General features: G+C 35.4%; 2 protein-coding genes across 2 annotated transcripts; both read left to right on the plus strand.

Annotated features, from left to right (window-relative positions):
• Window positions 1-26,140: 26,140 nt before the first annotated feature.
• LOC139876196 (uncharacterized) lies at window positions 26,141-46,276 on the plus strand. The gene is made up of 9 exons (XM_071863490.1): window positions 26,141-26,230; window positions 28,958-29,941; window positions 30,054-30,458; window positions 30,545-30,660; window positions 44,257-44,393; window positions 44,510-44,785; window positions 44,887-45,113; window positions 45,524-45,577; window positions 45,677-46,276. Exons 1-9 carry the CDS (start codon window positions 26,141-26,143, stop codon window positions 46,274-46,276), a joined length of 2,889 nt encoding a protein of 962 aa, XP_071719591.1.
• A 637-nt stretch (window positions 46,277-46,913) lies between these two features.
• Window positions 46,914-48,685, plus strand: LOC139877126 (tetrahydrocannabinolic acid synthase-like). Its single transcript, XM_071864547.1, has one exon. The coding sequence runs from the start codon at window positions 46,919-46,921 to the stop codon at window positions 48,500-48,502; it is 1,584 nt and encodes a 527-aa protein (XP_071720648.1). The 5' UTR covers window positions 46,914-46,918; the 3' UTR covers window positions 48,503-48,685.
• The last annotated feature ends 23,404 nt before the right edge of the window (window positions 48,686-72,089 follow it).

Here is a 72,089-nt window from a genome sequence, read left to right on the forward strand (position 1 = left end):
ACTACGGCACCTATATTGTCATTGCCTGAAGGGAATGATGATTTTGTGGTTTATTGTGACGCATCAAAGCAAGGTCTCAGTTGTGTATTAATGCAACGAACGAAGGTGATTGCTTATACGTCTAGACAATTGAAGATTCACGAACAAAATTATACGACGCACGATTTAGAATTAGGCGCGGTTGTTTTTGCATTAAAGACTTGGAGGCACTACTTATATGGGGTCAAAAGTATTATATATACCGACCACAAAAGTCTTCAACACATATTTAATCAGAAACAACTGAATATGAGGCAGCGTAGGTGGATTGAATTATTGAATGATTACGACTTTGAGATTCGTTACCACCCGGGGAAGGCAAATGTGGTAGCCGATGCCTTGAGCAGGAAGGACAGAGAACCCATTCGAGTAAAATCTATGAATATAATGATTCATAATAACCTTACTACTCAAATAAAGGAGGCGCAACAAGGAGTTTTAAAAAAGGGAAATTTAAAGGATGAAATACCCGAAGGATCGGAGAAGCATCTTAATATTCGGGAAGACGGAACCCGGTATAGGGCTGAAAGGATTTGGGTACCAAAATTTGGAGATATGAGAGAAATGGTACTTAGAGAAGCTCATAAAACCAGACACTCAATACATCCTGGAACGGGGAAGATGTACAAGGATCTCAAGAAACATTTTTGGTGGCCGGGTATGAAAGCCGATGTTGCTAAATACGTAGGAGAATGTTTGACGTGTTCTAAGGTCAAAGCTGAGCATCAGAAACCATCAGGTCTACTTCAACAACCCGAAATCCCGGAATGGAAATGGGAAAACATTACCATGGATTTCATCACTAAATTGCCAAGGACTGCAAGTGGTTTTGACACTATTTGGGTAATAGTTGATTGTCTCACCAAATCAGCACACTTCCTGCCAATAAGAGAAGATGACAAGATGGAGAAGTTAGCACGACTGTATTTGAAGGAAGTCGTCTCCAGACATGGAATACCAATCTCTATTATCTCTGATAGGGATGGCAGATTTATTTCAAGATTCTGGCAGACATTACAGCAAGCATTAGGAACTCGTCTAGACATGAGTACTGCCTATCATCCACAAACTGATGGGCAGAGCGAAAGGACGATAAAAACGCTTGAAGACATGCTACGAGCATGTGTTATTGATTTCGGAAACAGTTGGGATCGACATCTACCGTTAGCAGAATTTTCCTACAACAACAGCTACCATTCAAGCATTGAGATGGCGCCGTTTGAAGCACTTTATGGTAGAAAGTGCAGGTCTCCGATTTGTTGGAGTGAAGTGGGGGATAGACAAATTACGGGTCCGGAGATTATACAAGAAACTACCGAGAAGATCATCCAAATTCAACAACGGTTGAAAACCGCCCAAAGTCGACAAAAGAGCTACGCTGACATTAAAAGAAAAGATATAGAATTTGAAATTGGAGAGATGGTCATGCTTAAAGTTGCACCTTGGAAAGGCGTTGTTCGATTTGGTAAACGAGGGAAATTAAATCCAAGGTATATTGGACCATTCAAGATTATTGATCGTGTCGGACCAGTAGCTTACCGACTTGAGTTACCTCAACAACTCGCGGCTGTACATAACACTTTCCACGTCTCAAATTTGAAGAAATGTTTTGCTAAAGAAGATCTCACTATTCCGTTAGATGAAATCCAAATCAACGAAAAACTTCAATTCATCGAAGAACCCGTCGAAATAATGGATCGTGAGGTTAAAAGACTTAAGCAAAACAAGATACCAATTGTTAAGGTTCGATGGAATGCTCGTAGAGGACCCGAGTTCACCTGGGAGCATGAAGATCAGATAAAGAAGAAATACCCGCATCTATTTCCAGAAGATTCGTCAACACCTTCAACAGCTTAAAATTTCGGGACGAAATTTATTTAACGGGTAGGTACTGTAGTGACCCAAACTTTTCCATGTTTATATATATTAATTGAGATTGATATTTACATGATTAAATGTTTCCAACATGTTAAGCAATCAAACTTGTTAAGACTTGATTAATTGAAATATGTTTCATATAGACAATTGACCACCCAAGTTGACCGGTGATTCACGAACGTTAAAACTTGTAAAAACTATATGATGACATATATATGGATATATATATATTTAACATGATACTATGATAAGTAAACATATCATTAAGTATATTAACAATGAACTACATATGTAAAAACAAGACTACTAACTTAATGATTTTTAAACGAGACATATATGTAACGATTATCGTTGTAAAGACATTTAATGTATATATATCATATTAAGAGATATTTATACATGATAATATCATGATAATATAATAATTTAAAATCTCATTTGATATTATAAACATTGGGTTAACAACATTTAACAAGATCGTTAACCTAAAGGTTTCAAAACAACACTTACATGTAACGACTAACGATGACTTAACGACTCAGTTAAAATGTATATACATGTATTGTTTTAATATGTATTTATACACTTTTGAAAGACTTCAATACACTTATCAAAATATTTCTACTTAACAAAAATGCTTACAATTACATCCTCGTTCAGTTTCATCAACAATTCTACTCGTATGCACCCGTATTCGTACTCGTACAATACACAGCTTTTAGATGTATGTACTATTGGTATATACACTCCAATGATCAGCTCTTAGCAGCCCATGTGAGTCACCTAACACATGTGGGAACCATCATTTGGCAACTAGCATGAAATATCTCATAAAATTACAAAAATATGAGTAATCATTCATGACTTATTTACATGAAAACAAAATTACATATCCTTTATATCTAATCCATACACCAACGACCAAAAACACCTACAAACACTTTCATTCTTCAATTTTCTTCATCTAATTGATCTCTCTCAAGTTCTATCTTCAATTTCTAAGTGTTCTTCATATATTCTACAAGTTCTAGTTACATAAAATCAAGAATACTTTCAAGTTTGCTAGCTCACTTCCAATCTTGTAAGGTGATCATCCAACCTCAAGAAATCTTTTTTTCTTACAGTAGGTTATCATTCTAATACAAGGTAATAATCATATTCAAACTTTGGTTCAATTTCTATAACTATAACAATCTTATTTCAAGTGATGATCTTACTTGAACTTGTTTTCGTGTCATGATTCTGCTTCAAGAACTTCGAGCCATCCAAGGATCCGTTGAAGCTAGATCCATTTTTCTCTTTTCCAGTAGGTTTATCCAAGGAACTTAAGGTAGTAATGATGTTCATAACATCATTCGATTCATACATATAAAGCTATCTTATTCGAAGGTTTAAACTTGTAATCACTAGAACATAGTTTAGTTAATTCTAAACTTGTTCGCAAACAAAAGTTAATCCTTATAACTTGACTTTTAAAATCAACTAAACATATGTTATATATCTATATGATATGCTAACTTAATGATTTAAAACCTGGAAACACGAAAAACACCGTAAAACCGGATTTACGCCGTCGTAGTAACACCGCGGGCTGTTTTGGGTTAGTTAATTAAAAACTATGATAAACTTTGATTTAAAAGTTGTTATTCTGAGAAAATTATTTTTATTATGAACATGAAACTATATCCAAAAATTATGGTTAAACTCAAAGTGGAAGTATGTTTTCTAAAATGGTCATCTAGACGTCGTTCTTTCGACTGAAATGACTACCTTTACAAAAATGACTTGTAACTTATTTTTCCGACTATAAACCTATACTTTTTCTGTTTAGATTCATAAAATAGAGTTCAATATGAAACCATAGCAATTTGATTCACTCAAAACGGATTTAAAATGAAGAAGTTATGGGTAAAACAAGATTGGATAATTTTTCTCATTTTAGCTACGTGAAAATTGGTAACAAATCTATTCCAACCATAACTTAATCAACTTGTATTGTATATTATGTAATCTTGGGATACCATAGACACATATACAATGTTTCGACCTATCATGTCGACACATCTATATATATTTCGGAACAACCATAGACACTCTATATGTGAATGTTGGAGTTAGCTATACAGGGTTGAGGTTGATTTCAAAATATATATAGTTTGAGTTGTGATCAATACTGAGATACGTATACACTGGGTCGTGGATTGATTCAAGATAATATTTATCGATTTATTTCTGTACATCTAACTGTGGATAACTAGTTGTAGGTTACTAACGAGGACAGCTGACTTAATAAACTTAAAACATCAAAATATATTAAAAGTGTTGTAAATATATTTTGAACATACTTTGATATATATGTATATATTGTTATAGGTTCGTGAATCAACCAGTGGCCAAGTCTTACTTCCCGACGAAGTAAAAATCTGTGAAAGTGAGTTATAGTCCCACTTTTAAAATCTAATATTTTTGGGATGAGAATACATGCAGGTTTTATAAATGATTTACAAAATAGACATAAGTACGTGAAACTACATTCTATGGTTGAATTATCGAAATCGAATATGCCCCTTTTTATTAAGTCTGGTAATCTAAGAATTAGGGAACAGACACCCTAATTGACGCGAATCCTAAAGATAGATCTATTGGGCCTAACAAACCCCATCCAAAGTACCGGATGCTTTAGTACTTCGAAATTTATATCATATCCGAAGGGTGTCCCGGAATGATGGGGATATTCTTAAATATGCATCTTGTTAATGTTGGTTACCAGATGTTCACCATATGAATGATTTTTATCTCTATGTATGGGATGTATATTGAAATATGAAATCTTGTGGTCTATTGTTACGATTTGATATATATAGGTTAAACCTATAACTCACCAACATTTTTGTTGACGTTTAAAGTATGTTTATTCTCAGGTGAATACTAAGAGCTTCCGCTGTTGCATACTATAATAAGGACAAGATTTGGAGTCCATGTTTGTATGATACTGTGTAAAAACTGCATTCAAGAAAATGATTCCGATGTAACATATTTGTATTGTAAACCATTATGTAATGGTCGTGTGTAAACAGGATATTTTAGATTATCATTATTTGATAATCTACGTAAAGCTTTTTAAACCTTTATTTATGAAATAAAGGTTATGGTTTGTTTTAAAAATGAATGTAGTCTTTGAAAAACGTCTCATATAGAGGTCAAAACCTCGCAACGAAATCAATTAATATGGAACGTTTTTAATCAATAAGAACGGGATATTTCAGAATGGTCGGTATAGACCACCGTTTTTGCTAGAACGAGATATGATCGAAATTTGTCAAAAGCAAAGACAATAGCAAGGAGTTCTTTTTCAGTAGTTGTATAGTTCGTTTGTGCTCCTTGTAACGTCTTACTAGCATAATATATATGTTGAAATCGTTTTTCAATCCTTTGTCCTAAAACGGCTCCCATTGCAAAATCACTTGCATCGCACATTAGTTCAAATGGTAGATTCCAATTTGGTGTTATCATGATCGGCGCATTAGTGAGTTTCTCTTTAAGAATATTAAAAGATTTGATACACTCATCTGAAAAGATAAATGAAGCATCTTTTTCTAGGAGTTTATTCATAGGAGTGGCAATTTTAGAAAAATCTTTTATGAAACGTCGGTAAAAACCGGCATGCCCTAGAAAACTCCTAACTCCTCTAACATTGGTGGGATGTGGAAGTTTAGCAATTACATCTACTTAAGCTCTATCCACTTCAATTCCTTCTTTTGAAATTTTATGTCCAAGAACGATGCCCTCTTTAACCATGAAATGGCATTTCTCCCAATTAATTACTAGATTTGATTGTTCGCATCTAATAAGCTTTCGTTCAAGATTAGCTAGACATGTTTCAAATGTATCACCGAAGACTGAAACGTCATCCATGAAAACTTCCATGCATTCTTCTATCATGTCATGAAAAATCGCCATCATACACCTTTGAAAGGTTGCAGGGGCGTTACAAAGTCCAAATGGCATGCGTTTGTAAGCAAAAGTACCATAAGGGCACGTGAATGTGGTTTTCTCGTGGTCCTCGGGTGCTATTGGAATTTGAAAATATCCGTAAAATCCATCTAGAAAACAATAGTAACTATTTCTGGCTAATCTTTCCAACATTTGATCAATGAAAGGTAAGGGAAAGTGATCTTTTCTGGTGGCGTCATTTAATTTTCTATAATCAATACATACACGCCATCCTGTTACAGTCCTAGTAGGAATAAGCTCATTTTTCTCATTTGTAATGACAGTCATGCCACCCTTCTTAGGCACGCATTGAACTGGGCTTACCCATGGACTATCAGAAATTGGATAAATTAGACCTGCATCTAGCAGTTTAATAATCTATTTCTTAACTACATCTTGCATATTAGGATTTAGTCTTCGTTGGCGTTGCACATACATTTTATGACCTTCTTCCATAAGGATTTTATGTGTGCAATGCGAAGGACTTATTCCTTTAATATCATGAATCTTCCATGCAATGGCTGGTTTATGGGCTTTCAACACAGAAATGAGTTGTGATTTCTCATTTTCAGTAAGAGAAGACGATATTATTACAGGTAATTCAGATTCACCATGTAAATAAGCGTATTCCAAATGGTTTGGAAGTGGCTTTAACTCTAATTTCGGTGGTTCTTCTATCGATGATTTGTATCGATATCTGTCTTCTTCTTTTAGCATTTGGATTTCTTCTGTTGTTGGTTCATATCCATTAGCTATAAGTGTAGCTAACATTTCAGCTTCATCAATTGGTTCATTACCTTCTCCTAAAGAACATTCTCCTGTTCCTTGTAATTCTGGAAATTCTTCTAACAATTCTGCATGTGCATCTATAGTTTGAATATAATAACATATATCATCTGCAGATTGTGGTTGTTGCATTGCTCTATCAACTGAAAAGGTAACACTCTCCTCCTCTATACTTAGGGTCAATTTCTTACTGAACACGTCTATCATTGCTTTAGCCGTGTTTAAGAATGGTCTTCCTAATATGAGTGGAACTTGAGAATCTTCTTCCATGTCCAAAACAACAAAATCTACTGGAAATACTAAAGTACCAACTTTAACTAGCATGTTCTCCATTATCCCTCTAGGATATTTTATTGATCGATCGGCTAGTTATATACTTATTCTAGTTGGTTTCAATTCTCCAAGGTCTAGTTTAGCGTATAGTGAATACGGCATTAGATTTATACTAGCACCTAAGTCTGCCAATGCTTCTATTGAACTAAGACTACCCAGAAAACATGGAATTGTGAAACTTCCTGGATCAGATAGTTTTTCTGGTATCTTATTCAACAGCACTGCTGAACAATTAGCATTCATGGTAACAACCGAGAGTTCTTCCATTTTCTTTCTATTTGAGATTAGATCTTTCAAGAATTTAGCATATCTAGGCATTCGTGAAATCACATCAATGAAAGGAAGATTTACATTTATCTGTTTAAACATATCCAAGAATTTGGATTGCTCGGCTTCAAGTTTCTCTTTCTTCATTTTACTCGGGTAAGGAAGTGGTGCTTGGTATGGTTTAACATAAGGTTTAGCCTTAACTGTGTTATCTTCATTAACCTTTTCAACTACTGGTTCTTTTTCCTTATCTTGATTAGGTTGTGGTTCTTGTGGAGTAGGAATAGCTTCATCAGAAGTTACAGGTATTTCAGGTGGTTTAAGTGTTGTACCACTTCTTGTGGTAATGGCTTTAGCTGTTTCATTCCGGGGATTAGCATTTGTATCACTAGGTAGACTTCCCGGTTTTCTTTCACATATTAACCTTGCTAGGTTGCTTACTTCTTGTTCCAGATTTTGAATAGAAGCTTGTTGATTTCTAAATGCTTGAGTATTTTGTTCATTGGTTTGTTTTTGAGATGTGAAAAACTGCGTTTGAGTTTCAACTAGCTTCGTCATCATATCTTCTAAATTCGGCTTTTTATCATCGGTTTGTTGTGGTGGTTTGTTTTGAAAATTAGGTCTTTGCTGATTGTAAGTATTATTGGATACTTGTTGATTGCTAGGACCTTGTTGGTTGTTGTATGGAATATTTCTGTTATAATTCTGGTTTTGATTGTAAATCGGTCTTGGAGGTTGATAATTATTCTGATAATTATTTCCAGGCCTTTGGTTTATGTATGAAATATTCTCTCTTTGTTCCATTGTTAATTCAATACTGAGACAATCTTTTGTCAAATGTGGTCCTCCACACTGCTCACAACTAATTCGTATTGAGTGAATATCTTTAGTCATCTTTTCCATTCGTCTCTCGACAGCATCTATCTTTGCGGAAATGGAATCTAAGTCATGGCTAGAATCGGCTCTAGCTGCTTTAGATGATCTAACAATATCTTTTTCTTGGTGCCACTCATGGGAGTGGGAAGCAGTGTTATCAATAATTTTGTAAGCATCAGTTTCGGTTTTCTTCATAATAGAACCACCAGCTGCTATATCTATGTCTTTCCTTGTAGTGATGTCGCATCCTTAGTAGAATATTTGTACTATTTGACAGGTGTCTAAACCATGTTGCGGACATCCTCTTAACAACTTTCCAAATCTAGTCCACGCCTCATATAGAGTTTCATTCGGCTTCTGTGTGAACGTAATAATTTCTCCTTGAAGTCTTACGGCTTTAGATGCAGGAAAGAATTGTTTAAGAAATTTTTCAACTAATACGTCCCATGTATCGATCGCCCCTTCAGGTAACGATTCCAACCAATCTTTGGCTTCTCCCTTTAAAGTCCAGGGAAATAACATGAGATATATCTGTTCATCCTCCACTTCTCGGATTTTAAATAGTGTGCAGATCCTATTAAAGGTACGTAGATGTTCATTTGGATCTTCCTTCGGCGCACCACTAAATTGGCATTGATTAGTCACCATGTGTAGAATTTGTCCTTTGATTTCATAATCTGGCGCATTAATGTCTGGATGAGTAATTACGTGACCTTGGCCAGTGCGTTTAGCTCTCATTCGGTCTTCTATACTTAAAGGTTCTGTTACTTCCATAATTGAATTTGTTGAATCGGAATCACTAGAGGATTCTGATTTTATGGTTCGTTCCTCAACAATCTCTGTTTGAATGATTGGTGGTTCCGGAGGAAAATTTAATGGTTCAGGATCTACGAATTGTTCCTGAATATTCTCCGGATTCTCAATTGTGAGGTCGGGTTCAAAAAATGGATTATCGGAAATTTGAACTGGAGTACTTGGTCGACTGGATGACGGTTCTAAAGAAAAATCAACGGTGGTAATATTTGCTAAATATCTTGATCTAGTTACAGGTGGTGAACGTACAAAAGGTGGTGAACGTCTTGCTCGGTGCATTCACTGAATATCCTATTAGTTTTTAAAAGGAAAGAAAAATTATAATAAGTTATCCAATCAATAGACTTTTCTGATTTTGCCCACGTTTCGAATAGCCAAAAGATGCAGCAGAGGGGCAGGATTCGTTTGGTCTCAATATAATTGAGGACTGTTTGGCTCCAATAACTCGGTCCACGTACAAATCCAACTATTACTACGAACCAGAAAATTTTGATGTCTATCAATTTAACCACTTAAAATAAATTTTCGTAATTTTAAGAAATTTAGATAAGAAGTAGAATAAAAATCTATGTCCTAAAACTAGAATAGCGAGAAATAAGAAAGAAAAAGAGTTCGTCGAAAAAGGTCGAAAAAGAAAAATGGTTGAAAAATAAAAGGTGACGGAAAAATAAAAGAAACTTATAACACTTAAAAACACTTGACTAACCTAACCTTATTACTACAACTAACTTAAAATTATAATCGCAAATTGAGATTACTAATTGGAATGATAATTGATACATAGGTAAAAGTCGTCTAAAAATATTAAAGCTTACAGGAAAAACTAAATCCCAAATAGAAATAACTTAAAAAGAAACTAAAACTTAAAAAGGCGTTGCAAAATTCTAAAGTACCTAAATCTTAGTCTAAAGAAAAAGCACTTACGGAATTCTACGACAAAGCCTAAAAATCTAGAAGTAAAAATAACTATAGCAAAAACTAAGTTTAAAACTAAATATGAGCTAAAAATACAAATATTACGCTAAAACGATTAAAAAGGGACAAAATATAAAAATATACAAAAAGTTGTAAAAAATACAATTTTTATAAAAATATTATTTTTATATTATTTATTTATTAAAACTATTAATTTTACAATTTAATTAAACTAATTTAACTAAAATATAAATTAAATAAAAAGAAACTTAAAATAAAACGAATTATAATAATAATAAATATTTAGGGTTAATAATAATAATAATTAATAATTACTCGGTAATTAAATGCGGATTAGGGTTTTTGTCGGTGTCAGAGTGTCTCCGCGAGTTGTGGTATTCCAAGCAGCAAACTCCGCGAGTCGCGGGGTTCCAAAATTCAACTCTGGTACAGTTTTAAATTTGACGCGTTTTTTTTTTTATATTTTATATTTTCTGTTTTTATATTTTCTGTTTATATCAAGATATTTGTATAATAAAAACTTATATTTAAAAACTTAAATAAAAATAGAACTACTTTATAATTTTAAAAATATCTTAAAAATAGATTTATATATATATATATTTTTTTATATGTTTTAAATAAAAACAAAATACTTAAATAAAACTTATATAAAAATAAAGAAACTTTATAAAACTTAAATATTTAACAAAATCTTAAAAATACTTATATTTTTGTGTTTCTTTTTATATTTTCGAATATTTAAAACGTATTTTTATAAAAACGAATTTTAATAAAAGTAAACTAATTTTTTATTTTTTTTTATATTAGCGTTGCTTCCGGCTTTTAAGCTAGATTGTTCCCCGGTAGTGGCGCCAAAGATACTTAATGTTTTAGCAGAGGGGTATAAACTACTATTAATTTTTAGTAGGAAATACTATTAAATACGATACAATTTTACACAAGATATTTATTTATTTAGAGAATGAATATACTTAAACCTTGCTACAACACTTGTAGGCAGTGTACCTAATCGTACAGTAGTGTAGTTTTTAGTAAGTCCGGTTCGTTCCACAGGGAAAATCTTTAAACAAAGCTTAACGCTATATTTGTTTACTTTTATAAAAATACAAATATATATATAAGTAATATTATTATTATAAAGGGGGTTTTTACCGTTTAATGACCGGTTTGTCGATTTTAAAACTTTAGTCGCAGTTAAAACCAAATGTAAAATAATAAATAAATACAAGACTTAATTTAAAGCGTAAAGTAAATAACGATAATGAAATTGCGAATAATAAAAGTGCGATAAAATAAACTTGCGATAATTAAAAAGTACGATAATTAAAAGTGCAATTAAATACAATAACAATAAAAATGCGATAATTAGAAGTGCAATTAAATATAAAATAAAGGAAATTAAATATGAAATAAAAGAATTATGCTTATTTAAACTTCCGTAACCATGATGTTTGACGTGTTGATTTTAGTTTTATGCCCATGGGTTAATTGTCCTTTGTCCTGGATTATTTAATATGTCCGTCTGGTTTTTGTCCATAACAGTCCATCAGTCATAAATATAAAGTACGAGTATCCTCGTCAAATTATCCTTATACCCGAAGTTAAATATTCCAACTAATTGGGGACTTAAACTGTAACAAGATTTTAATACTTTGTTTAATAATTACACCAGGATGTCGACTGAGTGTAACCCAAGGTTTTAATATTTTGTTATCAATTATACCAAGTGTCCTTGTACATAATTTCACCCATGTTTTAATTATTCTAGTGGCTATTAATCCATTCCCATATCCGGTTAAATGAACGATTATTCGTACATATAAATACCCTGCCCATCGTGTCCGATCGAGTGTATATGGTAATTTATAGGGACGCCCAATTGTAAATCTTTATATTAACATTAACAAACTATCATTTAGTTAAACAAATATAAAGCCCATTAATAGCCCATAGTCTAATTTCCACAAGTGTCGTTCTTTTGTCCAAACCCCAATTATGGTACAAAGCCCAATTACCCAATTTTAGTAATTAGCCCAACATCATGATTACTTCGGATTAAATAAGCATAATAATAACTTAGCTACGAGACATTAAATTAAAAAGGTTGAACATAACTTACAATGATTAAAAATAGCGTAGCGTTACACGGACAGAATTTCGACTTACACCCTTACAACATTCGCTAACATACCCTTATTATTAGGATTAAAATTAAAATTAAAATATAAATTATAAATATTACGTATATAGATAGAGAGATGGATATATATGTTGGTTTTTGCGATCAGAATTCGTTTGCTTTTATAGGGAGTTTCAGAATTTGGGGCTCCGCGACTCGCGGCCCTTTTTGCCTTCAAACTCCGCGAGTCGCGGAGTTTGTAAATACAGCTCACTCCCTTTTGGCTCTTTGTTTACCGACGGTTTATTATATAAATGTAATATATATATATAATTTATATAATTAATTATATATTATATTATATTTATATACATAGTTAACTTGTAATTTTTAGTCCGTTGCGTCGAGCGTTGAGAGTTGACTCATGTTCCGGTTCCGGATTTTCGAACGTCCTTGCGTACAATTTAATATCTTGTACTTTGCGTTTTGAATCTTGTACTCTTGTAATTTCGAGACGTTTCTTATCAATAATTGGAACCTCTTTGATTGTCTTTTGTACTTTTGAGCTTTTTGGTCGTTTGCGTCTTCAATTCATCGAATCTGTCTTTTGTCTTCACCTTTTATTATTTAAACGAATATCACTTGTAAATAGAACAATTGCAACTAAAAGCTTGTCTTTCTTGAGGAATAATGCTATGAAATTTATGTTCGTTTTTAGCATTATCAATGGCTCAAGTCTAACATGAATATATAAATTGTATGCTCGATCTTGTTGTTTTGAAGTAACTAGCATGAACTTGAATTTTGGTGTGTGGTTCTTGAGTTTTGGATGATCATATGTTGTTAGATGTTAAAAGTTCATGTTCTAATTGTGTTCCTAGTATCGCTAGCTTCAATTTGATGTGTAGGTTGCTTTAGAAAAGTTCATGAACTTGATTTATGATTTTGGTGAATTTGGGTTAGGGTTTGATGAACTTGAAATGGACTTTTGATGCATTGAATTCCATGGATTATTATTGGTAAGTGTTTAGTTGGATTGTATGCTTGATTACCTTCGAAACGGCATATCATTCATGTAAATTGGTTGCCCGAATCATTGAATTGCATTTATGAACTTGTATGCGGTTAATGTTAAGCATTAGATGCGGTTTTGGTTGTTGTAATAGGTAGATTGATTGATGAAATGTGTTTAGTTGTTTTCCTCGTCAAATTACCTTCCCAACGGTATAAGATACTTGTCTTGATTGTTTGCGGATCATAAATTGTGTTTGTTTGGATTTTGGTTCGTGCACTTGAGACATTCAGCAAACAGAACCTGAATACTAATCTGGACGCCGTCCAGATATTAGGACGCCGTCCAGTTCTTTAATACTGGATGCCGTCCAGATATTGGGACGCCGTCCAGTTCTTTAATACTGGACGCCGTCCAGATATTGGGACGCCGTCCAGTCCTTTAATACTGGACGCCGTCCAGAAAATCTAGACGCCGTCCAGTTACACTTGAAGTTTCTGTTTCGTTTTACCATTTTTCGAAAAATGTTTACTATGCTACGCACCTCCGATTCACATGTAACTTGTTCTAACGTGCTCATATATGATTAAAAACCTCAGAGAAATAGTTCGGGACCCGACCCGAACGTGTTGACTTTTTCGTTGACTTTGACCCGACCAAGTTGACTTTTAATCAAACTTAACCAAATGTTTGTGCAAATCGTTCTAACATGCTTTTATACTCGTATCTTGCATGAAACATGACAATTTGACTCACATGTTGTAGTATTCGAGTCGTAACGAGCCATAGGACTAATTGAACATCTTTGACCTATCGTGTTTACCGTTATTGATACAACCTATTGTTTAGGTCAAGACTAGCATTGTTCTTTGCACACGTTTACTTGTTGAAGTACTTTACTACTCGTGCACTCAAGGTGAGATCATAGTCCCACTTTTACTCTTTTACACTTACATTTGGGATGAGAAAACATAAACGTTTCTTTTTACTAAGTGAACACAAGTACAGGAAAACAAACATTCTACATACGAGTTTAGAACAAAAATCCTCAATTCGATTATCATTAGTTACACTTGCCGGGTGTAAGCGAGAACTTATGTTATATGGCCATATGGGTTTGACAAACCCTCATTCAAATGGTTCGCTACCGTTTACGAATGAAATATATTTTCGAGAAACAGTGTATGTTCTAGCACTAAGGTGATGGGGTTCTATGGAAGGAATGTTAAGCATTGATAATTGGGTGCTCGTGATAACAAATTTTTGGAATGGTTAACTATTATTGAAATGTTATAAATCTTGTGGTTCATTTGTACTTACTTACTTAAACCTATGCTTTCACCAACGTTTTCGTTGATAGATTTCTATGTTTTTCTCATGTCCTTGAACGATACATGATACATGCTTCCGCTCATTATTTTGATACTTGCATTGGATGTCGAGTATATATGCATACATGGAGCGTCTTTTGGCTACTTTTAAATTGTGTCGCATAAGTTTCATTTGTACTTATAACTTTGTAACGTAACTTGTGGTGGAACTATTCTTGTAAACTTTGAACAATCTTTACATTTGAAATGAATGCGACATATCTTTTGGTCAAACGTTGTTTTGAAGACTTATGACCACGTAACGGGACCTAAGTAGACGGAGCCGTCAATGACGATTTTTTCGGGTCGCTACAGATGGTATCAGAGCGTTGGTTGTAGGGATTTAGAGTTCATTGGTGTCAACCTCGAGTCATAGGGTACATTGGTGAGTCTAGGTTACAACCGGCATATAGACTTGAAGTAGGAATTACTTGACTACTTGTGCATTTATACTCGAACGCTTCTACTCATATCTACTCTTAGTTCATCTTAATCTCAAGTTGTTTAATTTGATTGACACGCCACCTTGACTATATGAAATGATGTCGAATGCACATATGAATCAGGGTAATATAATTTCCGGGATTATATTACGGTGACTCATATGAACGTTCCGACATTGCGGCATAAAGAATTTAAGGCGAGTCAAGGAAAATTTTCTCTCTATCTTTATTCCATATCACGGTTAGTATTATTTAGAATACTAACCAACGGTATTCTTTTGTTTTGAAGGAACAATGCCTCCTCGCCGTGCGCCACGCCGTGAAACTCCCGAACAAGCTCTACAACGCATGATAGCCACCGCCGTAGATGCGGCCATGGCCGGTCACTCATCCAACAACAATAATAATAACAACCACAACAACAACAACAACAATAACAACAATGGAGCCGGTAACTCAAACGAGGGATGCTCCTATAAAGCTTTCATGGGGTGCAAACCTCACACTTTCGATGGAACCGGAGGACCGGTTGCTCTCACTCGATGGTTTGAGCAAACGGAAGCCGTTTTTAGCATAAGCGGTTGTCGGGACCAAGACAAGGTCAAGTACTCCACTCACACTTTCTTCGGCGTCACTCTCACTTGGTGGAACACCTATGTACAATCGGTGGGTACCGATGAAGCTCACGCTCTCTCTTGGTCCGATTTAAAAGGAAAGATGATCACCGAATACTTTCCGCGCGAGGAAACCCGAAAGCTCGAACAAGAGCTAAGAACTCTAAAAGCGGTCGGAAACGATCTCAAGGCCTATAATCAACGATTTTCTGAACTAGCCTTGATGTGCCCAAACCTTGTGAACCCCGAGTCTTTAAGGGTTGAACTTTACATGGATGGTCTTCCAAAGAGCATCAAACACGGAGTAATGTCATCCAAACCCCCTAATCATCAAGAAGCTTTGAATATGGCCCGCAATTTGATAGAGACGGTGGACGAAATCGTAGTACCGGCACCTAAAGCCGAGGACAAGTCGGGTAAAAACAAAAGAAAATGGGAAGCTCCCCAATCAAGCAACAACAACTTTGCCAAGAAATCTTTCACCTCCGACAGCAAGAAGGGTTATGCCGGAAACCTACCTCTTTGCAACAAATGCAACAAACATCACTTTGGCGAATGTAGTAAGCTAATTTGCCATCGGTGCCAAGGAATTGGTCATAAGGCCAACGATTGTAAAAGTGCCACTCCCGTCGCTCGAAAGTGGCCCAATGCACCAAAGACGGGCACTTGTTACGAATGTGGCCAAACGGGTCATTATAGAAATGCATGCCCAAAGAAGAAAGATAACCCCAACACGCGCGGCCGAGCTTTCAACATCAACACCGAGGAAGCCCGGGATGACACTGAACTAGTCACGGGTACGTTTCTTCTCAACAATTCTTATGTCTCTTGCTTATTCGATTCGGGTGCCGATAAATGCTTTGTATCCAAGACTTTGACTCATTCTTTTAGCACTCCACCTCTTCCATTAGATACCACTTATACCATTGAAGTGGCTAACGGGAAACTATTAAGTGCCGACACATATTACCGGGGGTGTACGTTAAACATTTTGGGTAAGGAATTTGAAATTGACTTGATACCCATGGAACTAGGAAGCTTTGATGTAATAATCGGTATGAATTGGTTAGTCAAAACGAAATCTCACATCCTTTGTGATCTTAACGCAATCCGAATTCCTATCGAGAATGGTGAACCTTTGATTGTTTATGGCGATAAGAGTTGCACCAGACTCAACCTCGTTTCGTGCCTTAAAGTTAGAAAACTACTCCGTAAGGGTTGTTTTGCGATCCTTGCCCACGTTAAGAAAGTCGAGTCCGAAGAGAAGCATATCGATGATGTGCCAATTGTTAGTGACTTTTCCGATGTATTTCCCGACGAATTGCCGGGTCTTCCGCCTCATCGACCGGTAGAATTCCAAATCGATCTTATTTCGGGAGCCGCACCCGTAGCACGTGCACCGTATAGACTTGCTCCATCCGAAATGCAAGAATTGCAAAGTCAAATCCAAGAACTACTTGACCGTGGTTTTATCCAACCTAGCCATTCACCATGAGGCGCTCCGATTTTGTTTGTTAAAAAGAAAGACGGATCCCTACGAATGTGCATTGATTATCGTGAACTAAATAAATTGACGGTTAAGAACCGATATCCTCTTCCTCGCATCGATGACCTCTTTGATCAACTACAAGGGTCTTGTGTATATTCGAAAATCGATCTCCGCTCGGGTTATCATCAATTAAGGGTTAAGGGGGAAGATGTCTCCAAAACCGCTTTCCGGACTCGTTATGGTAGTTATGAATTCCTTGTCATGCCATTTGGTCTCACTAACGCACCGGCGGTGTTCATGGATCTTATGAACCGCGTGTGCAAACCGTATCTTGATAAATTCGTTATTGTGTTCATCGATGACATATTGATCTATTCTAAAAATGAAGAAGAGCACGAACAACGTCTCCGACTTGTGCTTGAACTCTTGAGACAAGAACGACTTTATGCCAAATTCTCCAAGTGTGAATTTTGGTTGAAGGAAGTTCAATTTCTTGGTCATGTTGTAAGTGATCAAGGTATTAAAGTCGATCCCACGAAAATCGAAGCCATTAGTAAATGGGAGACTCCTACTACTCCTACTCACATTCGTCAATTCTTGGGTCTCACCGGGTACTATCATAGATTCATCGAAAACTTCTCTTTGGTTGCACGTCCTCTAACCGCATTAACTCACAAGGGAAAGAAATTCATTTGGGCGACCGAGCAAGAATCCGCGTTTCAAATCTTGAAGACAAAGCTAACCACCGCTCCTATCTTGTCACTTCCCGAAGGCAATGATGATTTTGTTGTATATTGCGATGCCTCGAAACATGGTTTTGGGTGTGTATTGATGCAACGGAAGAAAGTCATTGCTTATGCCTCTCGACAACTAAAAATTCATGAACGGAATTACACGACTCATGATCTCGAACTCGGAGCTGTTGTCTTTGCACTTAAAATGTGGAGACACTATCTTTATGGAACCAAGAGTACTATCTTCACCGATCACAAAAGCCTTCAACACATCTTCGATCAAAAGCAACTAAACATGAGACAACGACGGTGGATTGAAACTTTGAACGATTACGATTGCGAGCTTCGTTACCATCCCGGGAAGGCAAACGTAGTAGCCGATGCTTTAAGTAAAAAAGAAAGAGCGGTGCCTCTTCGAGTCCGAGCTTTAAACATCGCCATTCACACCAACCTCAATAGTCAAATTCGTGTAGCCCAAGACGAAGCTCTCAAGGATGAAAACATCTCTCTCGAACACTTGAACGTCCTCACCTCTCGATTCGAAGTTAAAGAAACCGGACTCCGATATTTCGCCGGAAGAATTTGGGTACCTAGTTATAGGGACTTGCGAAGCCTTATTTTAGACGAAGCCCATAAGTCAAGATATTCGATTCACCCCGGTGCCAATAAGATGTACCACGACCTCAAAGAACAATATTGGTGGCCGAACATTAAAAGGGACGTCGCTACTTATGTTGGAAAGTGCCTACCTTGCTCCAAAGTCAAAGCCGAACATCAAAGACCGTCCGGACTACTTCAACAACCCGAAATCCCACAATGGAAATGGGAAAGGATAACGATGGATTTTATCACCAAACTACCAAAGACGGTTGGCGGTTATGATACTATTTGGGTCATTGTTGACCGACTCACCAAATCCGCGCACTTCCTAGCCATGAAGGAAACCGACAACATGGAGAAACTCGCACAACTCTACATCAAAGAAATCGTAGCCCGACACGGTGTACCCTTATCGATTATCTCCGACCGAGATGGCCGTTTTGTTTCTAGATTTTGGCGTACTTTGCAAGAAGCATTGGGAACGCGTTTAGACATGAGCACCGCATATCATCCACAAACCGACGGACAAAGCGAACGCACAATTCAAACCTTGGAAGACATGCTACGAGCTTGCGTTGTCGACTTTGGAAAAGCTTGGGATAAGCACTTGCCTCTCGCCGAATTCTCCTACAACAATAGTTATCACGCGAGTATTAACGCCGCACCATTCGAAGCATTATATGGCCGAAAATGTCATTCTCCTCTTTGTTGGGCCGAAGTAGGCGACAAACAAATCACCGGTCCCGAACTTATTCATGAAACAACCGAGAAGATCGTTCAAATCGGAGATAGGCTTAGGACGGCCCGTAGTCGTCAAAAGAGCTATACCGACACTAGACGCAACGACCTCGAATTCCAAGTCGGTGATCGCGTAATGTTAAAAGTCGCACCTTGGAAAGGTGTAATTCGTTTCGGGAAACGCGGGAAGCTAAATCCGCGGTATATTGGTCCTTTCGAAATCTTGGAGCGTGTTGGAACCATTGCTTATCGTTTAGATCTTCCGCCTCAACTGAGTTCCGTTCATCCTACTTTCCATGTATCTAACTTGAAAAAGTGTTTAGCCGAACCCGAACTCATCATCCCTCTCGAGGAGCTTACTATCGATGACAAACTTCATTTTGTGGAGGAACCGGTTGAAATTGTGGACACCTCCGTCAAAACGTTAAAACAAAGCCGAATTCCAATTGTCAAGGTCCGTTGGAATGCCAAAAGGGGACCCGAGTTTACTTGGGAAAGACAAGATCAAATGCAAAGGAAGTATCCTCATCTATTCGTGAATTCGGAAACGCAAGATCTCGAGGAAGAAACAACGACTACTACGCCTACTTAAATTTCGGGACAAAATTTCTTTTAAGGAGTAGGTAATGTAACATCCCGCCTTTTTCCGATTACTTTCCGTTTAACTATTTTAAAGTCCGTTATATATTTATAACATCTTTCGTTAATACGCGTTTTAAATTATCTCGATTAGGTAATTCACGCACCCGATTCAAACTTGAGGGACTAAACTTGCCAAAATTCCAAAATGGTGACTAGGTCAAAGGAGTCAAACTCCTCTCATCCATTCATTTCATCTTCTCCATCTTCCTTCTTCTTCTTTTTCTCTCAAAAATACCAACAAGAATTCATCATCTAAATTCGAATTAGGAAGTTAGCAACAAAACTAATTACAAATTCGTGATCCTTGCATCTTCCTCTTCGATTCCATACCGATTTCATTACATTTGGGTAACTTTCTAAAATCACTAGATTTTGTGTTCTTGATGTTTTTAACTTATAAAAGTGTTAATTAGTGTCTATGGCTCAAGTCTAACATGAATATATGAATTGTATGCTCGATCTTGTTGTTTTGAAGTAACTAGCATGAACTTGAATTTTGGTGTGTGGTTCTTGAGTTTTAGATGATCATATGTTGTTAGATGTTAAAAGTTCATGTTCTAATTGTGTTCCTAGTATCACTAGCTTCAATTTGATGTGTAGGTTGCTTTAGAAAAGTTCATGAACTTGATTTATGATTTTGGTGAATTTGGGTTAGGGTTTGATGAACTTGAAATGGACTTTTGATGCATTGAATGCCATGGATTATTATTGGTAAGTGTTTAGTTGGATTGTATGCTTGATTACCTTCGAAACGGTATATCATTCATGTAAATTGGTTGCCCGAATCATTGAATTGCATTTATGAACTTGTATGCGGTTAATGTTAAGCATTAGATGCGGTTTTGGTTGTTGTAATAGGTAGATTGATTGATGAAATGTGTTTAGTTGTTTTCCTCGTCAAATTACCTTCCCAACGGTATAAGATACTTGTCTTGATTGTTTACGGATCATAAATTGTGTTTGTTTGGATTTTGGTTCGTGCACTTGAGACTTTCAGCAAACAGAACCTGAATACTAATCTGGACGCCGTCCAGATATTAGGACGCCGTCCAGTTCTTTAATACTGGACGCCGTCCAGATATTGGGACGCCGTCCAGTTCTTTAATACTGGACGCCGTCCAGATATTGGGACGCCGTCCAGTCCTTTAATACTGGACGCCGTCCAGAAAATCTGGACGCCGTCCAGTTACACTTGAAGTTTCTGTTTCGTTTTACCATTTTTTGAAAAATGTTTACTATGCTACGCACCTCCGATTCACATGTAACTTGTTCTAACGTGCTCATATATGATTAAAAACCTCAGAGAAATAGTTCGGGACCCGAACCGAACGTGTTGACTTTTTCGTTGACTTTGACCCGACCAAGTTGACTTTTAATCAAACTTAACCAAATGTTTGTGCAAATCGTTCTAACATGCTTTTATACTCGTATCTTGCATGAAACATGACAATTTGACTCACATGTTGTAGTATTCGAGTCGTAACGAGCCATAGGACTAATTGAACATCTTTGACCTATCGTGTTTACCGTTATTGATACAACCTATTGTTTAGGTCAAGACTAGCATTGTTCTTTGCACACGTTTACTTGTTGAAGTACTTTACTACTCGTGCACTCAAGGTGAGATCATAGTCCCACTTTTACTCTTTTACACTTACATTTGGGATGAGAAAACATAAACGTTTCTTTTTACTAAGTGAACACAAGTACAGGAAAACAAACATTCTACATACGAGTTTAGAACAAAAATCCTCAATTCGATTATCATTAGTTACACTTACCGGGTGTAAGCGAGAACTTATGTTATATGGCCATATGGGTTTGAAAAACCCTCATTCAAACGGTTCGCTACCGTTTACGAATGAAATATATTTTCGAGAAACGGTGTATGTTCTAGCACTAAGGTGATGGGGTTCTATGGAAGGAATGTTAAGCATTGATAATTGGGTGCTCGTGATAACAAATTTTTGGAATGGTTAACTATTATTGAAATGTTATAAATCTTGTGGTTCAGTTGTACTTACTTACTTAAACCTATGATTTCACCAACGTTTTCGTTGACAGATTTCTATGTTTTTCTCAGGTCCTTGAACGATACATGATACATGCTTTCGCTCATTATTTTGATACTTGCATTGGATGTCGAGTATATATGCATACATGGAGCGACTTTTGGCTACTTTTAAATTGTGTCGCATAAGTTTCATTTGTACTTATAACTTTGTAACGTAACTTGTGGTGGAACTATTCTTGTAAACTTTGAACAATCTTTACATTTGAAATGAATGTGACATATCTTTTGGTCAAACGTTGTTTTAAAGACTTATGACCACGTAACGGGACCTAAGTAGATGGCGCCGTCAATGACGATTTTGTCGGGTCGCTACAATCTCCGTCTCAATCTTGACCTCATGGAGGAAAGAAGGGAGGCTGCGTTAATTCGGGAAGCAGCATACAAGAAAACGATTGAAAAAGTATTACAACAAGAGAGTCAAACCGTCGGTATACAAGGTCGGAGATTATGTCCTAAGGCTCAATAGCACCAGCAAAGTGGAATATGAAGGAAAGATGGGCCCAACCTGGGAAGGTCCGTACATAATCTCTGAAGCTTTTGGGAACGGTCATACAAACTCGAAACGATGGAAGGGAAACAGATCCCCAGAACCTGGAACGGGGTAAACCTTCGAAAGTTTTATTTCTAGATTTCTAGTTGTATGTAAGTAGAAAAATTCATAATGGGTAGTTGAAACTTATACGCTTCCTACCACGAGAAATTTGAATGAAATCCTACTATCTTTTGGAAACATCAATTTTAAGTGTTGTAATACTTACCTAACTCTAGCAATAAGCAAGAGGTAACCCAAGAGGTATACCGAAGCTATTGCAAAGTATTCCCAAGAGGAATACTTACCAAACTCTAGCGATAAGCAAGAGGTAACCCAAGAGGTATACCGAAGCTATTGCAAAGTATTCCAAAGAGGAATACTTACCAAACTCTAGCAATAAGCAAGAGGTAACCCAAGAGGTATACCGAAGCTATTGCAAAGTAGTCCCAAGAGGAATACTTACCAAACTCTAGCAATAAGCAAGAGGTAACCCGAGAGGTATACCAAAGCTATTTCAAAGTATTCCCAAGAGGAATACTTTCCAACTCTATCAATAAGCAAGAGGTAACCCAAAAGGTATACCGAAGCTATTGCAAAGTATTCCCAAGAGGAATACTTACCAAACTCTAGCAATAAGCAAGAGGTAACCCGAGAGGTATACCGAAGCTATTGCAAAGTATTCCCAAGAGGAATACTTGCCAACTATATCAATGAGAAAAGGTAACCCGAGAGGTATACTGAAGCTATTGCAAAGTATCCCCAAGGGAAACACCTGTCAAACTTAAACAATATACAAAAGGGCATAGTCTACATGGAAACAGTGCATATGTTTGAATGCTAAAAGGTTACACTTAGACAGCCTAGATGAAATTAAAAGAAGCAACCTTCTTACAAGATAAGTAGAGTAGTAATAGACAAACGGGTATGACAACCCATAAAATACCAAACACAAATTGTTTATAGGTAACAGAGCCCCAAATCAGCAGGTACGCATGCCTGATAAAAGTATGTTAAACATAAAGCAATTAGCATACAGGTCATCACATCAAAAGAGGATCATAACACAACAAACCACAAAGATCATTGCTCTGCAACCAAGGCGAGGAGCTCCACAGGCTTAGAATCAGAATGAGCAGCAACAGAGGCGACATAATTAAGCTCAGCATCGGCAAAGCGAGCACACGCAGCATCAACAAGGTCTGAAGCCTGATCAGTATACTCTGGATAACTGCTAAGCTCAAGCTTGCCTTGCTGGAATAACTCGGTCAACAATTTACACCTCTCCTCAAGTTTGCTAGCAAGAACAACATCACCAACAAACATGCTCAATTCTTTGCTACGAATAACCTGCCTGCAGACATGTGGAATGACCTGGGTAATCACATCAGAATAATCTGTTTTCAAACCATCAAACCTCTTCTTCTGATCTGCCAACACCTTCGCTTCCTAACGAAGAACCTTATTCTCTTCTTCCAAGTCAGCTATTCTCTTCTCATCCAGCTTTTGTTTCTCCTGCATGCTCAGAATCTCACTCTTGGCCGACTTCACCTCCTCCTCCCAAGATGTGTTCAACAATAATTGTTCTTGTAGCTTCCTCACAGACTCTTTGGAAGATGCATTGACATCCCTAAGCTCTTCCACCTCCCTCTCTAGACATACAACATCGCCAGATTTCTGCTTCAAACGAGATAGGACGAGGTGATTATAAATAGCAGAACGATAGCAATTTATACATCAATGAGTTTGGAGGTATCCACAGAAGCATCTTCGAATTCAGAAGGAATCATCTCATCGAACACATCGAAACAAGCTTCTAAAGAAGGGATAGCAGGAGTATCACCTACAAGGGCACATAAATTTACTCAAACAAGAAGCACAGTTAATATAAGAAACACTAGCAAATAAAAAGCATACCCAAGGGAACGTTGTCACCGGAACCTTCAATTTGAGCTTCATCGTCGGTATCTTCATCATGGAGAGCAAACTTAACCTTCTTCAAGGGGGAACCAGAAATAACCTCCTTCATTTTCCTGGCAGCCTTTTGGCGCCTAGAGGCCCTAACAAGAATGCTCTTAGATATGTCAGGCTCAGCATCAACATCAATAGGTTCGTGCTCCGAGGCAACCTTGGCGCTGGGTTGAACCTTGGGGGCACTTGACTCAGCCACTTTCTCCGGTTTGCTATCCACCTCCATAAAACCAGAACAGGAGGGAGAACCAAGCTCCTTGACCACAGAACTAGCATGAACGGCTTCAGTCATCTGTTTCACCCGAAAAGATTTGATGACGTTTCGCAAAGACATCTCTGCAAAAGCGAGCAAAGTCAGAAAAAATTAACACAAGAAAGTATAAACAAGAATAAAACCTAAGACATACAAAACCTACCCATTTCCCCACAAAAGTACACAGGGATAGCCTCGCCTTTCTCCCAGGAAGGTGCCATGCCGAGCTTAAAAAGAAGGGAATTCGGAAGAGTTGAAGGAATTATAGGATGACGAAAAATCCTACCGTAAAGAGGATCATTCTTAGCATCCTCAGGGATAGGATCACTATATTGCTTGGAAACGATGGCCCATCTGATGTCAACGGCATTAGAAAATTTGTCCGGAAAGAAAAAAGATTTCTTGATATAAACAAAGGAATTCTTTCAATTCCTTGCATCGGGAATGGAAGAAGCAAAGCACATTGGAGTATCAATCACACTACCCCTCTTTTTACGGCGCTTGGCAATGGTAACCCAATTCTCAGCGTCACCAATTTGAAAGAAACAGCGAAACAACTCAACTGCGGGTTGACCACCATAAGCTTTGCACATTTATTCAAAAGCCAAGATCTTTTTAATGGCAAGAGGGTGGACAATCGAAACATGGACTTTGAAGTAATCAAGAACACTAAGAAAAAAATGATGAAATGGGAATCCTAATGTTGCACTCTGTAAATGATTGCGTGTACATTCCGACGTAATCCGCCGGAAAATCTAGCATAAACTTACCAGATTCTGGCAAAATTATGTCGTCTCCTTTGAGACCTAGGGTTTTACAGAGGCGTTCATAACGCTCAGGGGTCACGGCACTAGAGATCGATCGAAGCCCTACTTTAGCCATAACAAAATAACAAAAAAGACAGCAAGATGGGAGCAATACCTTTTTTGAGAAATAGGGAAGATGATCGGATGATGAAGAGAATAGCAAAAGAAAAAGGAAAGAAAAAATGAAAGAGAAAATCAAAGATTAACTCTTTATTACCCTCGAGCAGCAACCGTCCCATCAATTACAGACTTACTTTGGTAACTGCACCTGAAAATAACCATTTCACCCTTCAACCCCATTTAAACAGAAAATAATTAGTAGGGGCAGAAAGGTAATCGCACCCGGGTAAATAATTGTTAGGATCAGAGACGTCAAATCAAGTAATTATGTGGCAGATTGAGTTTAATTCAACATAGCTTGGTTAAAAAGCTTCGTAAAATTAAACTGGGGGGCTTGATAGTGTATCCTCCCGTCAAGACAAACGAAGCTACGCTAACGAAGGTATCACGCCTAACGATGATAGAAGACATAAGATTGGGTCACAAGAGCACATATGTCAAATACAAATCAAAGGCGGGATATCCTCGAAATCGAATAATGGCGCCCAAATGATAAAAGAAGAATGCTACCAAAGTAGAATCCCAATATTCAGAGTTGGTACGAAACCACTTCCGTTATACGAAGCTATAGTAACGAAGGGACGTATTGACGAAGGGATCACGGTTACCAATGGACAAGGACTTCTCCTAAAGTCACAAGATCACCTAGACTGAAGGAGAGAAGTAAGCGGGTTGACCAAACTCGCTTCCACTAGCATCCAAATGACAAAAGAGGAATGCTGCAGGATAGCTTTCTTGGACCAGCAGAGGTTGCAGTCAGCTGGAGGGAAAGTCCCCTTTGTCTCATCAGAGGTTGCCTCGAAGACTGAATCCACCTAGAAAGCTGGTGATAAAGCTATTGCCTCACCCTATATAAAGGGAACATGGTCTCTGGACTAGGCATTCACTCTAAGTCATAATCACTCATATATAAACACTCTCAATGAGTTACCTTCGTATCTTGGTGGCGTAAAGTATGATACCTTCGTACTACCTTCGGGGAATCGCCAACAAGCATACATCCATCATCATACCACGTTATATCACCCAATCGGCGATCAGATCTCAATATCCTTGTTCCACTAACAAGGAGTGCCAAGAATTATACAAACAATATAATTCACTTGTATGTTGAGTACAAGTACTTGATGAATCATTAATGATGATAGTGCATTTATTAAAAGCATTAGTGAAAATACCATCAGACTCTACTAATAATTAAGCTACCAAGAACCGATTTGAGCATTATTATTCGCCCACAAAATGATGGAGTAACATATTAGTTTGCACAACATAAAACTTCCTATGAAGCCTCTGAACCAATACACTCCAGTTATTCGGGATTCATGTATGCGCTCGTAGGAAGACCAAAATACGTAAAAGAAGTATTGCCTGACAAGCATCTCGTGTCTCTAATCATGGATTCTAGCAACTTTCGTAATTCCAAGACCGTATGTATTTAATTTTGCAATATTCTATATTAAATAAAAATATTTAAATATAATAAATAACTTAACTATAAGTAAAGATCACATAGACAACTAGTACAAGTTAAACCTTTCTAATAAACTATATATACAATATACAAAGATTCGCTTTCTTGAAGGTTGCGTACTTGGACCATTTTTAACAAAGTGTGATGAGCCAGATTGATAGCATCACGCCATTGATCACTCCAGGTGAAGGTATTCAACCGATCACAATTAGATAAATGTATTTATAGTTAATTAAATTAATTAATTAAAAATAAAAAATAACTAATATGGTAATTTAACTAATTAATTAATTAAATGTATTTACGGAGCATTAGGAACTGATGTTCAGAGCATTGGTATCTAATGGCATAGATATGAAATTGACTAAACACTAAAAAGAGCCATCATTTCTCTTTAAATAAAGAGGCATAACCTCTGGAATGACACGCTCTCATGCTATCCATCACTCACACTCTACACATTCTCATTTACTCACATTTAATACATACAATCATGCAGGGGCTAAGCCAGACTTTAAGATTACTGGTGGCACAAAGTAAACTGAAATATCGAGTAACACAAATTTAATTTGAAAGTTATTATTCACTAGAAACGTAAACATTCTAAAACAAATGTCTATGATAATCTTTCTATCGTTGAAAACAATCCATAATTGCTTAATTCGTAACAATAGTAAGTGCTTCTATTTATACGATACCGAAAAGATAATCGTTTATTATGCAAAATGATTTGACAAGCTTTATCGTCGAAAAACTGCCCTCGATCGTTGTGGTTGCATAATAATTAAAAATAAAGCATCATACCTCAAATTCATTATTATAAACTATGATACTAGATAGTTAAAAAATGGTGACTACAAAATTTTATAAATAAAGATCCACAATTACTTTGAGTGAATAACAGTTGATTATACATTGAAATTGTAATTGTAACGGAACTGATAGAAAAAAAAATAGTCACATAACACCTAAAATAAATTGTATCTCGAAAGCTATAGTAGATTGTGATTAAGTCAATATAAAATTACTATTCTATTTGTATGTTGTTGGGTCCCTATTTACAAATTTAACCAAGGCTTGAATGATGACTGGTGTCACAACCGTAATTATATGATATACTCATTTAAAAACTCCAACGATTTACATTACAGACTAATTTGAGTGGGGGCCTGTGCACCCGGTAACAACTAAGTGGCTCCGCCACTGCAATCATGTATAATTATACCTTCGTGGCGTATAACAAGTTATCTTGATACCTTCGAGGAATCGCCAACGAGAACACACATATCACAAATGTCCTCTTATACCTTCGTGGCGTAAATAAGTCACTCTTACTACCTTTGGGAAATCACCAACAAGAGTATAAACCACTTTCATTTACCCTTCTCGTCCACACATGTGTTTAGAACCAACCGGTGTTATCTCTTAAACAAGAATGCGCCAAAAAGTGCACAAAAAATACGTATTATTATATTTTTATATGTAATATGTGTAACATAAATCTAACATATATCGGATATAAAAGGGTATATGTGTTATATATTGATCATTGTGCCCTTTAGTTGAGGGAGATATTCGAGAGGGTATTCTTGTTGTATATTGACCCTTTTAGTAAAAATTGTGGTTCATGTTGAACTAATTTGGACTTGTTAATATTAATGTATTTAGATGTACAAGGACTAATGTTGTAAATAGATAAAATTGGTGTAGAGGGATTGTATTATATCTAATCAGAGTATAAGGTTTAAAGTGTGTTATGGTTGTTAAGGACAGTTATGTTAGTCTTTATATAGTCATTAGCTTAATCTATTGTAATCAGTTCGAATGAAATGACAATCTTCTCCATCGTCAATCACTCTTTATGGTATCAGAGCGAGCGATTGAGATCTGTGTGAGTTTTCATCCGTGTTTCTTTTCAATCGAAGTTCAGTAAAATTTGATTGTGTGTTATGTTAATTCGTGTGAGTATTTCTTGTGTTTGCTTCCGCGTAACCCTAATTTCTTATTTTCGTGTTCAATTTGTAATGGCACAACCTAATTTCTAGAATCCTCTTTATCTTCATCCTTCTGATGGTCCTAGTTCTTTGGCAATTCAAGAGAAGTTAAGTGGTACACAAAACTACAGGTCATGGAGAAGATCAATGGAGATTGCCTTATTTAGTAAGCGCAAAATTGGCTTTGTTACTAGTATTGTTCCAAGGCCTGTTGCTAATGATAATGAAACTGAACTCTGGGACATGTGTAACAAAATGGTGATTAGTTGGATCATGAGTTCTGTTGTTGATCAAATCACTAAGTCTATAATGTTCATAGACACTGCTACTGAGATCTCAAATCTTTTAGAGAAAAGGTTTGCCTTAAGCAATGGCTCAAGGAAATACAAGCTGCATAAAGAATCTTATTCTATTATGTCTATCAATGAGTATTATACTAAAATCAAGTGTGTTTGGGAAGAACTAGATTCTTTGAATCAACTTCCTCGTTTTAATGTTGCTGCTTTAGATGTGATTAATCTGTTGTTAGCTACTATTAATCTACAAAAAGAAGAACAACATTTGTTTCAGTTTTTAAATGGTCTTGATGAACACTTTAGATCTTTGAGAAGTCAATTACTTCTTTTGTCACCTTCATCAAGTGTTGAAACTGCTTGCTCTATGAAACAACTAGAAGAGGCACAAAGAGAAATGTTTAGTGCAATTGAAACCACTGCTTTGTATAGTAGCATGCCTCATAAAGATAAAGATAAGTGCTCAATTTGTGATTTTAAATGGCATACACCTAAGTGGTGTTGGGAAAAGGTTGGATATCTACCTTGGCATAGCAAATTTAAACAATCTGCTTCTAAACAAACAACACTGGTAAAAAAAAATTGTGTCAAAAGGAGTGATGCACATGTGGAGGGAAATAGCATCATGTTTACCTCAGAACAGTTTGAGCAACTTCTCAAAAGCTTACCACAGTTTTCTCAAAATGATCTTTCAAATATGGTACATTCAGAGGATGAACTTAAGATCATCCTTTTGCAGCAGGTATTTTAACTAAATCTCTTTCTAAAACTGAGTGGATACAAGATACAGGTGCTACTGATCATATGACACATTTATCTGATAACTTGTTTAATGCTAAGAGTTGTTCTTTAAGCCACAAATCAGACTTCCGAATGGTAATATTTCAGTTATTACTCATATTGGTAATGGCAATTTAAGATTGAACAATCACATGATGTTGAAGGATGTTCTTGTACCTTCCTTTAAATTTAATCTGTTATCTGTGCCAAAACTAACTAAAGATAATTCATGTGTAGCTCCGTTCTATTCACAATTCTGTGTTGTCTTGACAACAAGGAAGGTGGTAGGAATGGGTAAGAGAATGGTGAATCTGTACTATTTGATCAACGTGCCTATGCATCAAAGTTATCAAAAGCTTGTTAAGTTGGTGTTACAAGCCGGAAAAGATTGTAGATTTTTTTCTTTCAGTCAAGGTGTTTGTGCTAGTTCTAGTAAAGTTATGCACTCATATAGTTTGTGGCATCATAGATTAGGGCATGTGTCTAACTCAATGTTTAAGTGTATTCCTTCTATTTCTGCTTTAATCAATAAAAGGAATGAAGATGTTTGTATTACCTGTCTTAGGCCAAACTTACCAAGTTGCCTTTTCAAAGTAGTGATTCACATTTTGATACTATGTTTCAAATGATACATATTGATGTTTGGGGTCCATATAAGGTTGTGACAGAGGGTAAATACAGGTATTTTCTTACCGTTGGGGATTATTGCAGTAGGGATACTGTAGTGACCCGAACTTTTCCATGTTTATATATATTAATTGAGATTGATATTTACATGATTAAATGTTTCCAACATGTTAAGCAATCAAACTTGTTAAGACTTGATTAATTGAAATATGTTTCATATAGACAATTGACCACCCAAGTTGACCGGTGATTCACGAACGTTAAAACTTGTAAAAACTATATGATGACATATATATGGATATATATATAGTTAACATGATACTATGATAAGTAAACATATCATTAAGTATATTAACAATGAACTACATATGTAAAAACAAGACTACTAACTTAATGATTTTTAAACGAGACATATATGTAACGATTATCGTTGTAAAGACATTTAATGTATATATATATCATATTAAGAAATATTCATACATGATAATATCATGATAATATAATAATTTAAAATCTCATTTGATATTATAAACATTGGGTTAACAACATTTAACAAGATCGTTAACCTAAAGGTTTCAAAACAACACTTACATGTAACGACTAACGATGACTTAACGACTCAGTTAAAATGTATATGCATGTAGTGTTTTAATATGTATTTATACACTTTTAAAAGACTTCAATACACTTATCAAAATACTTCTACTTAACAAAAATGCTTACAATTACATCCTCGTTCAGTTTCATCAACAATTCTACTCGTATGCACCCGTATTCGTACTCGTACAATACACAGCTTTTAGATGTATGTACTATTAGTATATACACTCCAATGATCAGCTCTTAGCAGCCCATGTGAGTCACCTAACACATGTGGGAACTATCATTTGGCAACTAGCATGAAATATCTCATAAAATTACAAAAATATGAGTAATCATTCATGACTTATTTACATGAAAACAAAATTACATATCCTTTATATCTAATCCATACACCAACGACCAAAAACACCTACAAACACTTTCATTCTTCAATTTTCTTCATCTAATTGATCTCTCTCAAGTTCTATCTTCATGTTCTAAGTGTTCTTCATATATTCTACAAGTTCTAGTTACATAAAATCAAGAATACTTTCAAGTTTGCTAGCTCACTTCCAATCTTGTAAGGTGATCATCCAACCTCAAGAAATCTTTGTTTCTTACAGTAGGTTATCATTCTAATACAAGGTAATAATCATATTCAAACTTTGGTTCAATTTCTATAACTATAACAATCTTATTTCAAGTGATGATCTTACTTGAACTTGTTTTCGTGTCATGATTCTGCTTCAAGAACTTCGAGCCATCCAAGGATCCGTTGAAGCTAGATCCATTTTTCACTTCTCCAGTAGGTTTATCCAAGGAACTTAAGGTAGTAATGATGTTCACAACATCATTCAATTCATACATATAAAGCTATCTTATTCGAAGGTTTAAGCTTGTAATCACTAGAACATAGTTTAGTTAATTCTAAACTTGTTCGCAAACAAAAGTTAATCCTTCTAACTTGAATTTTAAAATCAACTAAACACATGTTCTATATCTATATGATATGCTAACTTAATGATTTAAAACCTGGAGACACGAAAAACACCGTAAAACCGGATTTACGCCGTCGTAGTAACACCGCGGGCTGTTTTGGGTTAGTTAATTAAAAACTATGATAAACTTTTATTTAAAAGTTGTTATTCTGAGAAAATGATTTTTATTATGAACATGAAACTATATCCAAAAATTATGGTTAAACTCAAAGTGGAAGTATGTTTTCTAAAATGGTCATCTAGACGTCGTTCTTTCGACTGAAATGACTACCTTTACAAAAATGACTTGTAACTTATTTTTCTGACTATAAACCTATACTTTTTCTATTTAGATTCATAAAATAGAGTTCAATATGAAACCATAGCAATTTGTTTCACTCAAAACGGATTTAAAATTAAGAAGTTATGGGTAAAACAAGATTGGATAATTTTTCTCATTTTAGCTACGTGAAAATTTGTAACAAATCTATTCCAACCATAACTTAATCAACTTGTATTGTATATTATGTAATCTTGAGATACCATAGACACGTATACAATGTTTCGACCTATCATGTCGACACATCTATATATATTTCGGAACAACCATAGACACTCTATATGTGAATGTTGGAGTTAGCTATACAGGGTTGAGGTTGATTCCAAAATATATATAGTTTCGAGTTGTGATCAATACTGAGATACGTATACACTGGGTCGTGGATTGATTCAAGATAATATTTATCGATTTATTTCTGTACATCTAACTGTGGACAACTAGTTGTAGGTTACTAACGAGGACAGCTGACTTAATAAACTTAAAACATCAAAATATATTAAAAGTGTTGTAAATATATTTTGAACATACTTTGATATATATGTATATATTGTTATAGGTTCGTGAATCAACCAGTGGCCAAGTCTTACTTCCCGACGAAGTAAAAATATGTGAAAGTGAGTTATAGTCCCACTTTTAAAATCTAATATTTTTGGGATGAGAATACATGCAGGTTTTATAAATGATTTACAAAATAGACACAAGTACGTGAAACTACATTCTATGGTTGAATTATCGAAATCAAATATGCCCCTTTTTATTAAGTCTGGTAATCTAAGAATTAGGGAACAGACACCCTAATTGACGCGAATCCTAAAGATAGATCTATTGGGCCTAACAAACCCCATCCAAAGTACCGGATGCTTTAGTACTTCGAAATTTATATCATATCCGAAGGGTGTCCCGGAATGATGGGGATATTCTTATATATGCATCTTGTTAATGTCGGTTACCAGGTGTTCACCATATGAATGATTTTTATCTCTATGTATGGGGTGTGTATTGAAATATGAAATCTTGTGGTCTATTATTTTGATTTGATATATATATGTTAAACCTATAACTCACCAACATTTTTGTTGACGTTTTAAGCATGTTTATTCTCAGGTGATTATTAAGAGCTTCCGCTGTCGCATACTTAAATAAGGACGAGATTTGGAGTCCATGCTTGTATGATATTATGTAAAAACTGCATTCAAGAAACTTATTTTGTTGTAACATATTTGTATTGTAAACCATTATGTAATGGTCGTGTGTAAACAGGATATTTTAGATTATCATTATTTGATAATCTGCGTAAAGCTTTTTAAACCTTTATTGATGAAATAAAGGTTATGGTTTGTTTTAAAATGAATGCAGTCTTTGAAAAACGTCTCATATAGAGGTCAAAACCTCGCAACGAAATCAATTAATATGGAACGTTTTTAATCAATAAGAACGGGACATTTCAGTTGGTATCCGAGCGTTGGTCTTAGAGAACTAGAATTTTGCATTAGTGTGTCTTATCGAGTTTGTTAGGATGCATTAGTGAGTCTGGACTTCGACCGTGTTTACTTGAAAAATGATTGCTTAACAAATTTTGTTGGAAACTATATATTTTTAACATGTGAATATTATGTGATATATTAATCTCTTAACGCGTTTGATATTATGTGATAGATGTCTACCTCTAGAACAAGTCCCATTGACTCACCTAATAATAATGAAGAGTCAAATGTAAATTAGAATGATTCGTGGACTGATTCACAAGTTCCCGAAGAGGAAGCGGAAGAAGAGTCGGAACCAGAAGAAGAATCGGAACCGGAAGAAGAATCGGAACCGGATGAAGAAATAGAACCGGTGGGGGAAATAATAAAACGGTTAAGTAAAAGAAAATCCTCAACGAACCGACCAAGGTTAATTATGGTCAATGGTGTTTCTGCCGAGGAAGCAAAATATTGGGAGGATTATCAATTCTCCGATGAATCGGATTCCGACGAGAATTCCGATGATGTTATAGAAATTACCCCAACTGAATTTAAAAAGGAAAAAGAAAATAATAAGGGAAAGGGCATAAAAATAGAGAAATCTAATTCCAACCCCGATGAACTTTATATGTATCGTCAACCCCCGAAGTCCTTAAGTTGTAACAATGACCCGGGAACCTCTAAACCACCAGGTTTTTCTAAACCAATGTGGAAAATAACGGCTCGTATTAGGGGAACATCATATACCCCTAGAAACTTGGCAAAACGAACCAAAACCGAAGAAGAAGAAACAAGCGAGTCGGAATAAGATAGTTGTATTCGTGTGGTGTAATATATGTAATATAGTGTGCTTATGCTTTATGATATATGTAAAAATTGCTTGTATTAATAAGTATTTTTTTTATGAATCTAACTCTTGTCTATTTTACAGTATAAAAACACAAAATGGATAGACAACCCAATATTTTAAGAGACCTACCCGAAGACATGATTGATGAAATCTTGTCTAGAGTTGGTCAGAATTCTTCGGCACAACTATTTAAGGCGAGATCAGTTTGTAAGACATTCGAAGAACGTTCCAAGAATGCCTTGGTTTATAAAAGGCTTTCGTTCGAAAGATGGGGGATATCACATTGGGAAATCCATAAGTTACGATGTGTTTACTTTGACGCATATGTTGCGGGGAACCCAAATGCTATTTTACGCAATGGGTTAAGAAATTATTTTGACTCAATATATCCGAATATTGGACTTCGTGATTTAGAAAAAGCGGCTAACATGCAACATAAAGAAGCATGTTATGCTTACGGATTAGTAATGTTCGCTTCTCACCAAAGTGAGAACAAGAACATCGGGCTACAACTATTAAACAAAACGTTTCCACAAGTGACGGAGTCGGTAATTGGGGTAAGAAATGAGGTTTTTAGATTGTTACGGGACTGTTGGACATTACGTAACCCTCGTCACTTTGAAGACGTTACAACACGCTGTCTTATCAACGACCATAACGGTTATGTTCCACAAGACCAAGGATGGGAAGTAATCCTAGTAAAACCAGAATGCATGACTTGTTTCTGGACGTATGAATTACGTGTCTTTATTGCCTTTGCTGAACAACTTGTATACTAGCTAGAATTATCTTCACAACCATCTTGTATCAAATTTATTGTGTGCTATATTTCATGCTATATGTAAAATAAGTGGTATTGTAAGTTTGTAAAATATTGTGTAAAAGTTTGAACGCGAAATATTATTATAATCAGTTTTTCATATAGAATTGTAGTAGTTGAATTGTATATTAGCTACTAAGTATGAACTTAACGGGTAGGTACTACCCGAATTTAAACTTATAAAACGCTAATATGAAGAAAAAGCTTTTATAAATGAGTTCATATTATGCTACGAAATACTATTAACTACTCTTAATATTCTGTATGATTAACTTGTTCCATTTGACTATTTTGAAGGAAATGGCACCGACTACTCGACACACCGTGAATATGAATGAAGAGGAATTCCGTACTTTTCTACCTTCAAACATAGCCGCAGTACAGGCTGCGCTACATACCAACAATAACCTTGGATCTAGCAGTACAGGAAATCGTGTAAGATGCACCTACAAAGAATTCACTGCCTGCAAACCTTTGGAATTTGATGGAACTGAAGGACCGATCGGATTGAAACGGTGGACCGAGAAGGTCGAATCGGTGTTTGCCATAAGTAAGTGTACTGAAGAGGACAAAGTGAAGTACGCTACGCATACCTTTACAGGTTCTGCGTTAACATGGTGGAATACCTATCTAGAGCAAGTGGGACAAGACGATGCGTACGCACTACCGTGGTCAGCATTCAAGCACTTGATGAACGAGAAGTACCGTCCCAGAACCGAGGTCAACAAGCTCAAGACAGAACTTAGAGGGTTACGAACCCAAGGATTTGATATTACCACGTATGAAAGACGATTCACAGAATTGTGCCTATTGTGTCCGGGAGCGTTCGAAGATGAGGAAGAGAAGATCGACGCGTTTGTGAAAGGATTACCGGAAAGAATCCAAGAAGATATAAGTTCACACGAGCCCGCCTCCATACAACATGCATGTAGAATGGCTCACAAACTAGTGAACCAGATTGAAGAAAGAATTAAAGAACAGACTGCTGAAGAGGCCAATGTGAAGCATGTCAAAAGAAAGTGGGAGGAAAACGGTGATAAGAATCACCAATATAACAACAACAGTAATTACAACAATAATCGCAACAATTATCCCAACAATCGCAACACCAATCGCAACTACAACAAATGGCCCAAAAACAACAACAACAACAACAACAACAACAACAGCAACTACAACAATCATCCCAACAACAATAATAACTGCAACAACAACAATCAGAAGCAGCTATGCCAAAGGTGTAAAAAGTATCACTCGGGGTTCTGTACCAAATTTTGCAATAAGTGTAAAAGAAATGGTCATAGCGCGGCGAAGTGTGAGGTCTACGGACAAGGGGTTAATAGAACGAAAGGAACAAATGGTGTCGGAACGAGTAATGATGGAGCAAGTAGTGTCGGAGCAAGTTATGCCAATGTAGTTTGTTATAAATGTGGAAAACCGGGCCACATTATTAGAAATTGCCCGAACCAGGAGAACACGAATGGACAAGGCCGCGGAAGAGTTTTCAATATTAATGCGGCAGAGGCACAGGAAGACCCGGAGCTTGTTACGGGTACGTTTCTTATTGACAATAAATCTGCTTACGTTTTATTTGATTCGGGTGCGGATAGAAGCTATATGAGTAGAGATTTTTGTGCTAAATTAAGTTGTCCATTGACGCCTTTGGATAGTAAATTTTTACTCAAATTAGCAAATGGTAAATTAATTTCAGCAGATAATATATGTCAGAATCGAGAAATTAAACTGGTTAGCGAAACATTTAAGATTGACTTGATACCAGTAGAGTTAGGGAGTTTTGATGTGATAATCGGTATGGACTGGTTGAAAGAAGTGAAAGCAGAGATCGTTTGTTACAAAAATGCAATTCGCATTATACGAGAAAAAGGAAAACCCTTAATGGTGTACGGAGAAAAGGGCAACACGAAGCTACATCTTATTAGTAATTTGAAGGCACAAAAACTAATAAGAAAAGGTTGCTATGCTGTTCTAGCACACGTCGAGAAAGTACAAACTGAAGAAAAGAGCATCAATGATGTTCCCGTCGCAAAAGAATTTCCCGATGTATTTCCGAAAGAATTACCGGGATTACCCCCACAGCGATCCGTTGAATTTCAAATAGATCTTGTACCAGGAGCTGCACCAATAGCTCGTGCTCCTTACAGACTCGCACCCAGCGAGATGAAAGAACTGCAAAGCCAATTACAAGAACTTTTAGAGCGTGGTTTCATTCGACCAAGCACATCACCGTGGGGAGCTCCTGTTTTGTTTGTCAAGAAGAAAGATGGTACATTCAGGTTGTGTATCGACTACCGAGAGTTGAACAAACTTACCATCAAGAACCGCTACCCACTACCGAGAATCGACGACTTATTTGATCAACTACAAGGCTCGTCTGTTTATTCAAAGATTGACTTACGTTCCGGGTATCATCAAATGCGGGTGAAAGAAGATGATATTCCAAAGACTGCTTTCAGAACACGTTACGGTCATTACGAGTTTATGGTCATGCCATTTGGTTTAACTAATGCACCAGCTGTGTTCATGGACCTTATAAACCGAGTGTGTGGACCATACCTTGACAAGTTTGTCATTGTTTTCATTGATGACATACTTATTTACTCAAAGAATGACCAAGAACACGGTGAACATTTGAGAAAGGTGTTAGAAGTATTGACGAAGGAAGAATTGTACGCTAAATTTTTAAAGTGCGCATTTTGGTTGGAAGAAGTTCAATTCCTCGGTCACATAGTGAACAAAGAAGGTATTAAGGTGGATCCGGCAAAGATAGAAACTGTTGAAAAGTGGGAAACCCCGAAAACTCCGAAACACATACGCCAGTTTTTAGGACTAGCTGGTTACTACAGAAGGTTCATCGAAGACTTTTCCAGAATAGCAAAACACTTGACTGCATTAACGCATAAAGGGAAGAAATTTGAATGGAATGATGAACAAGAGAAAGCATTTCAGTTATTGAAGAAAAAGCTAACTACGGCACCTATATTGTCATTGCCTGAAGGGAATGATGATTTTGTGATTTATTGTGATGCATCAAAGCAAGGTCTCGGTTGTGTATTAATGCAATGAACGAAAGTGATTGCTTATGCGTCTAGACAATTGAAGATTCACGAACAAAATTATACGACGCATGATTTGGAATTAGGCGCGGTTGTTTTTGCATTAAAGACTTGGAGGCACTACTTATATGGGGTCAAAAGTATTATATATACCGACCACAAAAGTCTTCAACACATATTTAATCAGAAACAACTGAATATGAGGCAGCGTAGGTGGATTGAATTATTGAATGATTACGACTTTGAGATTCGTTACCACCCGGGGAAGGCAAATGTGGTAGCCGATGCCTTGAGCAGGAAGGACAGAGAACCCATTCGAGTAAAATCTATGAATATAATGATTCATAATAACCTTACTACTCAAATAAAGGAGGCGCAACAAGGAGTTTTAAAAGAGGGAAATTTAAAGGATGAAATACCCAAAGGATCGGAGAAGCATCTTAATATTCGGGAAGACGGAACCCGGTATAGGGCTGAAAGGATTTGGGTACCAAAATTTGGAGATATGAGAGAAATGGTACTTAGAGAAGCTCATAAAACCAGATACTCAATACATCCTGGAACGGGGAAGATGTACAAGGATCTCAAGAAACATTTTTGGTGGCTGGGTATGAAAGCCGATGTTGCTAAATACGTAGGAGAATGTTTGACGTGTTCTAAGGTCAAAGCTGAGCATCAGAAACCATCAGGTCTACTTCAACAACCCGAAATCCCGGAATGGAAATGGGAAAACATTACCATGGATTTCATCACTAAATTGCCAAGGACTGCAAGTGGTTTTGATACTATTTAGGTAATAGTTGATCGTCTCACCAAATCAGCACACTTCCTGCCAATAAGAGAAGATGACAAGATGGAGAAGTTAGCACGACTGTATTTGAAGGAAGTCGTCTCCAGACATGGAATACCAATCTCTATTATCTCTGATAGGGATGGCAGATTTATTTCAAGATTCTGGCAGACATTACAGCAAGCATTAGGAACTCGTCTAGACATGAGTACTGCCTATCATCCACAAACTGATGGGCAGAGCGAAAGGAAGATACAAACACTTGAAGACATGCTACGAGCATGTGTTATTGATTTCGGAAACAGTTGGGATCGACATCTACCGTTAGCAGAATTTTCCTACAACAACAGCTACCATTCAAGCATTGAGATGGCGCCGTTTGAAGCACTTTATGGTAGAAAGTGCAGGTCTCCAATTTGTTGGAGTGAAGTGGGGGATAGACAGATTACGGGTCCGGAGATTATACAAGAAACTACCGAGAAGATCATCCAAATTCAACAACGGTTGAAAACCGCCCAAAGTCGACAAAAGAGCTACGCTGACATTAAAAGAAAAGATATAGAATTTGAAATTGGAGAGATGGTCATGCTTAAAGTTGCACCTTGGAAAGGCGTTGTTCGATTTGGTAAACGATGGAAATTAAATCCAAGGTATATTGGACCATTCAAGATTATTGATCGTGTCGGACCAGTAGCTTACCGACTTGAGTTACCTCAACAACTCGCGGCTGTACATAACACTTTCCACGTCTCAAATTTGAAGAAATGTTTTTCTAAAGAAGATCTCACTATTCCGTTAGATGAAATCCAAATCAACGAAAAACTTCAATTCATCGAAGAACCCGTCGAAATAATGGATCGTGAGGTTAAAAGACTTAAGCAAAACAAGATACCAATTGTTAAGGTTAGATGGAATGCTCGTAGAGGACCCGAGTTCACCTGGGAGCATGAAGATCAGATGAAGAAGAAATACTCGCATCTATTTCTAGAAGATTCGTCAACACCTTCAACTATTTAAAATTTCGGGACGAAATTTATTTAACGGGTAGGTACTGTAGTGACCCGAACTTTTCCATGTTTATATATATTAATTGAGATTGATATTTACATGATTAAATGTTTCCAATATGTTAAACAATCAAACTTGTTAAGACTTGATTAATTGAAATATGTTTCATATAGACAATTGACCACCCAAGTTGACCGGTGATTCACGAACGTTAAAACTTGTAAAAACTATATGATGACATATATATGGATATATATATATAGTTAACATGATACTATTATAAGTAAACATATCATTAAGTATATTAACAATGAACTACATATGTAAAACAAGACTACTAACTTAATGATTTTTAAACGAGACATATATGTAACGATTATCGTTGTAAAGACATTTAATGTATATATATATCATATTAATAAATATTCATACATGATAATATCATGATAATATAATAATTTAAAATCTCATTTGATATTATAAACATTGGGTTAACAACATTTAACAAGATCGTTAACCTAAAGGTTTCAAAACAACACTTACATGTAACGACTAACGATGACTTAACGACTCAGTTAAAATGTATATACATGTAGTGTTTTAATATGTATTTATACACTTTTGAAAGACTTCAATAAACTTATCAAAATACTTCTACTTAACAAAAATGCTTACAATTACATCCTCGTTCAGTTTCATCAACAATTCTACTCGTATGCACCCGTATTCGTACTCGTACAATACACAGCTTTTAGATGTATGTACTATTGGTATATACACTCCAATGATCAGCTATTAGCAGCCCATGTGAGTCACCTAACACATGTGGGAACCATCATTTGGCAACTAGCATGAAATATCTCATAAAATTACAAAAATATGAGTAATCATTCATGACTTATTTACATGAAAACAAAATTACATATCCTTTATATCTAATCCATACACCAACGACCAAAAACACCTACAAACACTTTCATTCTTCAATTTTCTTCATCTAATTGATCTCTCTCAAGTTCTATCTTCATGTTCTAAGTGTTCTTCATATATTCTACAAGTTCTAGTTACATAAAATCAAGAATACTTTCAAGTTTGCTAGCTCACTTCCAATCTTGTAAGGTGATCATCCAACCTCAAGAAATCTTTGTTTCTTACAGTAGGTTATCATTCTAATACAAGGTAATAATTATATTAAAACTTTGGTTCAATTTCTATAACTATAACAATCTTATTTCAAGTGATGATCTTACTTGAACTTGTTTTCGTGTCATGATTCTGCTTCAAGAACTTCGAGCCATCCAAGGATCCGTTGAAGCTAGATCCATTTTTCACTTTTCCAGTAGGTTTATCCAAGGAACTTAAGGTAGTAATGATGTTCATAACATCATTCAATTCATACATATAAAGCTATCTTATTCGAAGGTTTAAGCTTGTAATCACTAGAACATAGTTTAGTTAATTCTAAACTTGTTCGCAAACAAAAGTTAATCCTTCTAACTTGACTTTTAAAATCAACTAAACACATGTTCTATATCTATATGATATGCTAACTTAATGATTTAAAACCTGGAGACACGAAAAACACCGTAAAACCGGATTTACGCCATCGTAGTAACACCGCGGGCTGTTTTGGGTTAGTTAATTAAAAACTATGATAAACTTTGATTTAAAAGTTGTTATTCTGAGAAAATGATTTTTATTATGAACATGAAACTATATCCAAAAATTATGGCTAAACTCAAAGTGGAAGTATGTTTTCTAAAATGGTCATCTAGACGTCGTTCTTTCGACTGAAATGACTACCTTTACAAAAACGACTTGTAACTTATTTTTCTGACTATAAACCTATACATTTTCTGTTTAGATTCATAAAATAGAGTTCAATATGAAACCATAGCAATTTGTTTCACTCAAAACGGATTTAAAATGAAGAAGTTATGGGTAAAACAAGATTGGATAATTTTTCTCATTTTAGCTACGTGAAAATTTGTAACAAATCTATTCCAACCATAACTTAATCAACTTGTATTGTATATTATGTAATCTTGAGATACCATAGACACGTATACAATGTTTCGACCTATCATGTCGACACATCTATATATATTTCGGAACAACCATAGACACTCTATATGTGAATGTTGGAGTTAGCTATACAGGGTTGAGGTTGATTCCAAAATATATATAGTTTGAGTTGTGATCAATACTGAGATACGTATACACTGGGTCGTGGATTGATTCAAGATAATATTTATCGATTTATTTCTGTACATCTAACTGTGGACAACTAGTTGTAGGTTACTAACGAGGACAGCTGACTTAATAAACTTAAAACATCAAAATATATTAAAAGTGTTGTAAATATATTTTGAACATACTTTGATATATATGTATATATTGTTATAGGTTCGTGAATCAACCAGTGGCCAAGTCTTACTTCCCGACGAAGTAAAAAAATGTGAAAGTGAGTTATAGTCCCACTTTTAAAATCTAATATTTTTGGGATGAGAATACATGCAGGTTTTATAAATGATTTACAAAATAGACACAAGTACGTGAAACTACATTCTATGGTTGAATTATCGAAATCGAATATGCCCCTTTTTATTAAGTCTGGTAATCTAAGAATTAGGGAACAGACACCCTAATTGACGCGAATCCTAAAGATAGATCTATTGGGCCTAACAAACCCCATCCAAAGTACCGGATGCTTTAGTACTTCGAAATTTATATCATATCCGAAGGGTGTCCCGGAATGATGGGGATATTCTTATATATGCATCTTGTTAATGTCGGTTACTAGGTATTCACCATATGAATGATTTTTAACGCTATGTATGGGGTGTGTATTGAAATATGAAATCTTGTGGTCTATTATTATGATTTGATATATATAGGTTAAACCTATAACTCACCAACATTTTTGTTGACGTTTTAAGCATGTTTATTCTCAGGTGATTATTAAGACCTTCCGCTGTCGCATACTTAAATAAGGACGAGATTTGGAGTCCATGCTTGTATGATATTATGTAAAAACTGCATTCAAGAAACTTATTTTGTTGTAACATATTTGTATTGTAAACCATTATGTAATGGTCGTGTGTAAACAGGATATTTTAGATTATCATTATTTGATAATCTACGTAAAGCTTTTTAAACCTTTATTGATGAAATAAAGGTTATGGTTTGTTTTAAAATGAATGCAGTCTTTGAAAAACGTCTCATATAGAGGTCAAAACCTCGCAACGAAATCAATTAATATGGAACGTTTTTAATCAATAAGAACGGGACATTTCAGATACTTAGATATATCTTTTAGTCAACAAAAGTGATTCATTTCAAGTGTTTAAGTCCTTTGTGCAGATTGTTTAGAATCAATTCAATAAGAATGTTAAAGTTGTCAGGTCTGACAATGCTCTTAATTTTGTTAAAGGCAAAATGGGTAGTCTTTTGACCCATTTGGGTATTGAGCATCAAACTTTTTGTCCTGATAGACCACGGCAGAATAGAAGAGTGGAAAGATAACATAGACATATTTTGGAAGTAGCAAGAGCCTTGAGATTTCAATCTAATCTTCATGTTAAATTTTGGGGAGATTGTGTTGTCACTGTTGTATATCTTATTAATATATATCCTTCTTCTATTCTACGAAATAAAACTCCGTATGAAGTTTTATTAAACAAGGTACCTATTTATGATCACTTTAAAGTTTTTGGTTGTTTTGCTATGGCTGTAAATCCTGCTAGGGTTGCTGATAAATTTCAAGAAAGGGGTGTCCCATGTGTGTTTCTTGGTTATCCAGCTCAACAGAAAGGTTATAAGTTGTATAATCTTCTTACTCATACAAATTTTGTTTCCAGAGATGTTCAATTTTATGAACAATGTTTCCTTATTCTCATAAGAGTATTACTCAGTTTCTGCAACCTATTCATAAGTCAATGACAACCAACTAAGTGTCACCTATTAGTCAATCGATTTATGATGATCATGTTGTTATAGTTGTTGTTAAGTCCACTCCTGATGTGAATGATATTGCTGCAACTATATCAAGTCACTATGATATTTCTAACAATGTAAGAAGGTCAAGTAGAAGTTCAAATCCTCCAGTTTGGCATAAAGACTATGTTTTTTCTGGTACTTCTACTAGTTTAAATCATACTCATATGGCACATCAAGTGGTTTTTCCTGTTCTTCACCATAAATTCCAAACTTTTGTAACAGTTCTTGTTGCTCAATTGGATCCTACTTTATTTAAAGAAGCCATTAATGATCCAGGTTGGTGTGAGGCCATGAATAGTGAATTAGCTGCTTTGGAACTAAATGATACATGGGAAGCGACTGTGTCATTAGATCTTTAAAACAAAATTCAAAAGCAGAGGGTACTATTAATAGCAAAAAGGCAAGATTAGTGGTTAATGGTAATAGACAAACAAAAGGTGTTGACTATGCAGAAAATTTTGCTCCTATAGCCAAAATGGTTAGTGTTAGATCATTGCTTGTTGTTGCAACAATGTATAATTGGCATATATGTCAAATGGATGTGTCAAATACATTTCTTCATGGTGACTTAATGGAGGAAGTGTATATGAAGATGCCAATAGGGGTATATTGGTAAGGGGGAGCCTATTCAGAATACTAGAGTACATTGTCACAAGGTATGTAAACTGAAAAAATCATTGTATGGTTTAAAGCAGACACCAAGAAATGGTTTGCAAAATTTTCTAGTACTTTAATATCATATGGTTATCAACAATAAAAAGTTGATTATTCCCTGTTTACTAAAAAGGATGATGAGCAGTTCACAACTATTTTGGTATATGTTGATGATTTTTTTTATTATTGGCAATAGCTAAGTTCATATAAATAAATCAACTCCAGTCAACGTTTCATATGAAAGATCTAGGTTTTTTATGTTATTTCTTAGGTTAAAAATTGATAAGTCTGAACATGGTATTTTCATATCTTAAAGAAAGTATACTTTGGATCATTTGAAAGAAGCTGGTGTATGTACAGAACATGAAACCTTATAGACTTCCAATGGATCAAAATGTGAAACTTAGTGCAGATGTTGGTACTGCTTTACCTGATCTATAAATTTACACAAGATTGTTAGGCAAGCTCATATATGTTACCATAACAAGGCCCGATATATGTTATATTGTACAGCTACTTAGCCAGTTTATGCAAAATTCAACTTCTGTACATATGCAAGTTGTTAAACATCTTCTTAGATATTTGTCATTAGCTCCAGATCAAGGCATTATTTTAGCAAACAAAAACTCTGCAGAAATGAAGGCTTATTGTGACTCTGATTGGGCAAGTTGTCCTATGACTAGAAGGTCAACTACAGGATATTGTATAATTTTGGGTGATTCACCTATCTCTTGGAAGTCAAAGAAACAGAATGTGGTGTCTAGATCTTCTGCAGAGGCTGAATATAGAGCTATGACACTTACATGTTGTGAAATTACGTGCTTAGTCACTTTGTTAAAGGATTTAGGTGTATCTGATCTTGGTCCAGTTAAAATGTTTTGTGATAATCAAGCTGCTCTACATATAGCTGCTAATCTTGAGTTCCATGCTCGAACCAAGCATATTGAAGTGGACTGCCACTATGTTAGAGATCAGATAAGATCTAGAGCTATTAAGACTCAATATGTGTCCTCAAAATCTCAAGTTGCGGATGTGTTTACCAAGGTTATACCAACGGATCAACATAACATACTTATGCACAAGTTAGGAGTTTCTAAGTCTTTACACTACTAATTTGAGGGGGGAGTATTAATGTATTTAGATATACAAGGACTGATGTTGTAAATAGATGAAATTGGTGTACACGGACGGTATTTTATTTAATCATTGTATAGGGTCTAAAGTGTAACTTTATTATAATTAGGTTGTTATGGTTGTTAAAGATGGTTAGGTAAGTCGTTATATAGTCATTAGCTTAATCTGTTGTAATCGGTTCGAATGAAATGAATTGTAGAGTTTCATCATTCTATCTCCTTCATCGTTAATCACTCTTTAGGTAAGTAGTATCGTTCAAAAAGCTACTATTAAACGGATTTTTGTAAGTATCTAGAACTTCGCTTCACCTAGTTCTCATGAACATATGTAATCTATGAGTCTGTGAACACAAAATTTGACTAGAACTTCTTATCAATACGTATACATGATGTGTACCATATTAAAATATAAAATATATTATCAAAAAATTGTATAAAATATATATGAAGTCTGAAGAGTTCAAAGTAATAATTATAAAAACAAAACAAAAAAAAAAAAGGAAAAACGCGAAACTGATTTTCATTTTCCACTGTTGGTAAAAATCACCTTCCCCTTATATATATAGCATAGCATTAATAGTTATTTGAAGAAAACTAATTAACCCATACCTTGAAATAAAATATGGAGCTAAATATTAGCACTAGATTTATACCATGTTTCCTACTTGTTCTCATGCTTTTGTTCACTTCATATTCAGCTACACCAGCAGATAATTTCCTTGAATGCCTCTCTCAAGCTTCAAATGGTACAAACTCAAATGAAGTGTTCACCCAAAACAACACACAATATTCATCTATTCTTGAGTCAACAATAGTCAACCTTAGATTTTCTACTAATACTACACCAAAACCAATAGTTATAATCACACCTTTGTCATATTCCCATGTACAATCTACTGTACTTTGCACCAAAAAAGCCGAAATCCGAATTAGAATTAGAAGTGGTGGCCATGACTATGCAGGCCTTTCCTATACTTCATCTTATAATGTCCCTTTTGTTGTTCTTGACATTAAACAACTCCAGTCTGTTACAATCGATTCTAGCAAGAAAACGGCTTGGGTGGAATCCGGTGCAACGATCGGTGAACTGTATTATTGGGTGTCCCAAAAAAGCCAAAATCTTGGATTCCCAGCTGGGATCTGTCCAACACTAGGGCTCGGTGGACACCTAAGCGGGGGTGGGTTTGGTACTTTGGTTAGAAAGTATGGTTTAGCAGCTGATAATGTTATTGACGCGAAAATAGTTGATGTCGACGGGCGTATTCTCGATCGAAAGTCTATGGGAGAAGATCTTTTTTGGGCGATTAGAGGAGGTGGGGGTGGTAGTTTTGGCGTCGTTGTAGCTTGGAAAGTTAATCTTGTTACGATTCCTGAAAAAGTTACAGTTTTTACTGTTTCCAGGACTTTGGAACAAGGTGGTTCGGATCTTTTCGACAAGTGGCAGAACATAGGAAACAAGTTAAGTGAAGATTTGTTCATTAGAGTTATCATACAACCTGTTTCAGTTTCGAATGGTAAAACAGTTCAAGTTGTATTCAATTCGATGTTTCTTGGAACGGTTGATAAGCTCATTAAGACGTTAAACAGTAGCTTTCCTGAGTTGGGGATACAAGAAAAAGACTGCACTGAAATGAGTTGGATTGATTCGATACTTTATTTTGCAAATTATCCGAAAGGAAGTTATGATGTGTTAAGAGATAGAAACCCTGAAACGAGAAGATACTTTAATGCTAAATCAGACTACGTGAAAGAACCGATATCTAAAGAAAGGCTAAACGATGTATGGAAATGGTGTATGGAAGATGATCGATGTATTCTTATAATGGATCCACATGGTGGAAAGATGAACGAGATTGAAGAAACAACAACTCCGTACGCTCATAGAAAAGGTTATTTGTATAACATACAATACTTTGAGAATTGGGAAAACGTTGAGGACTCAGAAAAACATATAAGTTGGATGAGAAGGATATATGAGAATATGACACCATATGTGTCAAAGAATCCAAGGTCCACTTATGTGAATTACAGGGATCTTGATTTGGGTAAAAATGAAAATGCTAAAAACACAAGTTATCTGGATGCTATGAAGTGGGGAAACAGGTATTTTGGTGACAATTTTAAGAGGTTGGCAATGGTGAAAGCTAAGGTTGATCCTGACAATTTCTTCTTTTTTGAGCAAAGCATCCCACCTCTTAAACAATGAGCAGTGAAAATAGTTAATTTATAAATTGAAGCAGTGACAACTTCTTATAGTAATTGTATTACTGTTGGTCATTATTATTGTTGCTTTGTTTAATAAACCCGTTCCTCAAGGGAAGGAGATGTATCATATGATATTCACACATTACTAAGATACAGAATTTAAAAGACTATTGTTATATGTAAATTTGAATTTGATATGATTAATAATGTCTAATATATGCTTTGCATTTATAAATTATTCAGATTTAGATTTAGATTCGTGAAAGTTAATTGCTTTATCATGTAGAAGTCCGTACTTAAACACGCAACATCTCAAATTTCTCGGTCACCAAAGAAATTGAACCGCAATTCCTCAACCAACATATATTCTCGATCATGACTTAGCAACATGAATTTAGAAGTTTAGGGATCAAACTTATACAAAATTGTCTTATCTTTTAATCGTTTTTTATTTGATTTTTCGAGATTTCTACGACTTCAAAGTTTTTATAAATAGTGAGACACTAAAATTATATTGTTATCAGTCATGACCTACAATTTTTGGGTCTCCACCCACAAATATCAGTTTTTAGTAACATATATTCGGACATAACCAAGAAACTACTAGTCGTGACCGCAGGTTTCGGTCATAGTCTCAAAGACCACCACAAATCCGGGTACACAATTAGTGAAAGGTGGTGTTGACCCGGAAAATTCCTAGTATCCCACCTTTATCTAAGAGCAAAAGGAACAATGACACTGGTAACTGGTTGTTACCTAAGATCGGTATCCCTATGTATTCACAAAATTGCCTAGATCACTCAAGGTGTTAAAACACAAACTAGGTCTTGTAACTTAACTGTTGTTAACCTACTCACTAACTTATGTGACGGATTCAAACCGAACAACTCCAACAATAATGGATCTCTTAACTATGCACACAATCAAACAACTTTGAAACACTCAAGAATATATACTAACTTGGGTTGTTTTGGTGTCCCTTTACAACCTCACAACTATTTTCAGTCGACCAACAATTAAATCACTAATCGTGTAGTTATAGTTTGTTGTCTCTACGTTATCAAGTATTTACCTAGGAACCGTCACTAAAATAACTCGTAAAGTAAATAAACAAGAATTCAATGGAGACAGTGGTATCCCCTCAGAATCAATTCACCTGGCTAGGATCGCTCTGTTAAACCCTATTAAACAACTGTAAATGTAGTGACACTGTATTTATTTGTTGGTTCCTACAGTTTCTTAACAAATATTAGTTTAATTCAATTTCACTTAAAAAAAACCCAATCTACTTAGAATAATTATTAGTTTTAAAATTCTTGATTACATCAAAGGTTGTAAAACTCGCGACTCGGGGAGTACTCGGCCGGAGGTTTTTGAGGAGTAATCGGCGACTCGGGGAGTACTCGGAGGAGTACTCGGATTTTGACTTTTGTTGACTTTTCTAATATAACTAAATATTTTCAATATATTATAGATATATAATATATATATATTAGCTATAAACAAACATTTTATGAATATATATATGTTAAATATATAAAATTTATAAATATATATGTTAAATATGTAAAGTTTAGTTACATATAAATATTTATTTTAAGAGTGCATATAAATTTTGTTCTTGGTATTAAAGTTTAGTAAAAGTTTAGGGGTTATTATTGTCATTTGATAAAAGAATATTGAATTAAAATATTTTAAAAATAAATACTCTCGTATATGTTACTCAAATCTCAAAGAGCATCACTGCATCAGACATATGATAAAAACAAGTTGTAAAAAGTAAAAGCACTCTCTCTTGAAAAACGTGTCACCATCCAATTTCCAAAAAATCCCAGATCTTGTTTTACAAGCTCGCTATGGATCTGAGATCTCGTCTTGTTTTCTTCCTCAATCCTTTCTTCTTTCCCGTTTCTGTTTTTTTTCATCATCGTTCCTCGTTTCCGGTCAATTTTTGAGTTTTCCGACGACGTTGACCGAGTAATATAGCGAGTTAGACACCGATTTCTCGGTTGAACAATTTTTCCGAGTTATCGCCGAGAACTCGGCCGAGTCAGCCGAGTTTTGCAACCATGATTACATCTGCTGCCTGTAGAACGAACCGGATTTACCGTAATCTATTACTGCATGATTATGATAGTTGCATATATTTGTGTGTTAATTGATAATAGTATTTCTAGTTTAATTTATAAGTTAGATTTAACACATCATAGTTTAACACTAAGTCACTAACACATATATAATTATATAATACTTTGAAAAGGAAGCATATTACTTTATTTCAGGTTTCCTGGATGAAACCTGTAAACTATTGAACAAACATCACAAAAATGATTTAACGAGACAAAACAGATTTCTAAAACAAAGAAGATCAAATCCAGTGTTGAGTGCTAAAACCTTAATAAAAAACAATGGCACTTGAAACCTTCTCAAACATTCAATTCACAACTCCAACGAGTAAAGACTTTACTTCAGTTCTCTTATTTGTAACAATATCATCAAACCTTCTACTCATTTTCTTAAACTTTCATTATCTTATAATTTTCAATTTGATATACCTTGACGTCCACTTGTAGTAAAAAAAAATCAAATATACATTCTCATTCATGCATTTTAACATACACCTAGAGTGCTTTGAACTAATTCATTACTAGTAGAGCATTTTAACTGAGAATTAAAAGGAAATAAAGCCTCATTAATATTTAATATAATAAATTAAACATAAGCTACAGCTTAGGGTTCAAAATGAGAGCATAGTCACCACGTTAAGCTCATTACAAAAGCATTTTATCATGTTAAGTATTAAAATTATAATTAACATAACAGCATATATATGTTAAATATACATGATGTACATATACATAGCATACAAATCTTAGATTAACGAAGAAGTGATGTGAAATTTATAACCTTTACGGTACCTAGAATGAAAATCTATAGCATCCTCGTCACCGCACCACCATATCATCTACACAGAATTCAAAAGCTCACAAATTTCGAACGGTTATTAAGACATGATTCAATAGATGATGCAAAATTAACATGAATGAATGAAAGTTTCCAGCCTACAATCTAGAAGCTCACCTTCTAGATGTTCAAAGTAGCCTTCTTTGAACACCATGTAGAAGAAGCAAAGATGAACACGATGACGGCCGTCCACCATCTCCGTTCACACCCTTCCACCGCCATAGAATTTTTACTATAAATAGAGGTGCAAACCTCAATTGTAAATCATCCCAAATCATTCAGAGAAGTGTAATCACAACCTAGAGAGTGTGTGAGCTTGAGAGTTTTTTTTTGTAAGAGTTTTGTAATACTCTGTAAATCTATTCTTGTGAGTAATAGAGTTATTTTTCTCTCAAATTTATATCTCCTAACGTCCAGGCGATCCCCTCTTCCTAACAAGTGGTATCAAGAGCTTGGTTAGAGACGTTGGTTGAGTTTTTGGGTTTTCGGAAGTTTTCTCAAAATTCAATTTTGAGTGTACCATTGGATTCGTCTCGTCGAACCGAGTCCAACACAAAAAACGACAACTTAAACGGAGTTATAACAAGCCCAGAAAACGCGGTCAAAGTTTGGTCAACTCCTCGGAATCTCGCCGGAGAAGACGACCGGTGCCGGAATTTTTGCCGGAGAAGACGATCACTGTAGCAATTCACTGTAGCAGCTGGCGGCACTGTAGCAAGTCACTGTAGCAGTACTGTAGCGTTACTGTAGTAATTCTGAAATTTTACAATTTGGTCCCTGAAATTTTCAGAATTTCATTCTTGGTCCCTGAAGTTTATAAAAATTATAATTTTGCCCCGTAAGTGGAATTTAAGCCGCGAAGTGTCTATTCCACCATTTTCAACCGTTCCGGACGTAACGGTGATCTCTGTTTTCTACAATTCAACCCCGTTTGTGTTGAAAAATTATTTGTAGGGTGATAATGTCCATAGAAGAGTCAACATCATCTTTCGGAGCTATGATTATGCTCACAGCCACAAACTACACGCTGTGGAAACCTCGAATGGAAGATCTCCTCAGCTGTAAGGATTTGTTCGATCCTATTGAATTGAAGGGTATAAACCCTGATTCTGCCAAAGAGAAAGAGTGGAAGAAATCAAACCGAAAAACTATTGGTCAGATCCGTCAATGGATTGATCATAGTGTCTTCCACCATGTTGCACAAGAGACAGACGCATATGTCCTCTGGAAAAGGTTGGAGGATATGTACCAGGCCAAGACTGCTCGGAATAAAGCCCTGCTGATGAGGCGTTTAGTCAACATGAAGCTCAAAAGTGGAACTTCAGTTGCCGAGCATACCAGTGAGTTCCAGAGCTTGGTCAACTAGTTATCGTCTGTAGAGATGCCGCTTGGCGATGAAGTTCAGGCGCTACTGCTACTTAGTTCCCTTCCCGATAGTTGGAAAACGCTGGTAGTAACACTCAGCAACTCAGCCCCGAATGGCAAACTTACCATGTCAATGGTCAAGGATGCCCTATTCAGTGAAGAGGCAAGGAGAAAAGACATGGGCACAGATCAGACCCATGCCTTTGTCACAGAGAATCGGGGGAGACAGCGAATGAGTAGCAAAAATAAATGGAGAGGCAGAAGCAAGAGCAGGGGCAGGTCAGCTGATGGCAGAAAACCAACATATAAATGCCATCATTGTGGATTAGAGGGACATATGAAGAAGAACTGCTATAGATTAAAAGAGGAACAAGGTCAAAGCAGTTCACAGCCGAAGAATAAGGGTGGAGAAACATTAGTTGCTATCACAGGTGATGTAGCTTATTGTTCAACCCATGATGAGACATGCCTTCACGTCTCACGAGAAGAAACAGAATGGGTGGTAGATACTGCAGCTTCCTACCACGTGACTCCATACAAGGAATACTTCACAACATACAAAGCTGATGACTTTGGAGTTGTGAAGATGGGAAATTCCAGTTCTGCTGAGATTGTCGGAATTGGAGATGTCAGGATAAAGACAAGTTCTGGGAGCACAATCACTCTGAAGGATGTCCGCCATGTGCCAGATCTTCGGCTGAATTTACTTTCTGGGATAGCTCTCGACAAACAGGGCTATGATAGTCATTTCAGTAAAGGCACATGGAAATTGTTAAGAGGCGCTATGATATTCGCTCGAGGACACATTTGTGGCACACTGTACAAGACTCATGTGAAGATCTGCACAGACAGTATTAATGTTGCAGAAAAGGAGGCTTCACAAAATTTATGGCACCAGAGACTCGGTCACATGAGTGAGAAAGGGTTGTCTACCCTAATAAAGAAGGAGCTTATCAATGTAGACAAGGACGCTGCACTAGATCCTTGCAATCATTGTCTGTTTGGTAAGCAGCATAGAGTCTCATTTAATTCCTCTTCAACGAGAAAATCAGAGTTACTCAGTCTGGTACACTCTGATGTTTGCGGTCCCTTAGAGGTTGAATCAATTGGCGGCAATCGATATTTTCTGACGTTTATCGATGATACTTCTCGAAAGGTGTGAGTATATTTCTTACGGACGAAGGACCAGGTGTTCGATTACTTCAAACAGTTCCATGTCATGGTAGAACGTGAGACAGGAAAGAAGTTAAAGTGTCTTCGATCCGACAACGGCGGTGAATACTCTTCCAGGCAGTTCGATGCCTATTGCAGATCATATGGCATCCGACATGAGAATACGGTCCCACGTACCCCTCAACACAATGGTATAGCAGAAAGAATGAACCGAACAATCATGGAACGTGTTCGGAGCATGCACAGTATGGCTAAGCTGCCAAAGCCATTCTGGGGAGAAGCAGTCAGAGCCGCATGTTACTTGATCAACCGTTCTCCATCAGTACCACTGAATTTTGAAATTCTGGAGAAACTTTGGTCTGGAAAGGATCCATCATACTCTCACTTAAGAGTATTTGGATGTTTGGCGTACGCACATGTATCCAAGGAGCTCAGGCAGAAGCTGGATGCAAGGACCACTCCTTGCATATTCATAGGCTATGGAGATGAAGAATTTGGATACAGATTATGGGATCCAAAGGAGAAAAAGGTGATCAGAAGTAGGGACGTGGTGTTCCATGAAAGCCAGACAATAGAAGATATTGACCCACAATATCTCAGAAGTCAAATGTTGATGCTCAGGTGCCAGAGGCAACAACGGAATCATTCATGAGAAATGAATTTTCAGTGCAAGAAGAAATGCCAGAAATAGAAGATAATGAGGAAAATGACGGTGCTGAGCAGGGGGAGCCACAACCCCATCTGCCAGACGTTCCAGCACCATCAGAAGGTCAAGATGATGGTGGATCTCCTCAGAATGTTCCAGAAGTTCATAGATCTGAACGAGGTCGGATTCCATCGAGTAGATATCCAGAATCCGAGTACCTTCTACTTACTGAAGATGGAGAACCGGAGAGTTTTCATGAAGCAGTAACTCATAAGGATAAAGAAAAATGGTTGCTCGCAATGCAGGATGAGATGGATTCTCTGCAGAAAAATCAAACTTATGAGATTGTAGAACTTCCACGCGGAAAGAAGGCACCTCAAAAATAAATGGGTGTTCAAGCTGAAAAAGGATGGTAGTGGAAAAGTGGTGAAATACAAAGCACGACTTGTAGTCAAAGGATTCCAACAGAAGAAAGGGATTGATTTTGACGAGATATTTTCACCAGTAGTCAAGATGACTTCAATTAGAGTCATACTTGGATTGGTCGCAAGTATGAACTTGGAGCTTGAACAGATGGATGTAAAGATAGCTTTTCTTCATGGAGATTTACATGAAGAAATTTACATGGAGCAGCCAGAAGGTTTTGAGGTTTTAGGAGATAACCTCGTATGCAAGCTAAAGAAAAGTTTGTATGGTTTGAAGCAGGCACCTAGGCAGTGGTACAAGAAGTTTGACTCGTGCATGGTGAGTCACGGATACAAGAAAACTGCAGCAGATGAGTGTGTCTACATTCAGAAGTTTTCTGAAGGAGATTTCGTTGCTCTTCTACTTTATGTAGACGATATTTTGATCGTAGGGAAAGACGTAACGAAGATCAACCAGCTGAAGAAGGAACTCTCTAAGTCTTTTGACATGAAAGACTTAGGACAGGCTCAACAGATTTTGGGAATGCAGATAACCCGAGATAGGAAGAATAAAAGGTTATGGCTATCTCAGGAGAAGTATATTGAACGAGTGCTTTCACGTTTCAATATGAACAATGCCAAACCTGTTAGCATTCCATTAGCTAACCATTTCAAGTTAAGCAAGAGTTCTTGTCCCTCATCCAAGGAAGAGATCGGGGAGATGTCGTCAGTACCATATTCCTCAGCAGTTGGAAGTTTGATGTATGCGATGGTGTGTATAAGGCCCGATATTGCTCATGCAGTGGGAACGGTGAGTCGTTTTCTCTCGAACCCCGGGAAAGAGCATTGGGATGCAGTAAAATGGATTCTCAGATATCTTAAAGGTACAAAGAATCTATGTCTTTGTTATGGGGGAGCTGATCAAATCTTGGAAGGCTATACAGATGCGGATATGGCCGGAGATCCTGATAGTAGGAAATCTACTTCAGGATTCATTTACACTTTTGCAGGGGGAGCTGTTTCATGGCAGTCAAGACTACAGAGGTGTGTTGCATTATCCACAACTGAAGCAGAGTATATTGCTGTCGCAGAAGCTGGAAAAGAAATGTTGTGGTTAAAGCGTTATCTCCAAGAATTTGGAATCAAGCAAAAGGTGTACAAGGTACATTGTGACAATCAGAGTGCTCTAGATTTGAGCAAGAACTCCATGTACCATTCCCGTACAAAACATATTGATATTCGCTATCATTGGATACGCGAGGTAATTAATCGACAACTGTTGAGACTAGTGAAGATCCATACAAAGGAGAATCCTGCGGATATGTTAACAAAGGTGGTGACTCGAGAGAAGTTGGAGTTATGCAGAGACATAACTGGAATGTTCGTGGATTCGGCTGGAGGGGGAGAATTGAAAGTTTCCAGCCTACAATCTAGAAGCTCACCTTCTAGATGTTCAAAGTAGCCTTCTTTGAACACCATGTAGAAGAAGCAAAGATGAACACGATGACGGCCGCCCACCATCTCCGTTTGCACCCTTCCACCGCCATAGAATTTTTACTATAAATAGAGGTGCAAACCTCAATTGTAAATCATCCCAAATCATTCAGAGAAGTGTAATCACAACCTAGAGAGTGTGTGTGAGCTTGAGAGTTTTTTTTTTGTAAGAGTTTTGTAATACTCTGTAAATCTATTCTTGTGAGTAATAGAGTTTTTTTTTCTCTCAAATTTATATCTCCCAACGTCCAGGCGATCCCCTCTTCCTAAAAATGAAGTCCCAAATTAACAGAAAGTGAACATTAATTTATCAATTGATGTAAAATTACCTAATCATAATTTTACAAATTGATCAAATTACCTAATCAGAAAGTGAACTTTTCAACCGAATGAGAGAGAACGGATAATAATGAAGGATTAATAGAAGAGACTCGCGTTACGATAGTTGTAGAATTAGGGCTTCATTAAGAATGCACACAACTAGAATAGAGAATCTAAGGCCCGTTTGTTTAGAATTTAATGACTTAATTGGACTTAATGATATATAATTGAACAAGTCAAGTAACTGTCTATAACTGTTGTATGTACATGTATAAATTTGTAATTTTAACTAGTCAGTATTCAGCACATAAAACAAACAATAACTATTTATTCATCACTTATTCCTCACAGACATCATAAATTCATTCAGACAACAGAACTTAATAAAAATAAAAAACAAACGAGGCCTTAGTTGTATTTTTCTATAATATAAAGATTTAGAAGAGGAGATGATATTTTCAACATGAATTTTGATAGATCCATTTAAATTTACTAACTTACTTTTAATGATGGCTTTGCAATAATCTTATCTACTCGAGAGTATTTTTGAAACGTTGCACATAATTGTTGTGTATCTTGTATCCATTGACATCTGCATTTGTTCACACCCATTTGAAGCGTGTACTTTATTTTTCTATATCTTCAATTATTATCCTAATATACTAAATAGAAAAGTGCCTACTCCTACATGTTGAGTTATTGTTCCCTTTGAAGCAATTTGTCCTGTCACAAAATTTTCAGGGTTTTTTTGGTCATTTCAGATCCTCTCTCAAAATGATACTAAAAGTGTTAGGGTTTTTTGCCATTTCAGCCCGCCGTTTCTGTGTGGGTTGATGATAGTGTTCATCCTTTTTGCCCCCAAAATAAATGTTATCGTTGATGATTTCTATGTCGATTGCCTAATTGTGCGGGTTGGTGATGGTGTTCATTCCTATTGCCCCCAAACCAAATGTTATTGGCGATGATTTCTGGTGTTTTGTGTCAGTCGGTGATTGTGTTCATCTCTATTGCCATCAAATGTTCAATGAATAGATACTTAAACGTGCTAGGTTTTTTTACCCCATTTGAGCCCGTGGCTTTGGTTTATTGTGTGGGTTGGCGATGGTGTTCATTCCTATTGCCACCAAATGTTATTAGCGATGGTTCTGATGGTTAATAAACGATTTCTTGTTCATCGATGGTTCTCTTCTGTTCATGGTTGTTCTCGAAGGTAACATTTATGTTTAGGGTTTCGTATTCATGATTAATTCTTTTAAACAGATAAAAAACATGATTTAGGGTTACTGTTGGCGTTTACTTCATGCAAAAAAAAAAAAAAAAAAAAAAAAAAAAAATTTAAAGTCTTTTTGTTGCATATTTGGTCTGTCATAATGACTGAGTGCTATCATCGTTTGCTTTAATTCTTTGTTGTTGTCTATACTACTATTGTTGCTTTCATCATTGTAAGACTTCGGGAAAATTTTAAAGTTGTATATTTTATTTGCATTTTGAACTGTATCGATGTTATTAAAATAGTATGTATCGTTTCTTGACATGACTCTGTTTGTGATGTAACGTGACATCGTAACGCAAGGATGTGATAATGGATGCTTATAAGTTGAGCCTTTCGATGAGAAGTAATCGGACAACATCTTGGCGTGGCAACATACGAGTTGCAGCCATGTTGATCCAATGTATGTGTTGCACCAATGGTTGTCCATCTGATTGGCCTTGATTTAAACTTAGAACCTATGTTTGTTGCAAAAATATTTGTAGCATCTTGTTATAGCTAATCAATAACTAATACCTCACACTTAAAAGTGCATTTGTTATATATATATATATATATATATATATATATATATATATATATATATATATATATATATATATATATATATATATATATATATATATATATATATAAATAAAGGAGGTGGGCTTTGTGGTCGTTTTGACCACCCCCACCTTATCAAACGATACCTAACCAAAGCATCCCAAAAACCGCAAAACACCCTCCTCAACTATAATCAACTTACAAAAACTACACTAAACGCCAGGGTGTAAAACATAAATTCTCTTACTTAAAATAAAAACTCCACCCCAACGCTTCGACTGCCCGTATCTTCCTGCTCGACGCGAGTTAAATTCCACCGACCACACCATTAAACGCGAAAAAATTTTATGAACAAAACGAAACTAACTACGTTCGAAATGGACAATTTTTAAAAAACGATAAACACAACAACAACCCGTATCTTCCTGCTCGCCGCGAGTTAAATTTTTTCGACAGCACCATCAGACTCGAAATAATTTTATGAACAAAACGAAACTAACTACTTTCTAAACGGACACTTTTTAAAAAACACTAAACACAACGACAGCTATTAGTTTGGTAAAACAAGCTCTTAGCTATTAGTTTTTATCTAATAATAGGTAGCTGACAAATGTTAGTTTTTTATGTAGATATGTGTTTGACCTAGCAGTTCGAACTGTTAAAAATAGAGTAGTATGACAAAAAAAAAATGTTTTTTTTATTTTCACGCTAGTTCTAGTAGATTTTAATCATTTTTTCCGTCTAAAAGTTTTAAACTCTTTTAACTAAATGAAACAACAACAACAACAACAATAACAACAATATGCCCAATCCCACATGTGTGAGGTATGGGGAGGTGAGACGTAGACAACCCTTCCTCTATCCTAGTGTAACAACCCAACCCAAACCACGAACATCCCGCGTAAATTAACACAAAAAAAAAATTATTTGTCAGTATATGGCGCGGCGCGCCAGGTGGTTGCGCGGCGCGCAAAAACACCTGGACAGCCCGCTGTCTCCGGAAGTTAATTACACGAAAATGTTTGACCTTTTCCCGGCACTTCTAGACGAAACGCTTTCAACCACATATTCAAATATGAAAAACTAACACGTTCAATTAACAAAATTAGTTTTACGAAGCGGGGCTCACACGACCCAAATTACAAGTTTAATACATAAAGTAAGTTTCGACCACATTAGTTTAAGTTCCAACAAAACTACGAGCATGATGTTGGGGATAAACTACCCAATCCTAGGTCGAAACCAAAAGAGATCCAAGCAAGCATCAAAAGGGAAAACCATCTATTCCCGAGCATTACCCTTGCCACGTCCGCCTTCGAACCTAAAAAAAAGTAAACAACGAGAGGGTAAGCTAATTGCTTAGTGAGTGCAATACTTATACGCATACATACATAATTCAATTACTTGCATTCCCCTACACAAAATAACGCACGATTAGCAAAACATAATATCACTTATTCAATTGTATAACAAGTCAACAATGATAACATAAGGGCCACGCCCATAATGCAATTCTAAATAAGAATATTTACAAACCGCCGGTTAACACAAGATCACAAGGGAATAATCCCCCTTAGAAAGCCACGGATGTTCACAACATTGACTAGTACCCAAGTTCAACTCCGAGCATATGAGGTATCGACACTAGCGTACTTAAACCCTCATCGAACAACGAGATGGTAGTATGGCATTGACACTAGCGAACTTAAAATCCATACATATGAGGTATCGACACAAGCGAACTTAAACCCTCATCGAACAACGAGATGGTAGTATTGCATCCACACTAGCGAACCTAAAATCCATACATATGAGGTATCGACACAAGCGAACTTAAACCCTCAACGAACAACGAAAAGGTAGTATGGCGTCGACACTAGCGAACTTAAATTCCATACATATGAGGTATCGACACAAGCGAACTTAAACCCTCAACGAACAACGAAAAGGTAGTATGGCATCGACACTAGCGAACTTAAATTCCATACATATGAGGTATCGACACAAGCGAACTTAAACCCTCGTCCCGCACCCCGGCCCCAAGGTGGCCTAAGAGAAGTGTATTCTACAGAATAACACATCCACGTCATACACAAGCAACCCAATTATATACATAAACGTATAAATATTCCACTCACCTCGATTACTTGAAAAGCAATCCCGCTTGAGCTCCTAATCGTCCAAATGCAATCACCTAAGTAGTTCACAAACAAATAAGCTAAACACTCTAGCTTATACCCAAAATACCATTAAGTGCTATATTGACCCATTTGCACTTACTTCCACTTTGACTAAGTCAAATCTCACCCGAAAATCCCCATAATCATAATCGACTAGCGATTATGTTCTAACAACTCATTTACTCAAGGTTTTCATCATCAAAACACATTACTTGCATCATTTTACACAAAACCCATTTTGACCCTTACAAAGTCAAATTCCAACATTTGCTAATTTCGACACCAAAACACTTTTAATTCAAGTTTGTCTTCTTAACTTAACACTTATAAGTTAATAAACTTTACATAATCAAAAATCGATTCCAAAATCACCAACTAACCCTAATTTTGACTCATCACAAAATTAGTCAACCAAATGTACTCAAATACTTTCCAACACTTCTATAATCACTAATACTAGTGATTATACACCATTTACAAGCTTTAAACAAAGCTAAATTGTTCACTAACCCAAAACCCGTCAACATGAACAATAAACCCGATTACTAGTTTCAAATCTTCCATTAATGAACTAATTGGGTTATCTCAAGAACATATAAGTTAAAACCCCAAATTGATTATCAAATCAAATAATAAAAACTTGGAATTAGAACTTACCAACACTACCACAACGTAGCTGTGAATGAGGAGAACAACGTTAACTCTTGTGACTTCGATTGATTCAAGCTTCTACTTCTCCAAATGAAGCTTTCTCTCTCTAAACTCCTTTTTCTCACTCTAGGGTTTGAGGTTGAAGATGAGAGAATGAAGATAAGATTGTGGACTTGAAAGAGTCCACCAATCTGCCTTTTGTGGCCTAAACCGACCCCCAAGTGAAAAGACCAATATGCCCTCTTAAATATCTAATAAAAAAGAAAGGGATCTGTCACAGACCAATGGCGCGGCGCGCCAAAGGCCTGCGCGGCGCGCGACACCCCCAGCTCAGATTCTGTTTTCATTTTAAATGTACAACAAAAACCCCACTTCTTGTATCTTATTCCCACATATGTACACTACAAATATTCGGGTCGTGCAACTCTCCCCCACTTAAATTCGATCACGTCCTCGTGATCTCCGTCACTTAACCAACCGGACCTATAACTTCGGCCCTTCAACAATACATCCGAACTAGATTCCCAAACAATCTATAATAACCCGAAGGTTTTTCCCCATTAAGTTACCTTTTTCCAACTAATTCGTCATCCGCGATTTACCAAATCTCTCAATTTCGGGCGCTAAGTCTCGCTTCATTCCCCTACCGGAACGAACTCATGCTCCAAACACCCGGCATACAAAAGCTAACACTCTAAATCTCGTACCGAGTTAGTAATTTCCTTAGCGCACTTCGATCACGTACATTGCCAAAATAAAGCTTGTACCACTAACATGGTCGCAAACGACCCATCGGAGCCAAAAAGGCGTATCCTCACGATTGGATAACGCTCGACATATTACTTGCAAGAAAGCAAGCTCAACAAGTGACATGGTATCGTCAAACCGAACTTAAATCCACGTCACATACTAACACACCTATCGATATGGTATCGCCAAACCGAACTTTAACCCATATCTCATGCCAACTCACGCCTTGATATGGTATCGCCAAACCGAACTTAAACCCATATCTCCTTCAACCGCTTTTTGCAAATGAGGTATCGTCAAACCGAACTTAACCCTCATTGCACGTAAGCTAAAAATGTACACATACTTAGTATAATTCCACCCGACTTGGAATTTCCACTCACTTAACTCTCAATGAGTTATCAATGTTACTACCTCGAGTAGTAACTTTTATCCAAATCAATAATTACAATTTCAACCTAAATTGTACTTTTCCATCATTCGACCATTCAAGGTCTCGACACGAATTCCAACTCCATCACAAACGCCATTCGGAATCTCACATTAAAATCCCTTTGTGCGGGAGTAACACTCCCCCACTTAGGATCTCGTTCCATAATCACATTGTCAAGATAATATCATCCAACGATAATTATCATTTTCCGAAATATGTGACCAATCACTCCATCGGTCGTAATTCCTTGAATTCTCAAGAATTCATTTCGCACATTAGAGATTGATGCTCATCGTCTCCCGTTGGCGTTAATTAAACAACGACACAAGTCAACACAACACGCACCTTGTACAACCGTACAATGCTACCAAAAGGTAGACTTTCCTAACAAGTGGGTTCGCCTGACCCGTCACAACACTAGCTCAAATCGTGGACACACGAAGAATCTTGACCTATCCTTAAAAACCTCAGCGAAAAGTTCATCACAAATTACACGAACGTCATTCTTGCAACCCTCTGTCTGCCATAATTTGTCAAGGTTCCACTTGATCACTCATGTACCTAAGGGTTTTCTTCCGGTACCCTAAGTACAAGGTAACTACAACACCGTCGGAGTCAAACATTACGCTTGCAGGTATGAAAGAGGCACCTAACACCGCGTCACATAGACTCCACAATCGATACTTACCCAAGTCAAAAGACTTGTTACCTAGGGTTCCATCCGCCCGCGGACACCCATATCACAATTAGAATGACCTCAAGTCATACGTACACGTCGAACCTTATGGTTCGTAATCTCACAACACAAAAGTGACCACGCACTAACAAGTAACACCAAAGCCTACACCCATGGCTTGGTAGAATATCTTACCCACTCTAAGGAATGCCTGGAAACACCAAGTCTTACACCCTTCGACAGTCAATCCAAACACTAACATGGGGTAATTCCGTAAGGAATGCTACCCTTCCTTTCACTACTTTAACAACCCATCCTTATCCACCTGGATGAAGTCATCAACATTTGGTCCCATTGCGATGATCGACTCCAAGTAATGTCCTTAAAATGAGCTAATGCACAGCGAAAGGTTTCTATCATACCTGAGAATAAACATGCTTTAAAGTGTCAACCAAAAGGTTGGTGAGTTCATAGGTTTATCATAACAATCATTTCCATTATTTTAATAGACCACAAGATTTCATATTTATAAACATAATACACTAGCAAGTGTATGTAAAGCATTCTAAGTGGTTGAGCACTTGGTAACCATAATTAACTATTAATCATCGTCGCATATTCCCTTTTATATAACATCTACACCGTACCAAATGTATATACAAAATGAAGTGCTGTGCAACCGTTAAATGCTGGTCGTCCAGTCCGGTTAGGGTTGTCAGGCCTGATAGATCTATCAACAGGATTTGCGTTTACAATACCCATGTAAATAGTAGTTAACAAGCTACAGGGAAATATGTCAGTGGTACAACTCAACGTAGAATGTATTTTAAGTACTTGTGTCTATTTCGTAAAAGCAGCGCATGTATTCTCAGTCCCAAAAATATATATTGCAAAAGCAATTAAAAAGGGAGCAAATAAAACTCACTATACTGTATTTTGTAGTAAAAATACATAGGACGACATTGAACAAGTATAGGTTTGGCCTCGGATTCACGAACCTATATCATTTATATATATATTAATACATAATCACATAATTCCTTCTATATAATATTTATGTATGCTAAATGTTGTAGCTATATAAATATATATACTTTATTTATGTTTTATGTCTTCAGTTATATTTTATATATGGTTATTTTGTAAAATAATCAATATTTATACATATAGTTATATTAATATATATATATATATATATATATATATATATATATATATATATATATATATATATATATATATATATATATATATATATATATATATTTGTAATTGGTATTATGTCAAAAATAAATAATTTGTTATAAAAACAATACTATTAATAATAATAATGATAATGATTCTTGTAACAATAAAAATGATAATAATAATAATAATAATAATAATAATAATAATAATAATAATAATAATAATAATAATAATAATAATAATAATAATAATAATGATAATACTAATGATAATAATTTTAATAATAATACCAATAGTATCATTTAATAATAATAATAATAATAATAATAATAATAATAATAATAATAATAATAATAATAATAATAATAATAATAATAATAAATTACTACCTCACAAGAAAAGCTCCAAAAAGAAATAATTGCCCTTGCCAGGACTCGAACCCATGACCTCTCGCTCACAAAGACAACACCCTAACCAACCCTCCATTCTTTCGTTTCTGATTAAATCACATCCCGTAAATTTATATCTATTTATTTCGGCCCATGATTAATTCGGCCCAACAGGCCAAATAACTGAAACCCATTTATTAAAACCCGATTTTTATATCCCAAATCCATTGTCATTTTGACTTGGTCCATTACCAATTAAATCTGGAACATTTGATGGGTTTCTGGAAGATAACCGAATAACTAAACAATACTCCATCACCATCGGGTTTCATCATACCTATCCTCACGTTTCAGTATCATTAAATTCATCATTATCCTTATCGACCTCACCATCATTATCAGAATATTCATAATCATCATCTCCGTCACTCACCGTTTATATCATCACTATATATATATATATATATATATATATATATATATATATATATATATATATATATATATATATATATATATATATATATATATATATATATATATATATATATATATCACCGTATTCATCGTTACAGAATTAGAAAAGAAATAGAAACGTAACAGTATTCATCATCAACTTTTGAATTACTCATAACGGTTGATTAACTACGCGAGATTTTCGGAAAGAATTACGCGGAAGGTGTACTTGTTTACTCGATACGTGAAATTCTTTGGTTAATATTACTGATTTACTATACAATCATCTTCACTCTTATTTCTGTACGCGAAAAGAATGGAAACAAAAGGTAGCAGCTATTCTCAAACAGTAGTAGCAGTGGTAATTGTTCTTGGGTTGTTTAATAATGATAGAAGGTGAAGTAGGATTGGGATGGTGGTTTACGATGGTAATCATAGTGGCTTGATGGTGTATACAAAAACATCGAATAGCAGAAATAATGCACAGGTTGATCGATGGGTTTATGGTGTTCTTGTAATTGTAACAGTCAAAAACCCAAAAGATGGTGATTGGTGGTTGATTAGAAGTGGGTGGTGGTCGATCACTCTTGATGATGGTGAGCTTTAATGGCGGTTTTTGTTAGTGGGTTATGATAATTTCATGATGATGTATGAGGTGTGGTAGTAGGGTGACGGTGGAGTGGTGAAGTTGGTTGTCGACTAGGGATAATCACACAGAAGCAAGAAACATAACTAGAAAGTTGTGATGGGTGTGATATGGTTGCCGAAGGTTTAGTAGCGGAGGAGGGTGGTGGAAGTCCCGGTGGATTAAGGTGATTGTGGCAAGGTTGTGTGGTGATTGTTTCATGAACTTAAACAAAAATAGAAACTAGAAAAGAAAACATCAAGTGGTGGTGGTTTGAAATGAAAAAGATGGTGGCGAGGTGGTGGTTCCCGGTGATGGTGGCCGGAGATGGTGATGAGATAGTTGAGTTCACAAACAGAAATAGAGATATAGATATGTGTTATGTTCTCGGTTGGTTGATAAAATGCATATGTGATATGTATGAGTATGTCTGCATTTGTCTAAGATATATATCTTAATAAGTTAGTTAGTTGACACACAATACACAGTACCCTTGATTGAATTCATTAGATCACGGAGTAAATAATAATAATATAATAATAAAATATCCTAATCTAAAATGAAAAGTTAAAAGAAACAGTAATCTGATTCAATAATTCGAACAGTGTAGCAGCCTCTATATTGAATTCTTGTGCCGACAGTTGGTATGGAGTAGTATATCGTGTCCATTGCTAAACAGTTACGGATAAAAGTGTTCCTAAAAATCCCAAATTTTTAAATTAAATATCTTTAATTATTTCACTCATTAACTGTTTAAAACCTGATCAAAAAGGTTCAATAATTATTTATTTTTTGTTCCAATTTGTATGTACGGAGTGCTAATATTTATTCTTAAAAAGGTAAAAATATTTTTGACAAATCTAAAGTCTTTGTAATCAATTTACAGTTCAACTTTTATTTCAATCCTTCATGAACATGCACAATATCTGTATTAAAGCTAACAAAACATCAACCGAGTGTTACTGACGTTTACTAATTAGACTCGAAATCATTCATTTTCCATTTACTCTCTCTTCATATATAATCAGTTTTAAATAATAAGTTTTATCACATAAATATATATCATATATTTTTAAACAAATAGATTTAATATTATTTTATATATTTACAAGTAGTATATATATATATATATATATATATATATATATATATATATATATATATATATATATATATATATATATATATATATATATATATATATAGAATGTTTTCATGACAAATATGAGGTGATAATGGAGTTTTATCATTATTGAGTAATATAGATAAAACAATTCGATCATGCGAAGCGTACGAGTGAAGCTATCACAAAAGAGTGAAAAGTTTCGTCTTAACTTTTGACGTAGTCATGGTGGATTTCCGGAATTCAAGGGATTTAAAGAAATCTTCTAATCAGAAAGAAAATGTAATCGCACGATTTATTAGCAGATTGTCGAAGTTACGGAAGAACAGAAATATCAAGGAAATATTTTCGTGATATGCTTAGAAATTAAGTAGAATGAAAGAGTCGTGTAACATGGCACAAGATGAGGGAAAGATCTGTGAACCATTGTAATAACCCGTCCTTATCCACCTGGATGAAATCATCAACATCTGGTCCCATTGCGATGATCGACTCCAAATAATGTCCTTAAAATGAGCAAATGCACAGCAGAAGGTTTAATTTGTACCTGAGAATAAACATGCTTTAAAGTGTCAACCAAAAGGTTGGTGAGTTCATAGGTTTATCATAACAATCATTTCCATTATTTTAATAGACCACAAGATTTCATATTTATAAACATAATACACTCGCAAGTGTATGAAAAGCATTCTAAGTGGTTGAGCACTTGGTAACCATACTTAACAATTAATCAACATCGCATATTCCCTTTTATATAAAATCTCACTACACCGTACCAAATGTAGTCACCGAAACGAAGTACTGTGCAACCTTGAATACTGGTCGTCCAGCCCGGTTGGGGTTGTCAGGCCCGATAGATCTATCAACAGGATTCGCGTTTACACTGGCCCATGTAAATAGTAGTTACCAAGCTACAGGGAAGTATGCCAGTGGTACAACTCAACGTAGAATGTATTTTAAGTACTTGTGTCTATTTCGTAAAACAGTTATAAAAGCAGTGCATGTATTCTCAGCCCAAAAATATATATTGCAAAAGCAATTAAAAAGGGAGCAAATGAAACTCACCATACTGTATTTTGTAGTAAAAATACATATGACGTCATTTAACAAGTGTAGGTTTGGCCTCGGATTCACGAACCTATATCGGTTATATATATTAAAACACTTAATCACAATCAAACAAATTTATATATTAATACTTTAATAATTCTTATGTCATGTTGATAAATAGTTTAATTGTAACTATTTTATATATATTATATATTATATTTTTTTATTAAAGTATTTTAATGTATATTATTTATTACAAATATTATATAATGTTTTAAAGTTAATATTTACTTATATGATTATATATACCCAAAAATATATTTATATACGCTATGTAAATTTATTTATGTTAGATAATTATAGATAATAACATTTTAAAGAATAGCATGTAATATTAATTTAGTCATGATACGTGTAGTAAAGTATGTTTTTATATAAGTATCTTTTGTTTGTTAAAATAATAATTATAATAATACTAAAATAATGATAATACTAATAATAAAATGTTATATGTTAATACCTATAATAATAATAATAATAATAATAATAATAATAATAATAATAATAATAATAATAATAATAATAATAATAATAATAATAATAATAATAATAATAATAATAATAATAATAATAATAAAAGAAAAACTACCTCATATAAGTAGGCTTTAAAAGAAAAAGAATGCCACCAGCAGGAATCGAACACGCGACCTCTCGCCCAAACTCTCACACCCTTAACCACTGAGCTACTCGTTAATTTCTGTTTTAGCTAACACCTTATAATAGTTTAACTAAATTTGTGTTATTGGGTAACAAAGGATATTGCTTTTGTTCCAACAAGGTTTACGGCCCGGCCCAACATCGAAACTGGTGGCCCAACAGATCCGTTGTTAATTTAACAAAAAGATTTTGCCATGGCCGGGGATTGAACCCGCGACCTCTCGCTTCTCAACACAACACTCTACCATGCTTCTATCCCAGTTTTTCTGAATTACACGGATTTTAATTATTTTTAACCTCGCTTTTCAGTTCCCCTTTCATCTTTATAAGTCGAACGACTGGAACTAACCTTGGCATCAAATTAAAGTTTGCTTTTTATAGAACTTAAATAGTAATTACCTGTAAATATAGTTCTACTTAATAAATGCGAAAAAGAAAAAAAATAAATAAATGAATAAAAAAACTTGCTGTTCGACGAGAGCAAAAGAAGAAAAAAATTAAAAAAATAAATTTGATTATATTTTGAGATCTTTTTAAACAAATTTTTTAACATGAATTAGATCTTAAATCGTTCCTAAAAACATTAAAAATCATCAATTGAACTTAAAACTTTCAAACAAATTTCGAATTTGAGAGATTATAATTTAGTTGACTTTTTAATTATAAGTTTGACTCCTCAAATTCGAATTTGATTTTACGAATTGGAACCTGATAATTTGAGAAAACATTCATGACATGATTTAAGACATTTCTGCACTTTTAGATTTTTAAAATTGATTCATTTTCGAATTAAGAGCGAAAAGCTTCATACGAGCAGAGGAAGAAAGAGAAAAAAATAAAAATAAAAATATATGCTTCATTGCTTGAATCATCTTAAAGTAGTAGTATGTAAATGATTTTTGATGATGTAAGATTCATTGTAGCAGACAAACAAAAAAAATCGATTTAATGGATTAGTTGAGGACAGGGAATAAGTGAAGTTGAAAGGAGTTCAGATATATGCGAGGTATTTTACCTATACCTTATTACTTCTATATTTAATTTAATATAATACTAATAATAATAATAATAATAATAATAATAATAATAATAATAATAATAATAATAATAATAATAATAATAATAATAATAACATTAACCGTAATAATAATGATAGCAATAATACTAATAATATTAACATAACAAATTAACATTAACACATAATTATTTACATAGAACGAATTATTACAATTTTCTGTATCTATATTATTTTAAATTATATTTAAAATTACCATATATATATATATATATATATATATATATATATATATATATATATATATATATATATATATATATATACACACACATCTATTTACAATTAATCGTTCGTGAATCGTCGAAATTGGTCGAAGGGTAGTTAAACATATGAACATAGTTCCAAAGTTTTCGAGACTCAATATTACAAATTTTGCTTATCGTGTCGGAAACATATAAAGATTAAAGTTTAAATTTGATCAGAAATTTCTGGGTCATTACAGTACCTACCCGTTAAAGAAATTTCGTCCCCGAAATTTGATAGAGGTTGTCATGGCTAACATAAAAAATGTTTTCATGACAAATATGAGTTGATAATATAAAGTTTTATCATTATAGATAAAACAATTTGATAACACGAAGAGTATAAGCGAAGCTGTCGCAAGAGAGTGAAATGAGTAAATATGGAATCGTTTTAACCGATGACGTAGTTATGATTGATTTCCGGAATTCACGGGATTTGATGAAAATCTTCGTATTAAGAGTTGGTGTTTCGGCGATTTAGAAAATTAGGATCTCCTTTGATTAATGCAATAATCTGTTCTGATTTCTCTGTCGGATATTTTACTATAAATCCACCCCTTCGTTTCCTTATTTTCCACATCTCACACCTTCTATTCTTTCTCCCTTGATTCATACTTTAAAGCATTCATCAATATGCTCCATCCAGTCCTGATTCTTAATATACTCCTAACTTTCATATCTGTAATTCTTCTTTTTCATCTACTACCAGAAGAATCTATTTACTTCTACTATACTCTTGTGTTCATAGTGTTTCTAGTTCTCCCGTGTCTTTATATTACTATATGCATTGATATACACGGTTTGTAATTTCGGGTTATTATCGGGCTTTATATTCTTCATTATTTTTCGGAACTTCATGCTTTCGTTTTCTCTTTCCGACTTCGAGTCAAACGAGTAATGGTCCGGGATTCGTAGATATGAAATTCGGAATGAATATAGTTGATGTTCTAAGAAAGAAGTGGTAATGGCACGATTTTGACTTGTCAAATTACCAGAATATCCTGGAAAAGACCAAATCATCAAGAAATATTTCTCTTGATATTTTTAGAAATTAAATAGAATGTAAGAGCCGTGTAACATGGCATATGATGATGGCACTGCGAATCATCACATTCCATTAGAAACTCAACATGACTTAATGTAATATAATGACGTTGATCAAGTGTCATTATATTATACTAATTCATGCATCAGTTCCCAACACCACTTCAAAACATTCATATTTTAAACTCGAAGGTTTCAGAATTTAGAAACTAACACAGTTTCTTTTATGTTGTAACACAGATATTACATAATGATAAATGATCTCGGATAAGAATAGTTATGAGAATATCTCCAGAAATATGGAGAATATGTATAATGGAAGATACGAAGATATCTTATAATATCTAAGATAAGATGATGATGAAGAATATCATCTGGAAAGGTTTAGAATAAGGCGTAATGTGTTTGCTAACGATTTCAGCAGACACGGAATCATTTGGATCCTTTGAAGGCAGGTTCAGTTCTTGTGGTTTATCCACAGCCTCTTTCATACTTTGCTCAATCCGTTTTCCAATTCTCAACCTTCTCTTTTTCTGAGCTTTACCAACACACTGTACTTTATCATCATACTTTTGACTATTAAAGTCGTTTACAGTTTTTTCTGCTTCATCAGCATTTCAAGAACTAGTCCGTAGTTCAGGGTGTTTTTCAGAAACTTCACATTCGAAGTATGTAATTCTTAAGGATAGACGTTATAAATATAACCGGAGAAGTTCTGCGAGATTTTCAAAATACAGATTGCGGATTCCGCCGACGAGATGACGAGCTGCTGGTACATCTGCTGATGATGTCGTGGAATATAA

The sequence above is a fragment of the Rutidosis leptorrhynchoides genome, chromosome 11, assembly GCF_046630445.1.
Source record: "Rutidosis leptorrhynchoides isolate AG116_Rl617_1_P2 chromosome 11, CSIRO_AGI_Rlap_v1, whole genome shotgun sequence".
Taxonomy (NCBI): domain Eukaryota; kingdom Viridiplantae; phylum Streptophyta; class Magnoliopsida; order Asterales; family Asteraceae; genus Rutidosis; species Rutidosis leptorrhynchoides.

Bases quoted from the DNA above. Each gene is read 5' to 3' on its own strand.
- LOC139876196 (XM_071863490.1), top strand. From the start codon at position 26,141: ATGACAAAAGAGGAATGCTGCAGGATAGCTTTCTTGGACCAGCAGAGG. The intron at 26,231-28,957 runs GTTGCCTCGAAG...CCTAATTTCTAG, and splicing joins TCCCCTTTGTCTCATCAGAG to AATCCTCTTTATCTTCATCC. The intron at 30,661-44,256 runs GTATTTTCTTAC...AAATCCTGCTAG, and splicing joins GTGACAGAGGGTAAATACAG to GGTTGCTGATAAATTTCAAG.
- LOC139877126 (XM_071864547.1), top strand. From the start codon at position 46,919: ATGGAGCTAAATATTAGCACTAGATTTATACCATGTTTCCTACTTGTT.